Raw genomic sequence first — 60948 nt, forward strand, 5'->3', positions numbered from 1 at the left:
TCAACAACACTATAATCATCAAACTAATAACTCTATGCATCATGGGCTTCTGCCATAGACATCCCTTGAATTTAATTCATTGCTCTATAAGAGGCAACACTTGGCGGATCAACCTTCGCTTAACTCAAGGGCACCAAATGAAGTTCAAACCGATATCAACAAGGGAAAGTCATGGACTGAGGAAGAACACAGGTTTGGGTATGCATTGAAAATTTCTCAATTCTGTTTGATATTGGTTTCTTGTTGTTTTTAATCCTAAACGTCCTAATATATTTTCTTTTGTTGTCTAATTATGGGCTATTTCTAATTGGAATGCAGAGATATGGGAAGGGAAATTGGAAGAACATTGTGAAGTATAGGATGCCAGCTCAGGTTACTAGCCATGCTCAGAAGTTCTTTAATCATCAAATTAACAAAAGGAATAGAAAGAGAAGAAGAAAAAGCATCCATGATACCACCTATCCTAGTGTTTACCCTGAACGTCAGCGTCAAAACCAAATTGTTCATTCAAGCCTTCCAATGCATCAATCTTCTAACCCACAAAATCCCCATTACGTTGTTCAATCCGTTCTCTTTGTAAACCCTACTAGCACATCTCTTGTGTACAGATTTTTGTCTTCAACTAATTTTGTAGCATACAATGATTGTTTGTTTTCTTGCATTGTATGTTAGTAGAATGCTTTTTTATCATAATCATACCAACCTCTTTTCTCACGGGAAAAAAAAAAGAGTAAAATGTTTCATTTTTACACGTTAAATCTGAGAATAGCCAGTAACTTTCTTTAAATTTCTCAATTATTTGGATTCAGACACGCTTTTCTGCACATAGAACGGAGTTTGAATGAATAAATACATACACATGTGTTGTTTGCTTATGATTCTTTTTTCTTAGTTATGTAAACTAAGACATTTGAGCATGTCGTTGTATTAATGCTTTTGAAATTGGATCGCTATTTCTTGCCCACCCTAATCCGCATAGTATTTGCTCAAAACTGCTGTATGACCTCTCGACTTCCTCTGTCATCATAAAAGTCCCACTGCTATGCTCCCCTAAATGCCCACACCAACCACGTGGTGAAGAGGCCGATTAACGGATGTAGGCGAGTCGCTGAAAAGGGTGATTTTGACGGTCAAGTTGGGATTTGGAGTGTCATTCAGGGGGTGTTTGGATGAAACCAGACCATGATTTGAAAAATAGCTTCTGGAAAATATATTTTGAGGAGAACAGATTTTGTGGAAAAGTGATTTTAAAAAGTGAGAGTGTTTAGATAATTGTTATTAGAAACACTTTTTATATATATAAATTACTAAAAAAAATATAAGTTAATATGATAATTACATAAAAGATAGATTTTATGATATATTTTAATTTGAAGGAATAAAATTGTTAATAATATATTTTTTACCAACATGATAAATAATACATAAGATAATGTAATTAATAAATAATTAATGTGTATATATTTATAAGATATAGGATTAAATATGTTTATAAAAAAATAATTGAGAGATGTTAAAGTCATATTATTGTTGAGATCTACCCAAACAGACATAATCATACTCTCCAATTTGAACTAGAAGTAGAATAAATTCATTTCTCCTGAAACCATGGTTTTCGACTTCAAAACCATGGTTTTGGCCCAAATCATAATTTCAAATTATTGGCCCAAAATTGATGTTATTTGGGTAACATCCCACTCAAACCATGGTTTTGCCTCTCAAACCATGGTTTTGGGAGGCACCCAAACAGACCCTCAATCTTTTCCTACTTTGGAAGTGTTTTTCCCCTCCTTTTTTTTTTTAATGATTAGATTCTACGTTAGTGAAATTTTGAAGGCAAAAAAATGATGCACTTTTCATTTTTTATATTCTTTACATAAAACTAAACTATTTTTTTTTATGGAATATAAAAATTTCATTATTTTATGTAGAATTTAATGACAAAAAGAAACGAGAAAAAAAGATTTGAGGAGCAAGAGAAAATTGAGAGGCAAAAGAAGGAGTGGCTGATAAGGGACAACTAACACTCTAAATTTGGTGAGTATGGTGACGCCAACATATGAGACGAGAACACGGAATGAACCTGTCTTATTTACTTTTATTTTATGTAAAATTCGTATGGAGTTGAGTTGAACTAGGCATAAGCAACTTTTAGTCACATATCATAAGCAACTTTCTCGGTGAAGCATATGAGCCGCTCTGTGACCAGGTATAAATCACTTACAGGATGAAAATTTGTTTTTTTTTAAATATAAGTCATTTTTAAGGTACTTAATGACTTTTTTAAAATTTTATTCCTATTAAATATTAAAAAAAAAGTGCTCGAGAGTGTACAAATATATTTTTTTTTCAATACCTTTTTCTTTAATAAGGGCAAGCGTGGTAAATTTTATCAATTTAATGTATTACTTAACATATTAGAATATGATGCAAGTGACTTATATATGACGCTGGTAGGGCATAAATTTTTTTTTAAAAAAAAAAAGAAGGAAAATTAATTTTTCACTCGTTAAATTTTTTATTCATTTATTGCTCAGTCTATAAATTCTTGACTCGCCTAAAATTCAATTCTTAATTTTTTTCATCATTTATAACTTTCATTGCTTTTTGCTGTACTCTGTCTTCAAGGAATATCCTTTATAAAATGAAACTGTAGCGGCCGAGCTGGTTCCTATCATATCCTCTGTATAATCTATTCATTCATATCACCCACCCAACCATTAACATTAAATTGATGGACTTGTCTTCTTTCTAACATTTGTCTTTGTCCTATCCTTACTCAACTCTCTTCCCATTCACGCGCTTTGTACTTGTTTCTCTTCCCCCTCCGCCTTATATGGGGAACACCCAATCGGTCTTGGAGGTTCTCTTTTTCACTTTCCTCTTGTCTGACTTTCTCTCCATCAATGCGGATAGAAGAGAAGAGCAGAAACATGACATTGAGAGTCAAAGAATTTGAGGGAGCACAAAGGACCTGGAAGAGTTCAAAGGAGGTGGAGGAAGAGTGATTGGAAGCAATGCCGTGACCAAATAGAAGCTTGGTAGGATTATTTCCTCTTCTTCCCTTTGATTATTGTTCTCTCTTTTGTGCTTTACGTATTTCAATCTTCCACGGATTCAACTTTCTGCTCATGCAACATCCAGATTCTTCCTTTACTTCCTGTCGTTTATCTTACATTTGAAAATGGGACTACATATTTTTTATTTTTTTTTAAAGAAAAGCCTCTTCCTGAACTAGTGAACTTGGTATTTCCTTCAAGGTTGGGATGCTGCGACGCTCCAGTCTTGTAAGCCCTTATTTGGCATTTTTTGTGTTTTCTATCCAAGCTGGTCCCAAGTAACTCAACGGGCCCCTTTAAAATTTTCTGTCAGTATATTGCAATACTTTGCAGACTCAATTAAAATAACGTTTGAATGTCTGATAGTTCATGCTGTTCCTCACATATCACTCCTTCACTTGCTCGCTCATCACTCGGAAGCATGAATTAGTCATGCATATGTGTCACACAATATATTAGGAAAGATTGCATGAAATGTGTTTCTCACTAAAATCAGCGTTATGTTATGATATTTTATTTGGGATGCCGTTGTTCTAATATTTTTCTGCTTTTTATGAATTCTGTGTATGGTTTTGGAGATCATATATTTGACTTTTCATTATGTTTTCAATATGTAGCTGACAGAACACAGTGGCTCATGCAATATACGATTTTCTGCTTATATTCCTCTGTTTGTTTGAATTCCTTGGAGCCAACCATGGAAGTTGTTGGACTTGTCTCAAGGATCATAGGCGTGTGTTGCCCTGTGCATGAAGTAATTGAAAAAGATTATAAACAATTGAGAACATCAAAGAGGAGTATTCAGCGGCTGAATATTTTGATGCAATTTTGATGCAACAGTTGGGTGCTCGTAAAAAAGATGTTGAAAATAAAGGAAACCAGTTGTGGCATCTAAAAGGGGCAGAGCCAACAAATGGATCTAATTTATGGTTTGAGCAAGTTGAGCAGATAAAAACAGAAGCTAGCAGCCTTATGGATGAAAATGGCCCGCACATGCCCACTAAAGGATGCTGTTTCATTTGTTCAAGAGTCAAGTTGGCGAAACTTATTGAGGAGAAGATCAGAGATATTCCTAAACTTCTAGGGAATCTTCCACGTTTAGAGGATCCAATTGCTATTCCTGTAAACAAGAGGTGATGTTTTGTCTGCACCACCAATGATGGAACATGAAACTCATAAACAGATCTTTATAAAGACTTGGGGATTCCTACATGATAAAAATGCCAAAAAGATTGGTGTTTGGGGGATGGGAGGAGCAGGAAAAACAACTATCATGTCAGAGATTAACAATCGCCCAGTGAAAGGAAGTAGTCAATTCAATTGCATTATTTGGGTGGAAATGTCAAAGGATCTAAAGAAGGTGCAGCAAGATATAGCTGTGAAGTTGGGTTTGACTTTTCAAGAGGCTGATGATACAAGAGCAAGAGTTTCAAAATTGTTAGAAGCTTTTAATAGGAAGAAGACATTTGCACTGATTTTGGACGACGTTGGGAACCATTCTCTATTGAAGAAGTTGGAATTCATGTGCTAATAGTAGAGAATGATTGTAAATTAGTGATAATAACCCGAAGCCTTAAAGTGTGCAGAGTGATGGAAACAGACAAGGATGTTGAAGTGAAAGTTATTTTAGAGGATGAAGCATGGAATCTCTCCAGGGAAAAAGTTAGGGAACTTGTGCTATCAGATCCAAATGTACAATCAATTGCAATGGATGTGGCAAAAGAATGTGGTGGTTTACTTGTAGCTACTGTTGTAGTTGGACGTGCATTGAGAAACACAACTAATAGTCTAATATAAGAGAGTGGAAGAATGCATTAGAAGAGTTAAGAACTTCAAGTACTGGTATATACAATATTGATGAAGTAGTATGTTCTCGTTTTAAGTTAAGCTATTCAAAACTAAAGGATAATACAAGGAGATCTGGCTTTCTGTTTTGTGCTCTTTACCCAAAAGGTCATCTAATTGATGAGAATGAATTGATTAATTATTGGGTGTGGGGAGATTTATTGGGTGATGTAACTATACCTGCAAAGAGACGAAAGGGGGAACAATTAGAGATGAATTAATAGCTGCTTGCATGTTGGAATTAAAGATTGAGAATGGGGTGAGATGTGTCAAACTGTATGATTTGGTAAGAGATATGGCCATCACAATCATGAGTACAAAGCCTAGATGCAATGTGAATACTAGCACGGGACAAGTAAAACCACCACTACCTCACGAATGGAAAGAAGATATTCAATGCGTGTCATTGATGAGAAATGATGTGAAATCTATAAGTCCCGGATGTCCTGCACTTACTTCTTTGTTACTTTAGTACAATTCATTTGAAACAAATATATTGGATCACTTCTTTGACTATATGCAAGGGCTAAAAGTTCTTGATCTCTCCTATACTGGGATTATTGCTCTACCTATGTCTCTTTTGAATTTGAAAAATCTATGTGCCTTGATATGTAGCCACTGTTGGAATCTTGTTGAAGTTCCATCTTTAGCAAGGCTTACTGAATTGAAGTATTGAGATTTTTCATTTCCTAGACGTTTAACAGAACTCCCAGAAGGGATGGAACAATTGATCAATTTGGGACACCTAGATTTCTCCTTCACGTCGATCCAAAACTTAAGAGCTGCAGTCATAACTAACTTCACTCTCCTGGAGGACTGGTTGATTCTAGGTTCGCCTATGATTGGGGTATTATATAAGGATACGGAACTTTGCTTGTATCCAGTTAGAGTTGAAGAAATCGCATCCTATCATACGTTGTCTCTTTTACACATGGAACTACATGGACTTGGAGCTTGTAAAATAATTCTTAAATGTGTCAAGTATTCTCAATTGAGGGAGTTTAAGCTTGTTTTCAAGGTGACATTCCAGAATTATCTGAGAAAACTAGTTTAGCAATAGATATGAGATGTGCAGTAGAGAATCTTTCAGAAGCCGAGATTACTGAATTAATTGCAAGAAATGTTACGGAGTTTGTAATTCATAATTCATATGATATGATCAAACGCTTGTCTTTGCACTTGTCGGTTGCAATGTGCTTGAAAACTTGCAATTTAAGTACTTGTTTGGACATGGAATGCATTCTGGAATCTGAGGAGAACAACTTCTCCCTGCTAAAGACAATGAATCTCTTTATTTTGCAAAAATTGAGGATGATTTGCGGGGAAGTTGTGAAACCACGTACTCTAATGAACCTGAGGAGTATTCATGTGGAAGCATGTTCATCACTGAAATGTCTGTTCCAAAAGCAGCTCATGCTGGAACGTAAAAGTCTTGAAGAAATTACCATCGTTCATTGCCTGGGAATGGAAGAAATTATTGAAGGAGAGAGGAATACAAACGCTGAAGATAGCGGCCATGCAGCCAAACTGATGCTCCCAAAATTGCAGAGCTTGAAATTGCTTTATTTGCGAAACCTGAAAAGAATATACAATGGGCACATTCAATGTGATTCTCTACGCACCTTTGAGGTCTGTGACTGCATAGCTCTAACTAAATTGCCTCTTGGTCTGTTTGGAGTAGAGACAGGTCAGCAAATGTCACCATCATCTGCTCTTGAACAAATAAGGTGTGATGAACAATGGTGGGAATCACTTCAGTGGGACCAACCCCAAGCTAAGCATCTCCTTCAACCGTGCTTTGTCAATCCCCATAGCAGCAGGTATGCTTCAGATTGTTCTTCAAATGACATATTAACAATTAATGATTGTAAATATGGATATAATTTTTTTCTTTTAATTTTTAAACTGTTTTTATCCACCCCATTCAATTTGATTTCATTATTCAATTTCTCATACATACAGGGACAGGTTTGCTCCAAGCAACAGTAATACAGCGTGAAGGAGTTAATGTTGAAGTTTGTATAATATTTGATATGAAGAAAAGGAAATATCGTGTGCGCCCCTGTTATTGGAGTGTTGGGTTGTTTTTTCCAAATTTATGGTGAGACTAAAGTGAATTTAAAGCTATTTTCAAATTTCTTTGTGAGACTTGCTGTTAACCATATGCTTTAAGAATGATTTGGTTTCTTTGTCAAATAAGGTGTCTTTAATCATTTATCATTATAATTTTCCAAATTTTCTTCTTTGGTAGAATCGTACGCTCTACTCAGAAATAGTAGGCAATAGATTTGAGGAGAACTCACTCCCAAACAAATTTAGGACCGGTTTATTTAACATTAAAAAAAATTATATTTGACATTTTATTCCATGTAAAAAAACTTGGACTCATTTAGCCCTTCGCATCTCAATTTGAATGGTTCGTTATTTCTTCATGAAATTAACTTGCCTGAAGCCATCAAAATTGAGTGTTAGTATTTTTAACGCTGTTTTTCCCGCTTGAAATTAGAATAAGTCTAATGCATTATTAGCACTAAGCCCATGTCTATACATATAGAACTGCAATGCAATCCAAACATAATTTAAACAAGACACTGCAGAATTTCACGCAATTCTCTCCTTAAAAGGAAAATGATGCACAAACATAATTAAATTCTTTTTAATTATTGCCAATATTTGTTTGTATGTCTCTTTAGTCTCACCCTCAATGGATTCCTATCAAATATCACGTACGTATCAGTTAAAAAAAAAGTTTATAACTTTAAACAAATATTTTATAATTTAAAATAATAATAAAATATTAATCACAAGTCCATTTATAATTAGTATTGAATTTTAAATTGCTTCCTTCTTCCCGGTATAAGCCAATCAGAGATTAGGCTTCTTACCAACAAGAGTTTGTCCAGTTAGTAAGGAGTCGGCTCATAATCCATAAGATCATGAGTTCGAATCCCGCTACCGATATGAAGACCTGTCTTGATGCACACCCAGAACCCAACTCACCTAAGCTTTTTCCTATAAAAAAAAAAAAGGAAAAAAGAAACTGGGCTTCTTACCTCCTCATCGTCAAAGAGATTTCTGCAACCATTTTTTTTTTTTAATCATTGGATTTGGACGAGAGCCGCAGCAGCTTGCAATTATGGGAAAAAGGAGGACCAAAAATATGGTTGTTTGTGATTGTTCTTTCTTTTTTTCTCCTTTCTATCATATCTACCTCTCCTCTTTTTCCCTTTTCTGTCCTTTCTGCGAGTGTGGGACGGGTGCAGCACGTGGAAGGCATATTTCTTTTTATATCCGTCCGGATTTCTCCATACCACTCTGAGTTCTGGCGGCCCAAAAGCCGGTGGTTTAAGGTGGCTCAAAATGGTTTGGACCGTCCGTTTTTGTTTATTTGAGAAAAACTCCAACTTGAAAATATTACAGTGATGATGCGCATTCAAGTGGATGCCACTAAAGGCTGCCAAGGAATTTTTTAAATGTTTTTCAGGCAGTTTTTGAATCATAAGAGCTGACGTGGGTTGAAAACATGTCGAGTGACTCACCAGCTAACTGGGACTAAGGGGTGACGTGGATGCAGACTAGGCAGATGACATGACGACTGGCTGGGACTAAGAGGTGACATGGAAGCAGATGTGGCAAGTGACCACCTGACAAACAGGGACGAAGATGTGGAGTGGGTGCAAAGGTGTCAAGTGACTCACTGGCTGACTGGGACAGAGAGGTGATGTGGGTGAAGACGTGTCAGATGACTCACCAGCTGACTGGGCCTACGTGGTTACGTGGATGCAGACATGGCCAATGGCTCACCAGATGATAGGACTGAAGTGGTGATGTTGGCACAGACGTGGCCCCCAATGACTCAACAAATGACGAGAAAAAGCGATAACAAGGTGGCAGAGATGACATTGACTAGGCAACGACGTGGATTGCCATGTGGCTGACGGACTCGTGTGATGACGTGGGAGGACATGGTGTCGCTGAATTCAAAATAAAAATATATAATTATTGTTGACAACAATTCAACAAAGATCCCCCGAATTCAAGATACTCATTTAAAAAAAACCCACAAAAAAGCTTCGTTAGTCAATGGTTTCAAATAACACGACGTGATAACTTTCCGTCAAATATATTGAAATTTTTTTCTTATTTTTTAATTTTAAAAATTTTACGTCTAATTTATTATTTACTTACCGTATTCTTTTAGAATGCTCAATTCAAAATTTTAAATTTCAATTTTCCTTACACTTTGCTACTTGTCATAACATTAGCTTTGTCTTTTTTCTTTTTTTTTCAAATCAAGTCTCCATTTTGAATATTTGGAATTGATTCTTCTTTCAATTTTTTATTCTATAACAACAACATATTTCATAAATTTCTTTTAAACAAGACTTTCACATTACAGCAACGTAACAGATTTGATAATTTTTGTATATAATTTGTTGTTATTACTATTCTGTTATACGGTACATGCAGATTGAATCAAATATACTGAAAATAAGAAATATGCAAAGTGACTATATTATTGATAACTCGTAAATAAGTAAATAATAAGGTCACTGTCAAGGTTTAAACATACAGTGCGAACTAGAGAAATTTAATACTAACAGCTAAGGGTGTATTTGGATTAACAGTGACAAAAGAATTTTTTTTAATCTGATTAAAAGTTAAATTGGGTAAAAGTCAGATAATACAATGTGATTTATGTCTAAATTAACTTTTATAAAAAAAAGTTAGCTTAAAAAATTGAAACTGATTTGAATGATTAATAAAAAAGTCAGTTTAGTTATAAAATGACTAAAAAGAATGCTCCAGTTCTTAATATAAGAGCTAGTTTAACGTTTAATTTGATCCTAAATATAAGACAACACCTATTTATCACAAATAACTATTCTAACTAACTTTCTTAATATTTCCAAATTAGTCAACTAACTTTTATATTAAGAATCAGAAGTAGTACATATTTAATATTAAATGTATGTAAGGTGAAAATTGTAAAAGAAATATGCAAAATAAAATCATGAGTAAAATATATGACATTCCCTGTATTTTGTTCTAATTATACAGACCTCCCATCTATTTTGAAAACATACATTTAAATCCAAACCATTAACTACGTTAAGAATATTTTAAAAAGATACTTTTTTAATTAAAATTTATATTAAAATTCTTTTTACTTACTAATTTACACTTCATATATTAAATTCCTAAATTTTAATTAAATAGCTTTGAAGAACTAAAATTTTGAAAAAACTACAATAAGGTCCCACTTAAGTTATAAATGTTTCTAACAAAATTTTTATTTAAAAATTTTGAATTATGAATTTAAATAATTTCTATAATCTCTTGAACTTAGATAATTTATATTATAGGATGGAAAACACATGTATTTAATATATTTTGTAGCCATCTCAAAGAAACCTAAATAAATAACTTCAATGGCTGTGATGAAAAATTAAAATTATAAAATTTTATAATATAATCAAAATTAATAAATTTTATTATATGTTAAAAATTCATGTATTAAAATTATTTTTTGTTGTATCAATAATTTTTTTTTTACAAATATAAATGTTTAAAGGATTTTTATGTTAATGAGGGGTATTTTAGTCAAAAAAGTTTAAAAGTCAACTAATAGGTGGATAGATGGAAATAAAATATTAAATATGTAAGGAATGTTTGTGTAATATACATTTTACTTTCAAGAGAAATTTATATACATTTTCAAAATAGAGGGGAGTTTTTGTAATTTAAGCAAAATAGAGAGGTGTTAGTATATTTTTAAGGAACAAAGAAGAGATGATTGAGTGTTGTGAGAGTGGGGTTCCGTCTACAGCACTGTCAACAAAGGAGGCTGACACGTTGGAAAGAAGTAGGAAGAAAGTACGGACAAGAGAAGGTGGTGGAACTGTTGGCTGATCGGTAGTAGCACGGGAGGAGGACTGGATGGTTGATGACTCTTAAATAGCCAGGTCATACAAACAGGCATGTTCGAATCACGACAACGGTATGAGCGACGCTAAGGACGATGGTGAATGGTGGCTGGATAAGGGTTGGAAGACAAAGCCGTCGATCGAGAAAATGAACGAGTCACCAACGTCATTGTTCTTCCTACGTTTAGGGAGAAGCTGGCGTGAAAGTGGCACATAACTCTCATTGTCAGGTTATTGGGGCGCATGATACAGGAGGACCACCTGGGGTTGAAACTTCAACAGTTATGGGGAAAGCATGGGGAAGTTGAAACTATTGAGATTGGGTCTGGTTTTTTCTCAGTTAAAATGAGCAACCTGGAGGATTATGAGACAGCGCTAACAAGCGGGCCTTGGCTGCTACATGATCACTACCTGGCGGTGCAACCATGGAAAGCAGATTTTGAACCAAATGAGGAGGTCGTCAATAAGATCGCAGCCTGGGTTTGTATCCCAAAGTTCCCTCTTAACTACCATGACGAAGGTATCTTGCATGTTATGGGTGGCTAGATTGGCCATGTGTTGCGAGTTGATCCCAATACATTACTCCGAGCAAAGGGCAGATTTGCTAGACTCTGTATAGAACTGGATCTTAGTGGCCCCCTCCTACCATCTATCCAAATCAACAGGAAGGAAAAGAAGATTGTTTACGAGGGCCTACATCTGATTTGTTTTCTCTGTGGGAAATATGGACATGATTCAGATAACTGTCCGTGTCGAAACAAGACAGCTCCTAAAAACTCCAATGGCCAACTAGTGGGCTCATATCCTGCTGAAACTACAGTGATCCTGTCAGCGACGCCACCTGTCAGTAAGGATAAGGGGGAGAAATACGATGAGTGGATGGTTGCGCTGGTCAGAACGAGGCCTCACCGAAATGGTGGACTGGGGAACAAACTGATTATGCGAGAAGGTCGGCAAGATCGTCGAGATGCAGGTAGTCAACCCACCAGAGGATCCAGATTTTTGGCTTTAAACGTGGCGAGTGACCATATTCTAGTCGAATCTAACATTGAGAATAATAATATACTGCAAGATATCAGTTGTGAAAATCGTGCTTTAATGAGTGTGCCAAAACCACATGGTATAACCCAAGAGAAGAAGAAGCAAGTATCAAGTCAAAATGAGAGGCCAAAGGAGAGATTGGGCCATACGAATCCCAGCCCAATGGATGCCTATTTGAACGTTAAAAGTAAGTTGCATGCTACAAGCCCAATCTCCAACCTCCCAGATGTAGCTAGGCCCGCTACTATGAGCATGGAGGTGGACGTCACGATACCTCCCTCAGATGCTTTTTGCATGGTAATTGTTCCAGCATCTAACACTGGGATAGATAGATTAGCGAACCATACTAGGACCAGTGCGAGCAATCCTATTAATCCGGGTGCGAGGGAGAAAACTCATTTCTTTGTCTGTTCGAATCCTTTGATCGGTGATAGTATGGACAAACCACATACGGTGGTGCAAACGGCCGTGCAGCAGGCCGATCTATATGTTTAAACTGAATGTTGCTTGTGTTGCCTTGTCTTGCTTGATGTTTATGATGAAGCTTATGGTGTGGAACACTCGGGGATTTGGAGGCTCCTCTTTCAGTAGACTACTATGTGATATTCGTATGAGGCACTGCGTAAACTTTCTTGCCATTCTTGAACCACGACAACAGGGACATAAGATAAAAACTCTCTTTTGCAAGCTGAGGATGGAAAACACACATATAGTTGAGGCCTGTGGCTTTAGTGGCGGCATCTGGTTATTATGGGAGGAAGGAATGGATTTCATGGTTACTTTTTCAACAGACCAACTCATTCATGGACTCGTGAATACAGGTAAACAGGACGAGTGGTGTTTAACCATTGTATATGGTCATCTGAACACTATTCAGTGCCGAAATCTCTGGTAAGCACTAAGTGATCTTGATGGGAGAATCAATAGGAAATGGGTTGTTGCCAGTGATTTCAATGTTGTTTCTTGGGAGGAAGATAGAGCAAGATGGAGTAACACCAACACTAGAAGGGGGGAGATCTCCTTCCATAAATAGGTCTTGGAGAATAGTATGATTGACATTGGCTTTATTGGCCCTCGTTTTACATGGGGAAGAGGGTCAACCTAAAGCCGCCTTAACCGTGTATTCTTGAACGACAAATGGCATGAAGGCTTTCCGACCGTGTCTGTCACTCACCTATCCAAGTATAAGTCTTATCACTACCCTCTTTTGCTCCAGATGGACAACTCAACGCGTAAAAATTCTGGTGAGAGGCCTTTCTGTTTCTTTGCGCCATGGGTAGGTATTACACGAGAACTTGGCGGATTTCGTCTAACAAAACTGGCTCAATCAAACTGATTAGAACTCAGCTATTTCCCTATTTACAAATATGTTAACTACATGGAATAAGGAAGTATTTGGCCATATCCCCAAACGCAAGGAGCCGCTCTATCGAAGACATGATGGTATTAACCGTAAGTAGCATCTGGGGCCTACGATGAGAAGTTAGAGAAACTCTGTCTTGAGTTATGGAATCAGCTCGAACAAGTATTAAAGTAGGAGGAGGTTATATGGGCGCAATATTCTAGGAGTAAATGGTGTATTGAGGGGGATCACAATACACAGTATTTCCATTCTATGGCAAACTGTTGTAGGAGAGGAATAGAATAGAAGCCTTGAAACTAGAGTCAAGAGATTGGTCATACAATGCTGAAGAAATAATGAATACAAGAAGCAGTTTCTTTGAAACACTTTATACTGATGATGGTATGGGTTCCCCCACCCTTCACTTTGAGTCTAGCTACCCCCCATTGAAGATACAATTTTAGAGGGTCTTGGTATGCAAGTTGATGACGCTGAGATCTGTAAAGTACTCTTTGATATGGGCCCCCTTAAAGGACCCAATGGAACACTATTAAAGCTTCGATGATTGCAAAAGTCAAACAAGTGTTTGAAGACCCCGCCGCAGTGGGAGATATCAATGGTACCCTCATTGTCCTAATTCCAAAAGTGGAACACCCTGAGACCATTCGTGAATTTTAACCTATAAGCTTGTGTAATGTTATCTACAAAATTATCATGAAGGTCATAACGAATAGACTTAAAGGCATCATGCCCAAGATCATTGCACCAAATCAGTGCAACTTCGTTAGTGGCAGACAGAGCTCTAACAACATTATCTTGACTCAAGAAATTATTCACTCTATGCGCAATATGAAAAAGAAGCAAGGTTTTATGGCCATTAAAATCGATCTAGAGAAAGCTTATGATCGGGTTAAATGGAGTTTCCTTTTTGACTGCCAGAATGAACTCCAACTCCCACCCTACATGTGGAAGGTGATTGAGGCTCGTGTTTCGTCTCCAAAAATGCAACTACTCTGGAATAGGGCCAAAGCAAATGAATTCTCCCCATCTAGAGGTATACGCCAAGGCGACCCCTTGTCTCCTTACCTTTTTGTGGTGGCTATTGAGAGACTGGGTCACTTGATTCATGATGCTGTGGCCAACAGCAAATGGAAACCGTTTTAGCTTAACCAAAGAGGTACACCTATCTCCCACTTATTTTTTGTTGATAACCTCATCTTATTTATGGAAGCAGACTTGGAGCATGCCGAGGTTGTGAAAGCTATACTCGATGACTTTTGTGTTATCTCAAGGCAAAAGGTTAATGCTAATAAAACGAGAGTTTTCTTCTCCAATAATGTGAATCACAATAGAGTAAAGGAGTTAAGCTTGTTCCTGGGCTTCCTCCCCACCTCAGACTTAGGCCGATACCTGGGTATGCCCATCCACCATCAGTGGGTTTCAAAATCTACATATAACTTTGTGCTTGATAAAATGGACACTAAACTATCTAGTTGGAAGGCTAGTACATTATCTCTTACTGCCCGCCATACTCTTGTGTCATCCATCATCGCCACACTTCCGTCATATGCAGTGCAAACTGTACCTTTGCCTATCAGCATGTGCAACCTGATTGATTAAAAAGTGCAGGAATTTCCTTTAGGGGAGCACGTCTTCATCACGTAAAACACACCCAGTCTCTTGGGAGAGAGTCTACAGAAGTAAGGGGGAAGGAGGCTTAGGGCTTCGTTAGGCTAAAACACATAACAGAGCATTTATGATGAAGCTCGGTTGGAGTTTAATCTACCGAAAAGATGCCCTCTAGGTCAGGTTCATGAAAGATAAGTATAAACTCAGAGACGACTTAATACCCCATGTGAGATTATTCAAGTCAATGTCTCGCACTTAGGCAGGTATTTGCTCCTCCTGGGATATGGTTAAGTAGAGTCTAGGGTGGAATATTGGAGACGACAAGATAACCTCTTTTTAGAAAGATGTTTGGGTGCCTCATATGAGAAAACTTCAGAGCTTAGCTGTAATGGCTATTCCAATGAATATAAGGATTAGAAGGTATTCGAATGCATCACTGAGTCAAGAGCCTGGGCCTGGTAAAAAATTTCTATGTTTCCGCCTCACTATGTGGTTAGTGCCATTGCTTAAGTGCAGACGAGCCGCCAAACTAGGAGGAATATTCCTGTGTGGCGATGGTCGTCAGACGGTCTCTTTTCTGTTAAATCGGCATATAATTTCCTTGCCAACCAGCAGCTTACTGGAGCTCACAGTTTGTGGAAAAAAGTATGGAAGATACGGGTGCCCCAACATTACAGAATATTTCTCTGGCTCTGCATTCATGGTCGCCTCCTTACTAATATGGCCAGATTTCATAGAGGATTACACGAAACGGGGATCTGTCAAATTTGTAAGGAAAACCAAGAGACCCTCCTGCATGTGTTACGTGACTGCTAGCTTGCAACTCAGGTCTAGAAAGCGATGCTTCCTGCTCCATGATAGGTTGAGTTCTTCCGACTTCAAGAGCCCTTGTAGAGGTTAGAATGGAGCTTGAATAGTACAACTCATGTTGATGGGTTTAGATGGAATATGTGGTTTGCTCTGCTTGCTCGATCCTTATGGCTAGCACGAAGTGCCCGCATCTTTAACGGAGCATCAAGCAGCTGTACTGACATAATTGCATGCACACGGGCATGCATATCATAGGGCGCCTCTCCACTGTACTCGATGGGGACAAGCTCCTTACCTCTTATTCGCTGGCATCCTCCCCCTCTGAGTATCGTTAAATTTAATGTTGATGGCTCCTTTAATGGCAATCTTGGCATTTACGCTTATGGTGGGATCCTTAGAAACCACGCAGGAAAGTTTATTCGAGGCTTCATGTACAACATCAGAGGGGGGAGCGCGTTTACTACGGAAGCATGGGGCATATTATGGGCCTTAAAACTAGCTTGGGAATGGAACTTTAGAGACATAATTATTGAAAGTGATTGCTGCGAGGTCATTTCAGCTGTTCGAGCTGATATTCCCATTGAGCATCATGATTATGCTGTATTAGCAGGGATCTGTGGTCTGCTACTACGAAGCTAGAAAGTGGAGCTCATTCTGTGTGACAGGGAGGCCAACATAGTTGCTGATGCTATTGCTAGGGAGGCCAAAACCTTGTTGCATGATTTGAGGATCCTACAGAATCTGCCAGATGGTGCTCGACATTTGATTCAGGAGGATGATACGAACTTGGTTTCTTGTTTGAACTGTAGTGGGTAGTTGTTATAGCTTTTCCTTTCCTAATAAAAAGAGAGAGTATATTTTACTCTAAAATCATTAAAAATAAAGAAATTAATTTATTATTAGGAAGAAATTAAAAATACTACTTTCTCCCCACACCATTACTTCCCATTGTTAAAAGCTAGATGCATTAGTTTCTTTCATAAGCCCATCTAAGACCCAAAAGTTAGATTGTAAAAATGTTAAATCAAACACAACTTTTTTTTTTTTTTTGAAAACGTGGATACAAACACATTCTAAGAATGAGGGAATGTTTGGTAAGAAGGAAATGGAGGAAATGGGAGGGGAAGGAAATTTTTTATAAGCTCAATTCAAAAAATTAAAAAATAAAATCATAAAATTTTAATAAAAATGTAAAACCAAAAAGTAATAAAAGTTAATTAAAAACTTTTAACTTTATTTCACCAACTTTTTAAATCGATCTCATCAAAGTTTTTATCCCCTCTTCTCTCTTTCCTTCCATTTCCCTAATACCAAGCAAAGGTTGAAGTGCTTTTTTTTTTGACTTGGGACTAAAGTTAAAAAAGAGAGAAAAACATTACAAATATTCACAATTTTTTTAAAAAAAAGTTTGCCAACGGCAAAGTTTTTTTTAAAATTAAACTGCAAGAGAAATAACTTCTTTGAAAAATTATTATATGTAGTAATTAGATAAAAATCTATTAATTACTTTCTAAAATTCCTTATATATATTTATCAAAGATATACATATATATATATATATATTAAAAAAAAGCAATACATTCATAAAAGAATACAAAGAAACAGCTTGAGAAAGAGAGTAGGGCAAAAAATTATACATATATACATTCATAAAAGAATACACGGCCACCAACATTGCCATTAGCCATACAACCATTGCTACTAAAATCAAATACACAAGCCTACGGATATACAACATTAAGAGGATCCTTTTCTAAAATATGTTGAAAATGAGATAGTGCTGTAACAAGCATTCCATTGGAAATCACCCCATTCTTGGCACAAGCTACTGAGTAGTTTGCAACATTATTTCCACTCCTTGAATTCATAGTGAGCTGAACATGAGAGCTCGATTTTAAAAGTTCAAAAATGTTAGTAAAAATATCAATACATTACCATTCTATAGTACAAGATGAACCATTCATAGCAACCCTATATAATTCCAGACAATCAGTCTCCAAACTGATCTTCTCACAACTGAAACGATCGCTAAAAATTATTGCATCTTTACAAGCAAGACATTCAGACCTGAAGGGAGAGATTGCAGCAACTTTCTTACTCACAAAACTAAGAGGGTATCTGTTATGGTCTCTACAAATAATCCCAACACCAGCAGAGGTGGAGTTTGTGCTGAATGCAACATCAAAATTTATTTTTAATCAGTCTTTTTAGAAGACCATCCTTCATTTGCAAGCAGTGAAGGAGACAACTTTCACTGGATCTACTTGAATTCCTTTGAAAATAAAATCACACCTAGCCTTCTAAATGCCCCAACAATGTGCCACAATAAGGGATTTACCTTTATCGTCAACATCCTTACAATGAAGAAGCATTTTCTTCAGCTATCTCTTGATAAAACTATTTGGTTGTTATTAATAATTAAAGATAATGGACAACTAAACCAACACCTGTTAGCCTGAGGATATGAAAGAATCAGGTGCTCAATATTTTCAATCTCAGCTTGATAATGGGGCAACTCATATCATGATCAATAGCACATTTCCTTTTGCACAATGCCTCCTTAGTTGCAACTATCCCATTCAATAACCTCCAAATGAAATGTCTGATCTTTGGTGGAACATTCAAACTCCAAACACAATTCCAAAGCTTAACAGCTACAACATAGAGTAGCCGGGAAAACGGGTCGAGCCTGTCGGGCCAGCCCTTTTAAGCTCGTTTAAGTCGAGGGCCGGGCTTATAATTTGGGGTTTTCAAAAGAGACTTGGACTTAAAAGGGCCAGCCCTGGAGGGCTGAGAATTAAAAAGGCCGGCCCTGCATGGCCGCAGGCCGGCCCGTTTAAGCCTGTCATATTTTTTTTTAATTTTTATTCTTTTTTTTGGACACAGCTTAGCAACCGGCTCTAGACTTGTCCAAGCAAAACCTAAATCCCTAATCAGCAATCACGATTCACATCCTCAGTTCCTTACATTCAGACATTCAGTATTCACTCACACACTCGCAGTCACCACTCGGACAGCTCACTCCCTCAGTCCCTCCCTCCTTGTTAGTTGTTACACACCCACCCGGCCACACCCACACACAGCGCCAGTCGCCAGTCGCCAGAATGACAGAAGCTGAGAAGCAGAACGCATATGCTCACCAGTCGCCTCTCGGTCTCGGCTATCGGTCTCGGAATCTCAAGACTTAGGCTCCGTCTCACCTCGCCAGTCACCGTCTCTGTCTCACCTCTCACTCTCTCAGTCTCCGTCTCCGGTTCCAGTGTCTTGCCCAGCTCAGCTCTTCAGCTCCCCCGCTCGGCAACTCCCCTGCTCAGCACCTCTCGGTCTCAAAAGTCTCCACGCAGTCAGCCTCGATCTCAATTTCTTTCTCGCCTCTACTCGCCGAGTCACCGTCGCTCACAGCCTCGTTGTGTTTCAGCTCAATTTCTTTCTTGCCTCTGCTCACCGAGCTCAATTCCAGTATTCCACCGTGAGTCTTGTTTGGTCCTGTCACTCCTTTGCTGATTGTTATTATTTTAGGCTTCTGTGTTTATTTGCTTCTCTTTGTTTAACAATCAATTGCATGATTTTTCTGATGTAAATCAAATTTGGGACTGAGATGTTGATTAAGGTTGACCGTGGCTTTAGTTTTGATCTAAGTTATGTTTTTGTTGTAATTGGTGTCAGCATCATGTCATCCCTGCAACAAGAAGGACAACAAGAAAGAGAGCAGGTTCAAGGAAATGATGTATCATTGGCTGTAAATCAGAAAGGTCAGTCATCTTCTCTTCAAGAGACAGAAGAATCAAAGCCTAAGAAGCCTAGAACATTGGTGTTTGATGTTTGGAAATATTTTAATAGAGTTGAGGTTGATGGGGTAATGAAAGCAAAATGTAATGGTTGTAATAGTCTATTTGCATCGGGTGCAGCTAAAGGTACTTCACATCTAAATCGCCATGTTAAGTCTTGCAAAGGTCTAGACAAATTTCATGATATTGGGGTAATGATGATGGACAATAAAGGCAACATTAGGTCTAGAAAACTTGATCATAATCGTGTTAGAGAGGTTATGACTATGGCCATAATCGAACATGGCCTTCCTTATTCATTTGTTGAATATAGATGGATTAGAGAATTACTTAGGATGCTAAATCCTGATGTGAGGCTCATGACTAGAAAAACAATTGTGGCTGATGTTATGAAGTTCTTCCGTCATCAAAAGGACAATTTGAAACGAGTATTAAAGAAAAGCATAAGTAGAATATGTTTGACTTCTGATTGTTGGACTTCTGTTACTTATGAAGGATATATATGTTTGACAGCTCACTTTGTGGATGAAAAGTGGATTCTAAATAGTAAAATACTTTCATTTTGTAAGATGGAACCTCCACATTCTGGGGTACAATTGTCTAAAAAAGTATATGATTGCTTGAAAGAATGGGGGATTAAGAATAAAGTATTCTCAATTACTTTAGATAATGTATCTGCAAATGATAACATCCAAGATTTGCTAAAGGAGAAGCTACTTTTGCAAGAAAACTTTAACTCGATTTGTAATGGTGAATTTTTTCATATAAGATGCTGTGCCCACATCCTAAACTTGATAGTTCAGGAATGTTTGAAAGTAACAAGTACTGCATTGTGGAAGATTAGAGAGAGCATTAAATGGTTGAAAGCTTCTGAGGCAAGAATGATTCAATTCAAGCAATGTGTTGAGCAAGTTGGTGGCATTGACACTTCTACGAGCTTGCGGTTAGATGTGCCCACTAGATGGAACTCTACTTATGCAATGCTTGAGAGTGCACTTAAATACTGTCAAGCTTTTGCAAACTTTGCTTTATCTGATTCAAATTACCTAATGTGTTATAATCTGACAAATGATGAGTGGAATAGAGCAGAGGCAATGTGCAATTTCTTGAGGCCTTTTGAAAAGATAACAAGGTTGATTTCTGGGTCATCTTATCCGACTGCCAACTCTTATTTTATGCAAGTATCAAGAATTGAAATGTTGCTTGATACAAATGTGAAGAGCATTGATGATGTGATTAGAGAAATGTCAAGAAGAATGAAAGAAAAGTTTGATAAGTATTGGCAAAATTACAATGTCCTTCTTGCACTTGCTGTGATTTTTGATCCAAGATGGAAGTTGAATATCATCAAATATTGTTATGTGAAGATTGATCTGTCACTTCTTCTGAGAAGATTGCTATTGTCAAGAGCAAGTTAGATGCTATTTTTAAAGAATATTCAGCTATAGGGACATCAATCACATCATCAGCTAGACATAGAGTTGCAAGTGTTTCAACTTCGAAATCTTCAACATTTACGACTCATCATTCTTCTCACACTTCAAGTGCTTCAACAACTTCTTTTGATGATGCATTTGATGTATGTTTTATTTTGTCAATGTTCTATCTTGTCAATTAATTTGTTCTTTATTTAGCTTGTTATTTGTACTTGATTCAATTTTTAAATGATGCAGGATTATCAAGATATCTATGCAATGATGGATCATTCTTCCATGGACAAGTCTGAATTGGAAACTTACTTAGAAGAACCAATACTGAAGCCTGATAACTGGAAAGATTTGGATGTATTGAATTGGTGGAAAAACAATCAACTTCGGTTTCCAATTCTTTCGAAGATGGCAGCTGATATTTTGAGTATTCCGATCACAACAGTTGCTAGTGAATCAGCTTTTAGTATTGGTTCACGTGTTTTCACAAAGTATAGAAGTTCCATTCTTCCTACTAATCTTCAGGCTCTTATATGTACTCGCAACTGGTTGCATGGATTTACATATGATGGTAATATCAAAAATTTATGTGTATTTTGTTATAGTTCTTTTTATGCTTTTAATTGCTCAAATTGATACTGCTTATCTGTGATTTTGGTTTATTATTTGTTGCAGAGAATGCTTGTTATATTGATGATGAAGAAGAAATCATTGATATTTTTAGAAGTCAAGAAGAGCCTGTTACCAGTGAAGCACAATCAAATGTCGTTGCAATTGATGATAGCGAAGATGAAGTTTCAAAACATTAGTGAATGTGTTTGTCTATGTTTTTTTAGGATGAAAGTGTTTGTCTAACTTTGATGGAACTTTTGAGTGCTATTGACTTGTTATGGATGTTTTAGATATTTTGGTATGTTGATTGACACAAAAATATGATGTTGCTTTGTATTTGTGGCTTTGTTTAATTTATATTTAAAACATGTGAAAAATATTTTGAAAAAAGACCTTTTTTTCCTTAAACGGGCCGAAAGCCCACGGGCTAGCCCTGAGCCCGTCAACTTAAGGGCCAGGCTTGGCGAATCGGGATATTTTTGATATGCCGGCCCTCCCTTTTAGGCCCTGCAGCACTGGAGGGCCGGGCCGGGCCTGATTCCCAGCCACACCAAAGCTTCTTGTTCTTATTCTTGTTTGGCAAAATGGTAATTTGACTCTACAATATAGACACCATTCTTGCACAACATCCAGAGAGGCACATCGTTCTCATTAAGTGTAGGAATCCTCATCTTTTTTATCTTGTTCTTTTCTGCTTCAGTAAGCTTATACTCAATCAAGCGTAAATCCCAAGGACCCTTTGAGATTAAGTCACCCACCTTCAAAGACTTTTTGGTATCAGTAGTGGGACTTGCAGAAAGTTGATAGCTTACATCCCTTGCCAACCATTTTTTCCCAAAGACACTAACATCATCCTTCCAACCAACTTTCCAGAAGAGGTTCTTCCTCAAAAATTCTCTTCCCTCTAAAATACTCATCCAGCACCATGTTGCCCTTCCACCAATTTTTGCTTCTATAAAATTCAATCAAGGAAAATAGATGGATTTTAATATTTGACGCCACAGATCATTTGGATTATGACGAATCCGCCAAGCTGTTTTGGCCAATAGTGCCTTCTTGAAAGAATGAAGACTTCTATATGAATCCTAAACCTCTTGTGTTTTCTAGCACTTGTGATGAATTGCCAGCTGTTCCATTGAATGTTCTTTCCACTGCAAAAGTCAGGAGTCTTAGCTTTCAACCTTGAAACTTCCTTTTAATTTTATCTTTAACAAAATTAAGGCAGCACTTTTAGATCTAGGCCAAATAAGAGGGAGGCCAAGATATTTACCATGTTCAATAGACCTGTTAATTTCTAAAATATTTTGAATCTCACCTCTTAATTCACTAGAAGCATTAGAGGAAAAGAAGATGCATGATTTATCAAGGTTGATTTCTTGACCAGAGGCAGTACTAAAAGTTTTCAAAATTTGTTTTAAAACCAAACAGTTGTTTTTCTCAGCCTTTGTGAATATCAAAATATCAACAGCAAAGAAGCAACGTGAAAAGATAGGGCCACCTCTTGAAAGTCTTACTCCCTTTAAATCACCAGTATTAATGGGGTGCTGCAACATAAGAGATAAAGCATCAATAACTAGAACAAAACGATAAGGAGAAAGTGGAATCCCCTGTCTTTGAGGCTTAATTCTAGCCACTTTTTATTTTGAAACCAAGAGGTCAAAAGAAATAGAAGAAATACAAGCTAAAATCCAGTTAACCCACTTCATGTTAAAACCCATTTTTAACATAATTCTCATGAGAAAGGATCAATCAACTTTATCATAAGCCTTACTAAGATAAGGCAATGTCATTTCTATACCCTTTTTTTTCCTTTTCAAATATTGGAAAGCTTCATGAGCAATAATAATATTGTCTTGAATGAGTCTTCTGAAAATGAATGCTCTTTGCTGCCACGAAATATGCTTACTCATTAGAAATTTCATCATTTTAGTTAGAATTTTCGCAATAATCTTATAAGATATAATAGGACGAGACTGAGAAACAACTTCTGGGTTATCAATTTTGGGAATTAAAACAATGTGAGTTAAGTTAATAGCCCTCAAATCAGTATTACCAGTGAAAAATTCAAAGACCATAGCACAAACCTCCTTTTTTTTAACCTCAGGCCAAGCTGATTGGTAGAATAAAGCAACGTATCCGTCCGGTTCTGGAGCTTTGGTAGCTCCTAGATCAAAAGCAGCAGCTTCAATTTCTTGTTCTGTTACTTGCCTGCTTAGTGCTTCATTTTCTTCTGTTGAAATTACCTTCTGTACATATTGCAGCTCCTCTTCATCCTGCCTAGTATTCTTTGCCGAAAGCATCTCATTGTAGTAGTCACTAAAGAGCTCATTAATCAAGTCTGAATCCTCTGTCCATTGTCCATCTCCAGCTTTTAGACTAAGAACCTTATTCCTCAATCTTCTTTGAATAACAGCATTGTGAAAAAATCTAGTGTTCCTATCTCCAGCTTTAATCCAATTTAGCCTAGACTTTTGCCACCAAAACATTTCCTCTTTATCCCAAGCATCCTCCATAGCTTTAGGATTTTACGTGCATTATATTTGAATAAGAGGGGCTGGCAAAGAAAAATATATGAATAAGAGGGAGTAATATAATTTTAACCTATAAACTATGGAAAACAAACGTTTAATTATGCTAATTATCCGTCCCAAAAAAATTGTCCATTTCAAGGGGGGCATTTAGAACCATTCAATTTTAAACACAATGGGCCCACGCCTGTACTACAAATCGACCATAGAAATGAAGCCATCGTCATCCTCAATCAACTTTTCATTGAAATTTCGAAGTATATCAAAGAATCTTGTATAATCCAACAGAATCTTTGAAAATAAACATAAGAATTCGTCATATAAAACCTTGGAAAATACCATATTATTAAAAATAGGGAAAATCGCAATAAAAAAACCTTCAAAATTGAAAATTTGCATACAGAGACATGTTCACAAAAATTATAGTTATTTGCTTATCAGTTGTTGTCAAAACCAATACTAATATTATAACGGGTCTTTATTTACAGTTTTTCTATTTTTAAGGTCTTTTTTGTGATTTTCTTTTAAAAATAAAATCCCTTCGGATGAGTAAATTAGTAAACCAGTCTCCTAACTTATCAAGAGCTTTGAAATTGGCCGATCTGGTGGGATTTTTTTTTATCCTTTTTCCTTCTCTTTATTGAGCTTAAACAACATCATTTTAAGTTTAAAAATTACTAAAAAAAAATAACACTCCATAAAATTTATACTTTAGTAATTATACTTTATGTTAAATTATATGCAGTTTCGATATAAATATTCAGAATGATATTTTTTATTTAAATATTTTTTTATTATAATCAATATAACCCGAGTTAAACCCATTTTAAACCACTGACTTTTCAACTATCCACAGATCCGGAATAATTTTTTATTTAAATATTATACTAATCATGACGTCTCATGACTTTATGCCTTCCACACTCTCCCCTTCACACCATAAATTCACTCTGAAGCTTGCAAACCACGTAACCAATGCTGTGACAATCAAAAGAGAGACCCAATCAATAAATTAAAAAGCGTTTGACAAAAACGTCGCAAGATGCTAATTTACTTTTAAATATAAAATCTTAATTTAATTTATTTTTTATTTTTATTTATTTTTTAAAAAATAGCCTCTATAATAATTACACATGTTAAAGAGATTTTGTTATAATACACATAATTAACTAGACATTTTAAGAAGACAACATTCATTTATTATAAATAATAAATTTAACTAATTTTTAAATATTTTAAATTAATTCTATAATTTTTTCTTAAAAACAGGAAGTAACCTTTTTTTAAAAAAATTTTATACCGTTTAAACATATATGCACACAAAAGTTAGACAATGGACATCGTGCGGTCACTAAAGTAATTTGCCGTTGACATTTTGCTGGAGGACGTTGATTGACATAATTCACATTGTCACACTACTTATAAAGTAACTTCCCATTCCGTGTGAAAAAGCAGACTTCATTTAATTGGCCCCACCAATATTAATCTAAACGCTTGATTCATCCAAGAAATTAAAAAACGAATTAATTAAGAAAAAAAAATCATCTACGCTTGACCAAAGCATAAAATGAATCACACTGTGTTTATTTGCTTGTGAAGTTTTTGTTCTCCACATTTTTATATTTTATATTAATTTTTTTATTAATATTAACTATGATTCACCTTGATATAACAACACAAATAAATTTAAAGAGGAATATATGAAATACCTAAAAAAATTAAACTTATGTTTAAACCAACATACATCAATTTTAATAGAAGAGGCTAGCTTTTATTTAAATACTCCTCCGGTCCTTAATATAAGACCCAATTATTGAGTTAGTTTTGATCCTAAATATAAGACCCATTTCTTATATTTATCAATTTTCTCAAAATTACCCCTACGGATACTCACTCAACCATAGTCAAGTGGAAGAGGGAGAGGAAGCATTAAGAAAGATGATTATGGTGTTTTAGGAAAAACGTGTCACATTTCTTATAATTAACTGACTTACCTGACTTCTTTAATCTGATCAAATTAGTTAAATGGGTTTTATATTAAGGACCAGAGGAGTACAATGTCTTAGATTTAAATCCATATGAATGCGCCCTTATTTTAAAATTTGACCCGGATTAATTTAAATTAATCACATTCTAACGTATACTAAGTTATTTGTTACTCGTTAAAAAAAACTAGCACTTCAATAAATTTAATACTTGCTCTCTCTCTCCCCACCAGCAAGAAACATTGCTAAAGCGCATCAAGATATTAGGCAAAAATTGTCACTTCTTTCATATTTGAATCATAGTATCATTTGGAAATCTCAAAAATCCATAATTTATATATATTATTTCAGGGATAAAATGTAAAAATATCTATGCCTATTGGTATCCTTAAGTCAGAAAGTATTGCAGTTTTTCCCATTACCATGCAAAAATGGTGTGAAAATCCCCCATCCATAATGAATGGCAGATGTTTCTTAACTAAGGTTTGTATGTCTCACATAATGTGTCCCATATAAATGGATTAGGAGCAAAATATCCATAAAATATTGTTCATCACACACTATTGACCATATTTGATTACCTCTGACCACTACTTGCCATCTCTAATCACTTTCCTTCCTCTCCAATCTCCTTTCCCACCCTAAAAACCATTATATCTGCTAATTAATATGAAACTTATTTTGTAATTCAATTTATACTAGATCTTCTATTAAAGAATAGAGGAATAGTAATCAAACATTTATGTCATTTGAAGTGAGCTCAATTAATAAGAGTAAAGTGAGGTGTGAGTAGAGATCACCAAGTTTGAACCCTTTAGAATATCAAAAGTAATTATTTATTTGCAATTTATTCATATTTATTTGATGTATTATAATTTCAGTGAACAAGATCTTGAAAACATACGTTTAATTATCACTAATTCAACACAATTAGTCAATTTCAGTATGTCCTAAACCAATATTTTGACATCTTAAATTCAATGATGAATTTAAATACACTGGTCCCACAGAATTTTTGACCCGTTCAAGTTTAAATACACTGGTCCCACACCTGTCCTCTATCTTTCCTTCACCACAGAATTCTCTTTCATCAATTTGCTTCCACTCCAAATAAACGACAGAACAAAGGCCTGCATCATCCTCACACACCTTATCATTAGAAGTCTCAAAAAAAAATTTAGAATTAAACAGAATCGTTATGTAAACACCTCAGAAACTTCCGTGTGCACAATATAATACCCACATGCAAAGACTCAATCAATAATCAATATTTGTAAACACTTGTTCCTGAAGTTTCCGTTTAAGGCTGCGAGGAGTCATCCAGTTGAAGCCATATAAACCAAAAAAGGAAACAAGTTGTCCTATCTTCATTTCTAGAAAAACGGCTTTCCTGCTTGCCCTTCCTTATCCTTGTTCAATTTAGAAATCTTGGTCTCCAAAAATCTTTGAACTTCCGAAAAATTCCTGCAAATAATTGGTTAGCTAGCATCTTCGTCATAAACTGCATGAAAAGTCAACATGTTCTTCGTTTGACAAAGTCAAATTTCCAAGTTCAATGCCCGCTCTAGAATCGATGGATTTCTTGCTCTGCTCGCAATTATTTTGTGTATAATAATAGTTCAAAGCTTGTACACAAAACAACAATCTCAAACGTTTGTTTTCAGATCAGCAGCCAAAAGGAGATGAATTACCCTTTCATTATTCCTGAAGCACTTCCTAGATTTTGCCTATTCTTTCTTCTGCTCAGCTCTTCCTTTTTCTTTAATGTCTATGGAGATGAGTCTACAAAAGGAGACAGTAAAGTTATACGTGTTGGTGCAATTATTGATGTTAACTCTCGTATGGGTAAAGAACAGCAAATAGCCATGGAGATTGGAGCTCAAGCCTACAATAACACATCAAAGACTCACAAGCTGGCTCTTTATTTCCAAAATGCCTCTAAGGAAGCCTTCAGAGTCGCCTCTCTTGGTAAGCAATCTCTAGCATTTGCAAAGGAAATTATTCGAGAGAAAAACCCTGACAAATAAGTCAGCATTTAAAGTACCATTTCTAATAATTTGGTTTCTCACTCATTAAAATGCTTGTAGTTTCTGCCCAAATTTTAAAGCTGAATCTAATAGTTTTCTGACCTCGGTGTTATTTGGTTGCCTTTACTGTAAACTCACACCTTAAATTTGGAATCAAAGTCAACATAGTATCATAACAATGCCCATCAAACTTCAAACAATTATAAGATATCGGGGAAACATTGCTACAATGTAATGACTGAATGATTATTTTCATTAATGATTTCTGGGAAGACCAAACTGAAAGTCAACCCATGTGTCAGATACAAAATTAGGGCATTTCTGAACGGATTTGAACTTGTCTATAGCCTTCTGGTTTAGTTTGTACAGTTCCCTCTTAATTATGCTAAACCTGGTTGCAGCTGAAGAGTTAATTGAGATGCAGAAAGTAGAAGTAATTATAGGGATGCATTCATGGCAAGAAGCAGCTCTGGTGGCTGAAGTTGGAAGCCAAGCTCAAGTTCCAATCATATCCTTTGTATCACCTGCAATAATCCCACCTTTGACGCAAAAACGCTGGCCTTATCTGGTTAGACTAGCTAACAATGTCACTGCACATGTAAAATGCATTGCAGATATAGTGAATGCTTTTAGTTGGCAAAGAGTGGTAGTAGTTTATGAGGAAGATGGCTATGTTGGTGGAGACTATGGGATGCTCTCTCTCCTTTCTGAGGCTCTTCAAGACTTTGGTTCACTAATTGAATACCGTTTGGCGCTTCCACCAATTTCTTTTCTGCCAGACCCAGGAGAGCTAATCAATGAAGAGCTGATTAAGCTGGTAAATCAAACTCAATCTCGCGTTTTCATAGTTTTGCACTCATCCTTAGAAATGGTGACTCATTTGTTCAGAGAAAGTTCAAAGATGGGACTTGTGGATAAAGATTCAGCTTGGATAATCTCTGAGAGCATAACTAATTTGCTTGACTCTGTGGATAAATCTGTTATTTCCTCCTATATGGGAGGGTCTTTAGGAATCAAGATGCATTACTTAGAAAATAGCAGTGAGTATCAAGATTTTCAAGCTCAGTTCAGGAAAAAATTTCGTGCAAAGTATCCTGAGGAAGATAACAGCAACCCAGGATTTTATGCTTTGCAAGCATATGATGGCATCAAAGTTGTCATTCAAGCAGTAGAAAGAATGGCAAGGGACAAAAGTAGCAGCCCAAAAGCTTTGCTAAGAGAGATATTGTCTAGCAGTATCAATGGTTTAAGTGGGAAAATTCATTTTCAAGCAGGTCAGCTCTTGCAGAATCCTATCCTAAGGATAGTTAATGTAGTTGGCAAGAGTTATAAAGAAATAGACTTTTGGACTCAAGAAAATGGGTTCACCACAAGCCTTCCTACAGGAAAAAGTGAAGAAAATGCTACTGCTAACACACAAAGTTTGGCGGGTGTAGTACAATGGCCAGGGAATTTGGAGAGAACTCCTAAAGGTTGGAATATGCCTGTTAAGCGAAACCCAATGAAAATTGCGGTTCCAGGAAGAACTTCGTTTTCAAAGTTTGTCAAGGTTGACTACGGAGAAAGTCCAGACCAGAATCAATATAAAGGATTCTGTATTGAGGTTTTCGACAAGGTGCTCGAGCTTTTGGAATATGATCTACCCTATGAGTTTCATCCCCTCAATCTAACTTATACTGATCTGGTTCAACTTGTGTATAACAAGGTAGCAATTCTTTTTCATTTAACCTTTCCTCTTTCCCTTAGAAAAAGAAAAGTAAAAGTTGATAATACATCATTTATTAGAGTTCTGTTTAAAAAAAAAAAAAAATAAAGACCATTGTTCCTGAATTTTAAGCAGCGAAATGTATGATCTCTTTATTCTGGGAACCTAATGTTTTTATTAAAACCGGTTCTACTATACCTCATTCAATTATTGTTTCCATTTCTAAAAGATAGTAACAAACACCTTAATGTTGCTTTCTAAAGTATAATTCTCTCAATCTAGCCACCACCCACTAATCGTTTTTCCTACTAATTTCTGTCTTTGCATCTTAAGCATGCAAATGGGTGCCTGTACACGTGTATACTTCCTAAATATATTTGGCAAAGTAAACCTTCAATTTGTGATACAGAGCATCATGTATTGTTAACTTTTGAATTTTGTGTACCATTTTGGTTCTACCTCACTGGACTAAATCACTTCCTTTTTGTTCTTTTGGTGGTGGAAGACTTATGATGCTGTGGTTGGTGACGTGACCCTACTAGCAGAGAGACTGCAATATGTGGATTTTACTGTACCATATGCAGAATCGGGATTGTCCATGATAGTTCCAGTGAAGTCTCAAGATTCAACATGGATGTTTATAAAGCCATTCACCTGGCAAATGTGGGCGGTTACTGGTGCAATTTTGAATTACACTATGTTAGTAGTTTGGTACCTTGAACGAGTACCTAATCCAGAGTTTCAAGGCAATTGGAAGAGACAGTTCAGCACTGCTCTCTGGTTTACCTTCTCCTCCCTATTCTTTGCCCATAGTAAGCATTGCTGCTAAACTTCAATGAATAGCATTCTTTAATTCTCTGCTAAAAGACCCTAAGCAATACTACATTGGATTTATTCATTACCCATTTTGTCGCGTCACACAGTCAGTATTATGAGTCCATATCAATGCTTATTAGTCCAAAAGTGTCTTTTGAGCTTGACTTGTTTTGATTAATCTTACAGGGGAGCAAATGCATAGTAACTTATCTCGCGTGGTGATGGCAGCATGGCTTCTTCTAGTTATGGTTCTGACCTCAAGCTACACAGCTAGCCTTTCTTCAATGCTAACAGTTCAACAACTGCAGCCAAATGTCACAAGCATCGAGTGGTTGAAGAGGAACAATGTGAAAATTGGTTGCGATGGCGACTCATTTGTTAGGACATACCTAGAGAAAGTCGAAAAGTTCAACCCAGAAAACATCATCAACCTAAGTAGTGAATACAATTATGATGATGCATTCAAAAGCAATTCAATAACAGCAGCTTTTCTCGAACTCCCTTATGAAAAAGTATACATAAGTACTTATTGCAAGGAATATTCTGGCTCCGCACCAACCTCCAGATTTGGAGGCCTAGGCTTTGTAAGTAATAATCGGTTTCCATATCTAACTTTCCTTGTCCTTCTCAAAATTAGGAACAAAATTTGGATGCAATATGTTTTCTGTCATGTTATAATAAACATTATTCATCTCCCCTTACATGGTTATTTAAACATTTAACTTGGATTTTCCTTATCAATCACATTATGCAGATATTCCAAAAAGGCTCCCCACTGACCAAAGATGTTTCTAAAGCAATATTGCAGCTTTCAGAGAGGGGAGAACTAACCAACTTGGAAGCAAAATGGTTACATCGCTCAAACGAGTGCACCAACAACTCTAGTTCAAATGATACTCAAAGTCTGAAGCTTAAAAGTTTCTGGGTTCTCTTTGTCATTTCTGGGGTCATATCAACAATTTGTTTACTATTTTCTATCATTCAATCACAAGGATTTTGTCAGCTAACTCAAAAAATCGTTGAAGAAGGCAATGGACCCACAAGTGATGTGACAATGTGGATAAGAACACTTGAATTAGCCAAGCGGATTTATGGCAGAAAGCTTATTCAGGAAACTCACTTGTACCCGCCCGATATTGGGACACAAGATGTAACTGACTGTTCTTCCAGATGGGACAATGTCAGTACCACTGATTCACCTATGCATCAACAAGATACTGCATCCCCAGCATCAACAGCCATTTTGCTCACTTCACCACAACCAGAGACACCAATCGAAACCCCTGACAATAGATGACTTACAAGAAGGAAAGTGTATCTAACTATGAGAGTTCTAGTTCATGATCCTATTATAGGAATGTAATTTTTTTTAAGGTGTGAACAGGTATGTTGTTTATACTAGAGTCAGAAGTTTTTGATGTCTGTGATTGCCATATTTAGGTTCACTAGCGCGCTTATTTAGGTTCACTTCTTCAATTACTAGTTTCCTTTTGAAAATCCCGTGTATATAAGTCAGAAAGAACTTTGTGTTTTTACAGTCCTGAATTTACTGTCATCCGTGAGCAGCTACTAAATCTCCTTTTGCCCTTATTGTGGAAAACAACTGCTGGAATTTTTACTCGGATCACAGTTCTTTTTATTACGTCAAATTCAAATCTTCATTTTGTTTACTTGTATATTTTTAAATTACCGCCATTATCCTTTGTTAAATTTTCCTGGTTTGGTGAGTGACTTACCGTAAGTAGTCAATGAGAGCATCAGGTTTAGTTTGGGAAAAGCTTCCTTACAGATTACGTAACCTTAAGAATTCTAATTGTAAAGCCTAGAGGAAATTCACCCAGGCTTATATCTACTTTGCTAATATCTTTACTCTGGGAGAAAGTGTGACAGCGAACTTGGTCCACAATGAATATGAAATCTCATGATCATTTGTAATCTAATCAGAACTTCCTCTGACAGAAGTAACCAAAAAAGAAATTCTCTGGCAAAAGAATTCCAGTATAATAACATCTCCGACTTGTATGTTATACATTTCCGTGAAACAAAATCAGATGCTTTCTACAATCAAAAAGTGAATCAAGTTTACCCCAGCCCCTGCCTCTGGCCCTAGAACGACCACTTCTCCCACCACTAGGTAATCCTTGCAGTGCTCTATTAGGAAGTTTAGTCCATCTGAATTCGTAAGCAAAAATAGTTTAGGGTCACAGTAGTAGACTCTCATGAAAGATGATGAGAAAAGATACTCATAAAATGTTATATTTACAAAAACTAAAAATCGTCCCCGGCCGCCTTTGTTGAAGAAGATGCAGCTTTTGTTGATTCTTTCCAAGAAAGGTTGATGTTCTTATCTCAAATAAAAGAAGGCGCCTTGGAGTGTAATGGCTGACCATGCAAATTTGAAGGGGAGAGAGAAGGAAGAATAAAATATCAGCGACTAAAATACTCTATGCATAAGCAGGTACTACTTCTGGTCTTAAAGATAAGATCCACTTAGTAGTGCAATTGGCATTATAAAGTGAATCTTACGTTTAGGACTAGAGGTAGTATTTTAAAGTCATGCTAAAAGTTGCATGGTGCACAATTAGAGTTGTACTTTTAAAATAGTGAAAAACATAAGCATGGTGCATAATGAGAGTAAAGACAAAGAACTATCAAACAATAAGATTAAACTCTCAATTTTTCACTTCACTTCTTATGTTTTAGCAACTGCCATTGATTTGTTGTCCACAGCCGTAACCTGATTTAACTTCTTCATGGTAGGCCGGGTTAACTCCTTAGTGTTATTTAATCTAAGAAAAGAAATGACCAGAACTAAGACTATTACACAACAACCCCACAGGAAGAATGTACAGAAGGCATGGAATTTTTGCAAAACAATAAATCAACAATAGAATTGCTTAATTGCAACTATTCATTATTTTCACTTTTTCAAAGTCATAGCAAGTTTGTAACAAGATGAAGGACAAGATAACTATTCAAACATGAATCTCTTCTTTGGGTCTACTTCACCATCCCTTTATGTGAACAGGTTATAACCACTAAATTAGTCTAGTAAATTCTCGATTGGCTAAGGGGTGATTCTCCTCTTTCTCAAACAGTCAAATCCAATCACTGATACCTCTTTGTCAGTATTATGATCAGTCTCAAGACTTACTTTTTATCGTTGTTTTCCATGTTTCCATCTCAGTCATTCCCTCCATATTTTCTGGAGAAAAATAATAATAAAATAAAAATAATTACCTTCTAAGATTCCAACGTTCTACCTAAGTATAGTCTCTTCTTTGGTCTGACAAAGAGTCAAAGACCAAATGGCCACATTTCAAATTGACTTCTATTTATATCATGCATGCTTCCCACAAATGTAATAGTACAAAATAAGCCGTGGGACATGTACCTGAAAGCATTAACAATAACTCAATAATGTTAATCAAGGAATCTGCACTTGCACATGTAAATAAAAAGTGAATCATTTTCATAATGCAAAATTAAAAGATTCGTTATTTATTATGTGCATATTTTCAGAAGAAAGATAATACCTCTCAGTAAAATCCTGCTAATGCTCTGAAAAGTCCACCCCAAGCCTATCAGATGGGTGGCCAGTAACAATCTTGTAACCACATGAACTATTTTTGGCATCAGGAACCTACATAACAGTCAAAATAAATTCACAATAGCTCAGAAGTAAACTCAACAGTGTAATATTTCTGCAAGGCTGATACAATTACCCTGTGAGCTACATGATGATATGTGCATAACAAGCACTCAACATAAGTGAAATTCATCTCTTCTCCAGTCTTTCTCCATGATACGTATTTCTGACAGAAGGAAAGAAAACTGGTTTAGAGATGAAGAGGTCAAGAAAATAGGCATTGTTAAATCACCTTAAAGTTGTTGTGAGAGTATCATGAATTTAAAATTAGGCCTTTTTTTGAAAAACAGATGTAGACTAACAATGTAAGGTCCCTATTTTATAGCAGTGCAGTCTAATTTTTTGGGCTTAAAACAGTGTGGCGCACAAAGTTCCTTGCTGCAGACAAAACAGGGCCAGTCCCATTTTGGGCTTCATGTGCACAATTATAAGCTTCCAACGATGCCCTTTAATTGCACACACATGTAATGCCAAAAATGAGACTAACCCTAGTTACAGCAACAGGAACTTACTTGTGTCACACTGTTAGAAGCCCAAAAATGGGACTTGTTCAGAGGGAGAAATAATCTCAGGTCAACTCAAGTCCACCCGCATTTGCACAATATTAACATGAGCAAACCATCATGCTGATGATGGTATGAATCATTTAAAATAAGAAAGATGAGAATTCAGAACCAAACAATTAAAGTCAATTATTTCATATATTATGAGCAATTATCTTTTACCCAATTCAGATCTGAGTTCTTTGTTTCTGTCCTGACCGATGGTATCATACAATGAATCAAACCTCGTAGGTCTCTTACAAAAAAGGGATATAATCTCTTATACAAAGTATCTTAGCATAGCTTTAAACAGCCGAATCGAAATACCAAAACACATTTATGCTTATATATTATATAATATTGTATTCTAGTTGAGGAATCCGTTATCATGTTTGATGTTGTCATGTTTTTAATTGGCATATAATTTCTTCAAGTAAAGTTCAAAACAAAAAGAGAAATCCAACAATAGTTGTAATTACACATATTACATACACACACACATATATATATGGTCATATATAACTTTAGCAGATTCTTCTCTCCTAGCTTAACAATTTCCCTTTTAAAACCCAAGTGAATGTTCAAGGAAAGGAAGCATATTACTACCAAACTCATCAGCGTCCACATGTGTTTTGCCTTAGCTTCACCGAGTGAAAACCCACAAGTCCGAGTCATGCAAAAGCAAGCAGCCAAGGCTTGAGAAGGAAATGAATGAGTGAGACAAGAAATGCGTTCCCCACAAATTTAATGCCCTCACAACAAAAGAGACTTGACTAGAAATATGTGCTTCCAAAGAAATAACAAGTGGTTCACATTTGATGAGGCTAATAAAGGGACTCGTTTATTTATTTATAGCTAGTGGGGTGTTTTTATTTTGCTGCACATGCACTGCATTTAAGTGCTCATGCAAGAAGCCTTGCACTTTTCATTGCGTTGGGTCCACTCTTTCATCTCTCAGCTCAATGTTGCTCTGCAAAAAGTTCATTTAAAGCTCCCTTCAATCTGACTCTGGCTTCCTCTACTATTACCACCCGCTGCCCCTCCTCTACTTTTAAACGTCATTGTTTAGCGTGTAAAATATTTGATGTTGGTTTTCTTTTTTGTTAAGTAGTATTTTTCTAATAGTACTCTATATCTTATGGTAATATTTGGCATATCCAACATCTCAAGGCTGCTCAGAGTTCACTTTAACTCTGTTGTTACTTTGTCCGCATGTTTTCCATATAGTTGTTTTAAGTTGTGCATTGTTAGTTCTATCCGCGGGTTTACAGCGATGCAGACTGGTGAGGTGCGGGGTTAGGAGCCTTTATAGGAAAATTTGGTCTTTTTAATAAATTTTTTTTATAATTTCAACGACCGTTAAATATTTTTTTAATATATACCCATATTTAATAACAATATGTAGTAAGAGAATAAAAATTAATATGATGTTGAAATTTAATATAGCTAATGAAATAATATTGAAAATCACTTAAATTTTATGACATTTTTAATATTTTTAACTGTTTTTTATTTGTACATGTAAATTATTTAGTATGTTCTTATAATAAGGATATGAGTAAGTTTGTTGTTATTCATCAGGGCTTTAGTACAAGTTACTTTTAGTCGTCTCAGTATTCTATAGGATATATTCTTCTGATCTTATTTGTAGAGTAGAGAAAAAATTGATTTTTTAGTCATATTTATAAGGTAGAGAACAAATTTTCATACGAATGTATGATTTCATCTTTTATTTATTATTGTATTGACTTTCTTTTCATAGGATATAATGTACATTAAAATTTTGTTACTAAAAAACATAAGGATAAAGTTGAAAAGTTATTGAATTTTAACGGAGTGTTAATGTAATTTAAGATTTTCTTGATCTGTATAAAACATGTTGAAAATGACTTATAAATAGAATTAAAGAAGTATATTTGTTCTTGGAGGTGTTATATTATGAAGATAGGCGATGCTTCACTCCTACAGTTGCTAGGACAAGGGTAAATATGTAAAAAAATTATCTCAACTTACATAAAAATATTTTTGTAAGTGTTTTTAGTGTTTTTTAAACACTCTGTGTAGGTTTTGAAGATCTATTATGTTTGGGTTTTTTTGTATCACTTATGGTTCTTAATATAAAACCCAATTAATTAATTTAAAAAAATTAAAAAATTACAAAATTACTTATCTATAGCATATATTACATAATTTTCTACAATACTTACATATGTGATTAGACTAGATCAATTTATAAATTAGGCAAATTAGTTTAGATAAAAACGATAAATATAAATACTTAAAAGTAATTTAGTAACTTCTTTAACCTCTCCCAAATTAGTCAATTAGGTTTTATATTAAGAATAGGAGGTAGTATTGTTAAGATCCAAATTTGCGTTGTCATGTATTATGTCTTATTTTTAATATAAGAGATAGTAATGAAGAAATTCAATTTTCTAATATAAGATTTTAATTTACTTCATTTCTAATATTTATCTATTTTGCTCTCAAGTAATTGTCATGGTAATTATGCATGTTAAGAAGTTTTTACAAAAGAATAATTTTAATGCACATGATTAATAGAGAGATTTTTAATAAAAATAACATTTATTTATTAAAAAAATTAATTTAACTAATTTTTTTAATGCCTGTAAATTAGTTATATAACTCTTATATTAATATCAACTGAATGTAATATCCTTTTATCTCAATGAATTAAAATTTAAAAAAGTAAATTAATAACGATAAGTTACATTGATAGTGAGAGTTAGTCATAATAAAAATTTAAAAGAAAAACTTGATATTGATACATTGGGATTCGTGTTGACAACCTTGTTCTCCTCAAACTACAACGGCATTCACACACTTTTATGAAAATGAACGCCATTAATTATTATGATGTGTCTGTCTACAGAGAGACTCATTAATCAATTTCAATAGCCAACTATTAGAAGGAATCATATTTACTAGAACATTACGTAAACCCATGTGAATGATCCTCATAATCAAACACATTTTCATTTTCAATTCTATCATCAATGTAGTGTAGCGCCGATTGCATTATTGGACCCTACCTACCTTTTACCTCCTTTGTTTTTCACAAATAAGTAGTGCCACTAATGACTAATTTAATTGTTTAATCTAACGATGCTTAATTTAACTTGAGAAGCAAAAATCTCTTTGCGTACTTTGGGACTACTTGGAACAACTCTGAGATGCACAGTACTCTTTTCGGTTCTTATTATAAGCTTTAAATAACTTATTTATAGATAACAAATAATTAGTTAAAAGTAATTAAAAATAATTAATAGGTTAGAAATAAATTTTTATTTTCAAATATACCCTTATAATAAATAAAAAAATGATGCAAGAAAATATGTGGAAAAATCTGATGAGAGAAAAATAATTAAGGACAATATTAGAAAAAATACATTAAATATTAAGATAAATGCAAATTGAAGCTTATAGGTTAGAAATAGATCGGAGGAGTAAGATCTCACAATAATATTATAAAAATAATTCAAATCGCTATGAAAGTATTGAACTCAAATTATCGAAGAATAAATAATGCCAGTCACAGCTTTCATGTATTTGAACTAGTAACCCCAGGTCAAAAAAAAAAAAAAAAAAAAGCAGGAGTGACCCGTTATTACTTGTATATATTTTCCCTCATATCACTTGGCATCCAGATTATTTTATTACTCCATCTTGTCTCATACAGGAAAAAAAATACTACTTCACAATCCTCAAAAAATTTGTTCAAATCTGTTGTCCTTTTTAATAGCGTTATAAATTTAGTTCTTTTAATTTTTTTTAACTATATCCCTAGCCTAATTTTTATACTTGCCCTTCCTGCTTGGTTGCTCCATGAACGTAACACAACATGTTTTGATTTTTAAATGATGGACACCATTGAAAAAACTATAATAAATACACCAGACAAGCCAGCACACACACTCAGTGGTTTTTATGATTTGAGCAAAGGTATTTTTTAAAAAAAAATCATTCGTTAATTCATTCATACGCTCATAGTTCATACATACATACAAATTTTTGGCCATCTATCGGAAAAAAAAAGTAATAAAATAGCGTAAAAGATATTATTGGAGGAACTGAGGAGGAGAATAAATCAGGCTGACCAAAAGAAAGTAAAAGAAGACCAAAGAAAGTGCCCAATAACTTTATGGGTTAATATAATTTTTAATCAATTAAATTTGTATTTATTTTAGTTTTGATTCTTTATAAATTTTGGTTTTTTAAATTTTTTTTCTGTCTAAAACATTAGTTCTTATAATTTAAACTATTTTATTCTTTAAGGGACTAAAAATTATGATTTCAAATTCAAAAAACTAAAATTAAAATTCATGCAAATTTGAAAAGTAAAGATTATACTTTTTTTGTCCTTACTATAAAATTTATTTAACTAATTTAATTAGATTAAGGAAGTTAGGTAAGTTAGTTAATTATAAAAAATATGACATATTTTTTCTAAAACACCATAATCATCTTACTTAATATCCTCTCTCCTTCTTCTACTTGATTATGGGTGAAGGAGATCCATAGGAGTAATTTAGAAAAAATTAAAAAATATAAAAAATGGATCTTATAATATGATCAAAATCAACTCAATAATTAGGTCTTATATTAAGAATCGGAAGAGTATTACTCTAGCTTTTTTTGAATGAAACCTTTCACCAACAATTTGCTTATAAAAATTTAGTTGTTGATGAAATAAAATTCTCCCCAAAAGTAATTTATATTTAGTACAGAAGTGGTACTCACACATGTACAAGTCCAAAGATGGAGACAAAGGTCAACAGCAACTAATCGCTCTCATTTATGAAACGAAAATATATGTCAGAGAGCTGCTGCCTCAGTCCTCAGGTGGATACATTGCTCAGTTGTGTCCAATTTCAATGTCCTCGAACTTCAAAGCCACTTTCTTCCACCCAAAAAAATAAAATAAAGCCACTCTTCTTTTTGCCCTTTTACTGAATTCTTTAACTTTCTCCTTTTTCGCCCTTTATTCTTCGTATTTCTGGTCCCTGACACTCACGGGTCTCGTTTCCCTCTTATGTTCTCTTGCATATATTTGTAAATTGTAATAAGTAATAGCCCCACCACTTCACAAACCAACATTCACAACTTAGTCTCAATCTCTTCTTCTGCTTCAACATTCTCACCAACCATACACATCACACTCCAAACCCATGTTTCTCTCTCTTCCTTCTTCTTCTTCTTCTTCGTTTCTTCTGTTCATTTGTCTGTTTCTTCTCTCCATTTTCACAGAACCTCCCTGCAGCGCCGCCCAATTACTCCCCAACTCCTCCTCCTCCGGCCATTCCCGCCATAGTCATCATACCCCCCGCCAGCTCTCAGTTGATTACTACTCCAAGTCCTGCGCTGATATTGAACGCCTCGTTGGCGCCGTCACCTCTCAGCAGTTCAAGCTCACTCCAGTCTCTGCTCCGGCCAGCATCAACCTCTTCTTCCATGACTGCTTCGTTGAGGTAAACTAACATTGTTGATGTCATTTGATGTTATTGGGTTCTGTAGATTGATGAAGAAGGTCAAGGATTGTTAAATGGGGGTTGTGTGTAGGGTTGTGATGGGTCGATATTGGTGGCGTCGACGGGCGGATCGAAGGCCGAGAAGGAGGCGGAGCAGAACAGAGAGCTGAGGGAAGAAGGTTTTGAGATAGTGAAGAAGGCGAAGGAATTAGTGGAGAGCAAGTGCCCAGGCGTTGTGTCTTGTGCTGATATTCTCGCTGTTGCTGCCAGAGATTTTGTTCATTTGGTTAGTACTCTCCTTAATTTCTTTTTTTTCTTTTTTTTTTAATTTGTATTATACAGGGTTTGTTTTTTGAAATCACGTCCATAAGCACTAATAAACACGTTTTGTACAAGTAGAAATGAAATTCCTATCACATATTTATTTTGTATTTCATAACCTATAATCGAAAAATTGTTTATAAATCATTCCAAATGAGTCTATAAAAGTTTTATCTCTTTTTTTTTTTTTAGCATCCTTTGCTCGTTTGAAGAAAAAAGAAACTCACTTACCCATTAAATTCATGAAAGGTGAAATATGCTACTTCAAGATCTAAGAGAGTGCTAAATGTTAGTTGAGTCAAATGGCTCTAATGTTACTATTTTATCATTTGATAGATAGTTTTAGCTGTCAATGTGAAAATAAAATCAAAGGGACAACAAAACAATTTTTTAGTTAAACGAAGACAAATAACTAAAAAACGGTTAGGTTTAGGAGAGAGAATTATTTATTCGATCCTTTCATGTGCTAGTTGGTTGTCTGGGGAAAACAACACGGAAAAGACAGTGTTCTACACATTGATCAAGGTTGGTCGTGATTCTAGATTCTTGTTAAAAAATGAAAGGCACTTTAGGTCATTAATTAGTTAACTAATTATAATCTGATTTAACTTCATATTAAAAGGCAACTTGGCCTTAATTTATTTGTTAACAATTAATATAATATTAAACTACAGTTTGTAGCAGTTATGAGGAGTGGATTACTGTGTCTGAAAATAAATAATACTCTTCCAGTCTTTAATATAAGACCTATTTAAATAATTTGATTAGATTAAGGAAGTTAGGTAAGTTAATTAATCATAAGAAATATAACATGTTTTTTCTGAAACACTATAATTATCTTTCTTAATGTCTTCCTTTCATTTTCTACTTGATTATGATTGAGGAAGTATCCATAGAGCTAATTTAGAAAAAATTGATAAATATAAGAAATTGGTCTTATATTTAGGACTAAAATCAATTCAACAATTAGGTCCTACATTAAGAACCGAAGGAGTACTACTAGTATTAATAATACTGTTCATAATCACGTCTTGTGATAAACAATGATTAATTGATGTCTTAGATGAAGCTTGCTCCAATTTAGCCTAACTCTTGTTTCACTTTTGGATTATTTTAGCACCACAATCATCAAATATTTATCTTTCTTTTGCTCTACATTTTTTCAAACGTTTTATGCACAATCCTATTATTCCTTGTTTGTAAATAGTGTAAGAATATTGAATTAAATATTGATAATTTATATCACTTGGTTTTATTATCAGTCTAGCCAACTATTATGTTTCATCTTAGATCTGAGCTTGGGATAATTAAGTCAACACGTCTTGAGATCTATTTTTTTATCTGTCAATGCTTATCTACATTGACTTAAATATACTTTTATTATTATAAAACATAAAATTTATTTCAACTCATATTATTCATATATCATATTTTTAAGACCTTATATAATATAGAATATACAAAAGCATGCATAATAATATGCACGCATCTACATACTGTTATGCAAAATTTATTAAGAGTCACCATATTTAAAAGTAATAAAAATAGGATTTACTACCCAAATTTCATAAAATTTCATATAATATAATGCATATGAATTCTGATTTCTTAAAGAAAAAAATTAATAATATCACATACATTAACTATAGTATTAAAACCCACCTCGATTCACCCTGTTAGACTTGTGAACTAGTATCTCGTCCAGTCCGGTCAATAGTTTCAGACAGGTCATTGATGAGCTAAATTTTTTAGGGCGAATTACAATCAGGTTAAAAAAAAAATTTAATTACCTTAAAATTTATTGACAAGTGAAGAGTAAGCAATGATAAATTTCAAAATAAGGAATGCCAATAGGTTTAGGTTGGTCACTTGTTATTAGGACTTTATAATTTGGTAGGTAAATTTTTTTTCTTGGAACCTCTTGATAATTCTCCTAATTCTTTTATTTTTCTTTTCTTGCTGAACTTGAAATGATGTTGTTTTGAGCTAAAAAATAGCAATATGTCATCTTCATGCTTTAATAACTCTATTTTATTGAATTATGTGTCATTTATATATGGACATTTCATTTACTTGTGGATATAATCTTTTTTATTTAAATATTACCCTTGCCATGATAATATATATGTGAACATTTTCTATACATTAAATTATATTTTTCTTAATCATGATTGGATTGATCTTGATTCAACGACGGTTGGATCACCGATTTTTGAATCCCTATCCCAACTAGTTTAATAGTCGATCTGGGTTTTTGGTGCTAGTAAGCATTATCTAGTTCCAACACTTTTCTTTCCCCTCTTCTTCTGCTTTGTGATACTAATGATGTCGTGTAAATTTTGGACTACATTTAACCATAAAATTAAATTTTTAATTAGTAATTATGCTTTAGCGCAAACGAAAAATTACCCACAAATTAATTCCAATTTTTGTAAATAATGTGATCACAGGCAGGAGGGCCATATTACCAAGTAAAAAAGGGTCGATGGGATGGAAAAATATCCATGGCTTCTAGAGTTGGAAACAACCTTCCTTTTGCAAATTCCACCATTGATCAACTCATCAAGCTCTTCGCCTCCAAAGGCCTTACCCTAGAAGACATGGTTGCTCTCTCAGGTGCCCACACCATTGGGTATGCCCATTGCAACCACTTTGTGACCCGCCTCTACAAACCCGACCCAAGCATGGACCCAAAACTCATGCACGCATTGAGGATGTATTGCCCCAGCTATGGAGGTTCAAATGCTGTGGTTCCTTTTGATGCCGCTACTCCATTCTTGTTCGACAATGCTTACTATGGGAACCTGCAGAAGAAGATGGGTTTGCTGGCTTCGGATCAGGCTTTGTTTTTGGATCCGAGAACTAAGCCGTTGGTCGAAGCAATGGCCAAAGATAAGCAGAAGTTTTTCCAAGCTTTTGCAAGCGCAATGGAGAGAATGAGTTTAGTGAGAGTGAAGAGAGGGAAAAAGCATGGAGAGAAGAGGAAAGATTGTAGTATGCATGCGTGACTATAATTCAACGTAGTAGTATGTCCACATAAAGAATGAAATTCTCTTATTTGTGTTCATATATTAAGATTTTCTGTGAATTAAGAGTCCCTTTTGTCGTATCTTGGAGTTTTATGTTTAGCATATGTCATCTTTTTATTGGAGACCTGTGTGAGTTATTATTAAGTACTAAATATGAGTATTTTAAGGTTTAAAAAAAGTATTATAATATAATTTTTAAAGCATGGATATTAATCGGATTTCAAGTTCGAAATTTTTTGTCACTTAATGAAAATGATACTACCTCTGATCCTAAAATTGTACTACGAACTAAGACTTACATGTAAAACATGATGTAATATTATGGTGTGAAAACCCAACCATCATTCCTTGTTGTACTACGTTTAGTATAAAATCAAAATGTTAACGTGAGAGCTTTTCTTGAAACATAACTTTCTTGGCCCAATGGGGTGTTTGGATTAGATTTTTTGAAGTGATTCTATGAATTTTGAGATAAGTATATGAGAAAAGTTTTATATCAACTTGTATAAAAAATAGGGAAAAAGAGAAAAATGCTACTTAAACTTCATAATCCCCAAATGGTATGTTAAATTTGAGAAATCACAATTTGGTTTCAAGAGACCAAGTTAGGATTATCATGTTAAAGAAAAAGACCAAATTGCCCATCATTTTAAATATTGTTTTTAAAATATCATAGCCCCCACTGACCGCCCGGTCACCAGAGCTCCGGCGGCGGCTGTCACCGGAGCTCCGATGACCGGCAGACAATTGGTCACTGGAGTTTTGTCAGTTGGAAAAAAATTTTTTTGAAAATTTTTACAATTTTAATATAATAGTTAACAACTTTTGTAATGCTATTAACCATTTCAGTATAACAATTAACAACAGGTTTTCTGGGAAATTCAACAAATTCCGCGCGACCGGAAACAATTTTTTTGAAAATTTTTACAACTTCAATATAGCCGTTAACAACTTTTGTAACGTTATTAACAATTTAAGTATAGCAATTAACAATAGGTTTTCTAGAAAATTCAATAAGCTCCGGTGACCGGAAACAATTTGTTTGAAAATTTTTACAACTTCAGTATAACGGTTAACAACTTTTGTAACTCTATTAACAACTTCAGTATAGCAGTTAACAACATATTTTTAAGTTTGTTAATGGCATTACTGAAGTTATAAAAATGCAACTTTTTGAATTTTCCAAAAAAGCTATTGTTAACTACTATATAGAAGTTGTTAACCGTTATATTGAAGTTGTAAAAATTTTCAAAGAAAAACGTAATTGTTAACGTTATACTGAAGTTGAAAATTTTTACAACCTCAGTATAACGGTTAACAACTTTTATAATGTTATTAACAACTTCAGTATAGTAATTAATAACAGGTTTTCTGAAAAATTCAACAAGCTCCGGTGACCGGAAACAATTTTTTTTGAAAATTTTTATAATTTTAGTATAATGGTTAACAACTTCGATATAGTAGTTAACAACAGTTTTTTCGAAAAATTCAAAAAATGCCATTTTTATAACTTCAGTAATGTCATTAACAAACTTAAAAACCTGTTGTTAACCGATATACTGAAGTTGTTAATAGAGTTACAAAAGTTGTTAACCGTTATACTGAAGTTGTAAAAATTTTCAAACAAATTGTTTCCGGTCACCGGAGCTTGTTAAATTTTCCAAAAAACCTGTTGTTAATTGCTATACTGAAGTTATTAATAGCATTACAAAAGTTGTTAACGGTTATATTGAAGTTGTAAAAAATTTTTAAAAAATTGTTTCCAGTCGCCAGAATTTGTTGAATTTTTCAAAAAACCTATTGTTAATTGCTATACTGAAGTTATTAATAGCATTACAAAAGTTGTTAACCGTTATACTGAAGTTATAAAAATTTTCAAAAACAAATTTTTCCGACCGACGGAACTCCAGTGACCAATTGTCGGCCGATCACCGGAGCTCTGGTGACCGGCCGGCCAGTGGAAGCTGTGATATTTTAAAAACAATATTTAAAATAAAGGGCAATTTGTTCTTTTTTTTTAACATGATAATTCCAATTTCTTGAGACCAAATTGGGATTTCTCAAATTTAATATACCATTTGGGGATTATGAAATTTAAGTAGCATTTTTTTGTCTTTTTTCCTAAAAAATATAAGTGTTTTTTTAGGTTTCCAAACAATTCATGTTTGGCAGATCGATATTGGAAATGAAAGTCTCTGCAAGCAATTCTATCTCGTGGTCATTTATTCAAAATGTGCGCATGTTGTTGTCAATTTCAATTGCAGAATTCTAACTTGTTAACTTTTTATGGTCACTTCATAAATTCACAATGCATATGTTGGTATCCATTCCTGGTATCCATTCCAAAAGCGTTAGTTTGACAATTTTTTTGGGTAATTTGGAATTATATTTTTAAAATGTGATCTGATCCGATAAGAAATTGACTTGTCAAATCAACATACGTTGTTGAAAATTGTATAATTTTTATTTGTTAATTTTTTGTGGTTAACGTGAAATTTTAAGAAAAAGAAAACCTGAAAAAATGTAGGAAAAATTCCCCCAAAAAAATACAGTTGGATTTCTAAAATCCCAGAAGGTGACTTGGATTCGTAAAATTATAAATTAGTTATAATGACTAAATTAAATTTTTGAAATATTCACAAATTTATAATATTGCATTTTTTTTGGGGGTAAAACCTCAAGCCAACATGAGGTTGGGCACTTGTTAATTTTTTTTTAAGTTTAAAAACATAATATAAAATGGTTATTGACATTAATGGACTTGTCAATTTCGTTATAAAAATTCTTAATTACGTTATATGTGTTAAAAAAATTTGGTTTAAAAACATAAAAAGCACATGGTAAATAGTATTGGGAAAACTATATTAGAGGTACCTATATTTTTTTTCAATTTTCAATTTGGTACCTATGTGTTTTTTATACTTAACTAAATCTTTATTTTTCCTCTATTAACATCATTAATCCTTATGTAGAGACTAAAAATATCAATAGAACAAAGTTATAAGAGCTAATGTTGTTAAAAAGATAAAATTAAATGTTTAATTAAAGGGAAAAAAATACATAGGTACCAAATTAAAAATTGAGAGAAAGTATAGGTACCTTCAATATGGTTTTTCCAATAGTATTAATGAAGTTGTGAATATTTTATAAGAATTGTTAATCCTATTATAAAATACAACAACAAGCCTTATCCCACTAGGTGGGGTCGGCTACATGAATCACACGACGCCATCGTGCTCTGTCAACAACCCAATCCTTAGATATGTTATTGACTAGGAGGTCTCTTTCAATGACCTCATTCAACGTTCTTCTCGGTCCTCCCCTGCCTCTTTTTATAGGACTCCATCTTGTTTGATCCACCCTCCTCACCGGGGCCTCCAAAGACCTTCTCTGCACATGTCCAAACCATCTTAAGCGATTTTCAACCATTTTCTCTTGGATAGGTGCCACACCAACTCTTGTCCTGATCTTTTCATTTCGAATCCTATCTTTTCTTATATGACCACACATCCATCTCAACATCCTCATTTCTGCTACTCCGACTTTGTGCTCTTGTTTTCCCTTTATTGCCCAACATTCACTACCATACATCATAGCTGGTCTTATAGCAGTCCGATAAAATTTTCCTTTAAGTTTCTCAGGTACCTTCTTATCACAAATAACTCCGGTAGCTTTCCTCCACTTTAACCAGCCAGCTTGTATTCTATGAGAAATGTCTCCATCAATTTCTCCATCCTCTTGTATAGTGGATCCTAAGTATTTAAACTTAGATACTTGAGGAATAATTTGTTCTCCCATCCTCACCTCCAAATCCCCATTACCTTGCCTCCCTCCAAAATCACAATGCATATATTCTGTTTTGTTCCTGCTCAAACGGAAACCTTTCGACTCCAAAGTCCTTCTCCATAACTCCAAACTAGTGTTAATCTCTTCTTTTGATTCCGCCATAAGGACAATATCATCCGCGAAGAGCATGGACTTAGGGATTCTTTCTTGAATAGGTTCAGTTAGAACATCCAGAATAATGTTGAACAAGTACGGACTCAGAGAGGATCCCTGATGTAGGCCAATCTTAATAGGGAAGTCCTTTGTCTCCCCTCCAGGCGTCCTTACACTGGTAGTTACCGCCTCATACATATCTTGTATGGCTTTGATATAAGCAACCCGTACACCTTTCTTTTCCAAAGCCTTCCACAATACTTCTCTTGGCACACGATCATAAGCCTTTTCCAAATCAATAAAAACCATATGTAAATCTCTTCTTTTACTTCTATATCTTTCCATTAACCCCCTTAGTAAATAGATTGCTTCCGAAGTAGATCTCCCTGGCATAAATCCAAATTGGTTTTCCGAAATAGAAGTTTCCAACCTCAACCTATATTCCATCACTTTTTCCCACAACTTCATTGTATGACTCATAAGTTTTATCCCTCTGTAGCTTGCACAGTTTTGAATGTCTCCTTTATTCTTGTAAATAGGCACTAAAATGCTTCTCCTCCAATCATCCGGCATATTTTTAGAGCGTAGAATTTCATTAAAAAGCTTGGTTAGCCACACCTCCCCCTCCTCGCCCAAACATTTCCAAACTTCAATAGGGATACCATCAGGCCCAACGACTTTTCCCTTGTCCATTTTCTTGAGAGCCGCCTTAACCTCTCCGATACGTATCCTGCGGTAGAAAGCCAAATTCCAATCATCTTCATTAATTAACAAGTCCTACAAGTCCTGAGTCGCTTAATTGCTTCCCTCATTAAACAACTTGTAAAAGTAAGCCTCCTATCTGTCCTTAATATCACCATTAGTAACCAACACTTTACCATCTTCATCCTTTATACACTTTACTTGGTCCAGATCTCTCTTTTTCCTCTCCTTTTGCTTCGCGATCTTGTAAATATTTCTTTCTCCTGTCTTTGTTCCTAACTCCTGATAAAACCCTTCATAAGCTTTAGTACGTGCTTCGCTCACTGCTCTCTTTGTCTCTTTTTTAGCCAATTGATACTTTTCCCGGTTTTCTACACTATTGCACAAGTGTATGGCTTTAAAACAATCTCTTTTCTGTTTGACTTTCTCCTGCACACTCTTATTCCACCACCAAGTCTTCTTATCTCTTTGACCAGGACCTTTGGATTCTCTCAAAATTGCTTTAGCTACCAAACGAACCCTCGTAGCTATCTCTTCCCACATCATGTTTGCGTTTCCCTGCAACTCCCAAATCCCTTCCTTCAAAAGAGTCCTTTTGAATAACTCCTACTTTTCTCCTTTTAACTGCCACCACTTAATTCTGGGTTTTGCCACTTGATGGTACTTTTCCCTGGTACTCTTAAAACGCACATCAAGGATAAGTACTCTATGTTGGGTAGTCACCCCTTCTCTTGGAATCACTTTGCAATTAGTACACAATCTTCTGTCCAGATTCTTAACCAAAAAGAAATCAATCTGTGATTTCGAGACACCACTTTTGTACGTGATTAAATGCTCCTCTCGCTTCTTAAAACAAGTGTTGACAATCTTAAGATCGTATGCAAGAGAAAAATCGAGAATAGATTGTCCTCCACTATTAAGCTCCCCGAAACCAAAACCACCATGGGCCCCGCTGAATTGTCCTGCTTCCTTACCAACATGTCCATTAAGGTCCCCACCGATAAAAAATTTTTCTTCAAGTGGTATGCTTTGAACCAAACCCTCAATATCTTCCCAAAACTTATCTTTAAGATGTGTCTCTGCCCCAACCTGAGGTGCATAGGCACTAATGATATTGATAGTATCCTTCCCAACAATTACTCTTAACGATATTATTCTGTCCTCAAACCTTTTAACCTCTACCACATTCTTTTTTCATGTCCCATCAACGATGATACCAACCCCATTCCTTGCGCTCACCTTTCCTGTGTACCAAAGTTTATACTCTCCAAGTTCTTTGGCAGCTTCTCCAGTCCATTTGGTTTCTTGGAGGCATAAGATATTAATTCTTCTGTCCCTCATAACTCCTGCTACTTCCATAGATTTCTCATTCAACGTCCCAATATTCCAAGTGCCAAATCTAATCTCAGTCTCATGAACTAACTTCTTTAGCCGCCTCCGTCCAAGAGAGTGCGGTAGCCCTTGCTCATTTAACACTACATCCGGGCGACGATGCAGCGGCTCTAGCTCATTTCTCACTGTACTCGAGCCATACAGCGCGTCACTTCTGGCCAACGACACCTCGCATTAGTATAATTACTTTGTTGATCCATGTTCATGAGATTCGACGGGTTTTTACGTTGGCTGTCGAGGGCCTAACACAACCCTCCTCCTTTATCCGGGCTTGGGACCGGCTAAACAATATAGGCGGAGTTGCAGTCATCGACTCAGCAAAGCTCTAACATTGGTTGCTAGCGGTCAGCCGACTGATGAGAGTAGCTTGAGGTTTTTTTTTTCCTTAAAAAAAAAAAAGCAAACATGCATTTCAAAAGGAAGAATCACAAAGAAATATTTTTGAATTTTAAAATTTTAAATCAGTTTTGTTCAAGACACTTTAATAGCAAGTGATAACATTTAAAAAGAAAATAAAAACACATGTTTGTAGTAATTCTTGATTTGGGATTTTGAGATTTTATAAATATTTTTTAAAAATATTCTCATTTTAAAATTCCAATTCAATTATTATGACTAATTTGAAATTTTGCTAGGTAATCTTTTGGGATTTTGCAAAATTTAAATTTTATTTTTAAAAAATTTTCCTTATCATATTTCAAGTTTCTTTTTATGTTATTCCCCCGAAAGTTAAAATATAAATCAGTAAACTATCTTATTGATATATAGTCCTTCTAATCCTTATTATAAGGAATTTTTAACTAATTTTTACATACTAAAAAATAATAGTTAAAGTATTAAATTTGTACTAAATTAATTTTTTTTTCAAATTTATCCCAACTTAAGAGAAACACAGTTTAAAAACTAAAAAGGATAGGACGGAGTGTAAATTAGGAGGCGTTTGGATTAATTTTACTGTGTTCCAAACGTAAATAAATAATTTTGTCGCGCTTAAACGACAAGAGCGGATGCGTTAGAGCCCAGGGGGCCCCAAAAAAAGTTTAATTCCCGATTGGCAGCCCGCATTCCGTAACAACGGCAATATTTTTTTAATTGAAAACAACAGGATTTGAGAAAAAGTCCAATAACAATAAGAATAATAAAAATGTACTCGCTCCATATGCCTTCTTCTTCAGCAGCCATCATCCCTACGGATTCGCGCACCAGGCACAGAACTACAAGCTTTTCTGCTACAGTCACCAAGGGGAAACCGAAGCCAATCACAGCAATGAGAGCCGTCGTTCAGCGCGTGGCCTCTGCAAGCGTCGAGGTTAGTTCCTTTCAACCCAAAATGTCAAGCTTCTTCACCTTATCTCTCTTATTCTCTTATCCTTTATCACCGGCGAATCGTAGCACTCTTTCAGGTCGAAGGCCGCGTTGTGTCTGAGATTGGACCGGGCCTTCTCGTCCTTGTCGGCCTCCACGATTCTGATTCCGACGCCGACGCCGACTACATGTACTGCTCTACCTTTATTTGATTTTCAAGCTGAGTGTATAATTTCTGGTTTCGGTTGTCACTTTTTTATTTTCCTGTTACTATTTTCAGATGTCGTAAAGTCTTGAACATGAGATTGTTCCCCAATGAAAGTACAGGCAAAGGATGGGACCAAAGTGTAATTCAATTCCTTGTCAAATTTAGGTATCAATTGAGGATATTGTTTTCAATCTTTTGGCTGTTCGGCTAATTTGGCTTCTCTTAACTTGCAGGTAATGCAGAGGAGTTATCAGGTTTTATTAGGTATCGGAATTATGTTTGTTCTGTTTTCTTAATTATGAATGAGGAAGGAAGTGGAAAGGACTTAAGTTGTTGTTTTACTTAACGAATAATTTTGGTTTTGTAACAGTGAGTCAATTTACCTTGTATGGATTCCTGAAAGGCAACAAGCCAGATTTTCACGTTGCAATGCCGCCTCAAAAAGCGAAGCCCTTTTACGCTTCTTTGGTTGATAGATTCAGGAATGCCTATAACAATGATGCGGTAAAAGGTAAACTTCAATCGTATTTAATTTATCAGCCGAAGGTATCTATTTGTGAGAAATGATAAAGTTAAGAGAGAGGCATTAATTTTGTTTGTTTGTTTGTTTTTGTTTTTTTATTTTTGGGGTAAAGAAATAGCCATTCAGCATTTACCTTTGTTGAGTTCAGCAAGCACAAACTTCGTTAGTGAATGTTGCATATTGAGTGTGATGATTCATGGATTTGATACTGAGCATCTTCTCTAAGGTCGAACACATTTATAGCTTATGACCAAATGAGCTATAGTTAACTTAAAAGTGGTTCCTTTTCCATTGTCTTTAGATCTAGTATTAACCACAGACGGAAACACATAATTCATCTTGTCACTTGTCTAATTACGTTGAAACGGTGAGTCTGCTGATTTTCATGATGACTAGACAACGTTGTTTTTGTGTCCTGTAATTCAATTTACATTAGGTCATTGGAAAACTTGCGTCTCTCTGTGTATATTTAATTCTCTTTAAGGAGTCTTGGTGATCTATGTATGCCACTTTCCTTGAATGCATCTTGTAAATCTGTTGAAACTTAATTTTATGTCACATTCTGACTTGAAGATGCTTCATATTCTTGCAGATGGAATTTTTGGAGCAATGATGAAGGTGAGCTTATGTTATTCAATTTCTTTGTGATGATGCATGTGCTGGATTTTAATGTTTGATTGCTACAAGTTAACTATCCTTGCACTTTTGATGGTGAGAAGGTCAGTTTGGTTAATGATGGACCAGTTACAATGCAGCTTGATTCACAAGCTCCAAAGTGAGTTTAATCTTGGTTAAAAACGTTTGCATTGGGGATTGTAAAAATAGCGATTCCATTAACATAACTTTACATTCAGGAATTCAAATGATGCAGCAGAATCTTGATGCACTGGTTCTCCTGCTTTGATGAAAAAGGCATGAATTTGACCCTTGGACTATGAAGGTAGAAATTGGATCCTTCTTGAAAAGCTAATATTTCTTCCTGATTGCAAAGAAGAGCATTACTTTCTTACTTTTCCCTGGTAGCTCTCCTGATTTTGGCTATACCATCTTCTGGCATTAGTATGGAGTCGTCTTCCAATGATGCTGTATTGTGCACACATAGAAATCCGAAGACTCTGCTAAGAAATCTGCTTGTAGCTGTATCCTTTAGTTATTCCTGAACAACAGAACAATACGTTGGTTGAAGTTCTGATTAGAACTTCAACTATAGATAAATCATCATTGACAAACTTTTTATTTGTTATCCCGTTTTACATGGAAATATATAATTATAAGTCCAGGGTTTAGCCTGATCACTGCCTTTTGACTTATTATGTTCCTATTTTAGATGATGTTCCTTCATCCAAGCTGCCCAAAATACTGAGTAACCTCTGTTTCTCTGGTACGTCAGTAATATTTCAAACCTCGGCAAACATCAGGACTGAGTCCAAAAATGAGAGAAAGCACTCCTTTTCATACGGCCTCACAAAAGCTAGCTGCAGGATAAATGTGAAATTTTTAAGGTGGTCTGGGTTATAGAGAATGTAATAGAATGGAAAGAAAATTAGAATTGGAAAAGGTAATTTTGTAGGTGAAAAGTATTGTGTATCTCTCAAGGAAAAAAATTTAAAAAAAGCAATTACTTATGGAATAGGAATACAAATCATATAATCTTATTTCTTATGCCAAAGAAAAGAGTTGCTTCTATACTCCTACCCCAAACATCCTCTTAGAAAAGCTTGAACGTTGACATGGACAGCGGGTGCAATGTTTATACAGATGCAAACAACTGCACCTATGGCTATGCGGGAATTTCCATTCCCCCCCCCCCTTTTTTTTGGTGGCAAAGAGGGCCTAAGTCTTGAAAGAAAAATATAAAATAAGTACTTTGCGTGGTCTCTCTATGCCCGCATTATCCTCCTATAGTAGCTGATGAAGGTCCTTAGGAGGTGTAGTTCATGTATAGTGCCCAATATCTTGCTTGATTCCCCATTTGGCTCACCAGTTAGTACACTCATTAGCCTCTTTATGGATATGCCTAAAGGTAAGCCGCAAGTCTCAGTCTCTGCCAGCTTCGTAGAGACTCAATTTCTCTACTATTTGTAGTACCTTACTACTTGGATCCCCATTGCCGTAGCTAAATTCAAATCTTCTTGCACCTGTTTAATCCAACACAGCCCATTAGTTCTGCAGAGTGACTGTTACAAATGCCCAGGTCCTGTGGAAAACCAATAAGCCATTCACCTTGGCCCCACTAATCAGTGTTGCAATAGGCATGGCCACCCTTCAATTGTGTGGCTCCATTTGCAGTCACCTTAACCCAAATGATCCTTTGGTTTAATCTAGCTAATCAAAATCAGCTTTCTTCTGTCCAGCCATTCATCTATAGTCTCTTTCTATCCTCAAGCTCCCAATATACTCAAGTATTGCATCCTCTGGTCGTGACAACGAATGAAAGACAATTAGTTTTCCACCCTCTCTGTTTCTGCCTTGACGACCTGGTGTTGCAGAGCATTGCACCCAAGTTCAAGTACTTTCCCAATTCATCTAGCTGTCTGAACCCACTTTGCTCGCATATTATCCGCCTTTCAACCTTCGTATCTACATTTTGAGAGAAATAAATCAAGAGTCTTTTTTTTTCCCCCCCAAATCACTGAGTTTATGTCCAAACGCATCACCAGAGTACAACACCACCTCTACCTCCTCAGCGTTTGCTTCCACTTACAGAATCAGATTATCATTGAACATGGGACGTGTGCGAGCCCTTTTCTTTCCTGTCTTAAAGCTACTGAGGTTAATTATGTGCGTGCGTGATTGTGTTATGTTTAGATTATACTTCCCCTGTCTCTAATTGTAAGATCCAGTTTTGAAGGCTAGAGTGCCCCTAATTATAAGACCGTTTATGAATTTTTAGGAAGAATTAATAAATGTTTATTGTTTCCTTAATATGCCCCTAACAAATGATTAAACCATCATGAAAGGAAGAGATTTTTTCATGGGAATCATTAAATTCAATTAAAGGCAGAATTGGAAGGAAGAAAAACATTTTAGGTTTGAACTAGCAGTCTAGCATTAGCTACTTTCCTTGGTATCTATTGAATGTCAAATTTTCATCTTATTAGAGACAGCGTCGTATTTTAATAAAAAATAATTCTCTTAAACCATAAAACTATTACTGAGTTTAATTGTAGGGAGAATTACAATGAGATTCCAAGAAAGAAAAACAATTACAAATTACAAAATAAGTCCTAAAAATTATCATTTCTTATTTTAAAATTTGTTATTACTGACTGTTTAAGTTATTATTGGAACTATTTAATAACTATTTTCTTTTCCTGAAATCTCATTGTAATTCTCCTAGGAGAATTAGAGGATGTTTGGATGGAAATCAAATCATGGTTTGGGAAGTAATTTTACAGTATATAGAGTAAATATATGAAAGAGTTTATCTTGATTTGCGAAAAAGTATTTTTTAAAAAGCACTTCTTACAATTGCCAAACGCCCCCTAATGTTAATAATCCAAGTAATTTTATATAGCGGAAGTGCCTCTTCTCTTCCCTTTTTTCTCTTTTTTTTTCCTTCACAATACTCCAATTCCTCATCAATCATGTACGGTTTTTGCACTAAAATTCCTATGTATGGCGAAACAGATCCTTGACAACGGTGTAAACTTACTCAACTCAACTGGGGAAATGCAAATTCTTTTATTCTGTCAATAGAAAGTACATATTTTCCTTATAATCTTTATATATTACAGTCAAACCACTTCCATGAGGATATGACCCAATAATTACAGGCCATATAATATTAAGCAACAAGAACAGAAGGGGAAAGAAATGGAAGTTAATGTCGTTGTTGGAGGCGTTGGAGGATGAAATCAACGGTGGATTGGGCAGCCAAGAAGATGTAGTGATAGGCCTTATCTGTGGGGTGTATAGAATCCCAGAACACGTACTTTGAAGCATCAGAACACACCGGCAATTTGTCGTTACACAAAAATGATGTCTCAACGTAACCACTCCCACAACACCCATTATTTACCTCATCAAAACCTGTTCATGTTCCCCAGCAAAAACACAAAATCAATGACATGTTTATAAAACCATATTTGTGTTGGCTAGTGGTGTTGTAAACAGAATTTGAGAAATGAATTAAATTATTCATAATTTAAATATTTGTAAATAAATTAATATACTTGTCAGTCATAAATGTAGGAGTTAATTAAGATGTTTGTTTTGGTCCTAAATGTGAATGTTTATTTGGATTGTCTTTTGTAATTCCAAAGGCCAATTTGATTCTAAAAATGATGTTTGGATTGGCATTGGAGCCAAATAATTTCTTTTCTAAAATCCACATTACATCTAAAAGGCAATTTGTTGGACCTTTTGGGGTTGCAACACTATTCTAATTGACTTTTATCCTAAATTTGGTTTGTAAAATGTAATTAAAATAAAAGTTACTTTTACAAATGTTAATCCAAATAAGTTTTGAGTTTCAGTCTCCTTTATGTTTCACATTTTATTTTTCGCTAAATTAACTCTACTGATTGCAGATATCATACTCAATAAAGGTAGTTTTCAGAAAGGGTTAATTTAGAAAAATCCATATATATATTTATAAATAATCAACTTAACTAATTGTTTTAATTTATATGGATCATTTAGCCTATACATTTTATGACAATAGTTTAGGAATTGATGGAGTAATATGCACCGCACACAATAATGTGAAAAAGCAAAGAGCCAATGGAGTACTAACCATATTTATGAGGAGCTTGGATCATATCAGCCAAAGGGCCATAAATGTCAACGTAGTAGAAATGAGCACCAGAATTGGAAAAACGTTGTTGCATTAGTTGCAATTCACGTTGGAGCATTTGGTTGTAATTTCTTGCAATTAAGGAATACTTATCGATGCAGCTTCTTTCGCCACCAAAGCTGTTCAGAGTCATCATAATTGGTAAGCATCCCATTGGAGGAAGCCCTACCACTGCAATTTCTCTAGCTCCCTCTCCCAACAAATCCTGCATTATATCATCATTATCACTAAATGCAAAATATAGAAAACAGATCCTCATGTTTATTAATTATAATGCTACTACTACTTCCGGTTCTTAATATAAGAGCTAGATAACTAATTTGAGGATATTAAGAAAATTAATTTAGTTAGTTAATTGTAACAAATGTGTGCTAACTTTCCTAAACTATTATTTTTAATCATGTACATAGGCATTATCCTTTAGTAGAAACCCTTTATAATCAGTAAAAATATTTTAGAAAAACATTATAAATTTGAGAGACAATGGATTAATATCTTATATTTAGGATTAAATCTAATTTTCAACTATTTCTTATATTAAGGCTGTAAGTAGTACTATTTATCTTGAAATTTCATGCAATACATACAATTATTTAACTTAACTAATTTTTTTAATTTATATAAGTTAGATATCTAATTCTATGTTAAGAATTTAAGCGGGTTAACTAATCGAAGGGAGTTCACTAAGTAGTTTTGTATGTTTGTAGAGGGATTAAAATTTAAAAAAAAAAAGAAAAAATTGCTGAAACATTACTTATTGGAAAATAATTTGTCCAAAGGTATTTTAGAAACCGTGTCCGTGGTTGCAAATCATCTTCAATCGGTGCAAGCTCGATATTTCTTGGCAAAGTTACAACATATTTTCAGCTCTGTGCATATATGTGTGTGTATATATAGTAAAAAATAGTTGGACACAGTTGAAGAAAAGTTCCACCAACTAAAGATAAATTGCACAAGAGTCCTTAAACAACTATTAGCCAACCTTAGGCAGTACTTTTTCACAATTTTCCCTGTAAATTAAGTTACAATACTTATGATGTGGGAGCCATGAGGCAGAAATATCCTGATTTTTTTTTGGCACTGAAAAAATATCCTGACATTTGTGTATGTGTGAACTAAGGAAAGCAAACTGCCAACATTAATGGGTGGGTGTGGTAGGGTCTTCCAGTGGCCTTACTTTACAGTCCATACCGAAAATAACAATACATATACATATACATATACATATATATGTATGTATTATGTAGTCCCCTTCCTATATTGTGGCCTACTTGGTGTCTCAAATAATCTTGTTAGCATTCATTATGGTTATATATGAGAAGCATTATATAATATGTTTTCCTTCGAAAGAATTACAATACCTTGATTTGGTTTTTATTATTATGATTCGGTTTATTTTGTTATCTTTTTCTCTGTAATTTAAAATTTTATAATTAAATCCTTGATATTTATGGTCTTTTCTATTTCGTCATTATTAATTTGGTTTTGAATATTTATTACACATGTTTATATAACTTATCATGTATGATTTTTAAGTACTTTTAATTAATGTGGTTCATGATAGTAAAATTGACATCACGAAATAAAATTAACTTACACACATGATAAATGTGAAAAAAAATATAACAAATTATAATGACTAAAATAATAATTATTTAGACCACAAAGAATTAATTATAAATTTTTTTAATTATTAACACTGAATTCAAAATTAATTAGAAGGATTAAATGTACAGTGAAGTCAAAAGGAAACATCCAAGTTACATATCACAAGAGTTCGATTCTTTTTAGGTAAACTCGTACCACAGAGGCTTCACATGACCCCTCTCTCTCACACATGAATCTTATTACATCTTTTTCTCTTTTTCCCGCTCCTTGCCAGTTTCCTCTGCCACTTTGAAAGAAACTTCTTCAATCATATGATACTACCTCTTCTGATTTTTAATATAAAATTTTATTTTATTTTTGTTTTGATTCAAAATATAAAACCCTAATTTATTTTGTCTTTTATCTTTATTCATTTCTTTTTCAAGATAGTCTTTCTAATAATATTAGTTCTAGCTAATACACTTGATTAATGAAGATATTTAAAAAAAACATACATATTTATTATAAATAACTAACTTAACTTATTTTTTAATCTACTTAAATTAGTCAACAAACTCTTATATTTAGAACCAGAGATAATATAACTTAGTGATCATAAATTCAAAAGTATGATGTGCAGTTAGTATTTTGCGATCGGACTCTTTTTTAAACTTGTGTTTATAGACTAAGTGCTATAGTGTGGGCTATCAGAAACGTTGGCCCTCAAAAGGGGGTCCATTTTTATGAGCTTCATATTAAGAGAAGCGCCACAAGTGCAGTGTGATATTTATAAGTTAAGAAACTTTTTCACCTAATATGTTAGTCTTTCGCTACTCTCTTTGAACTTGTCTTCATAACATGTTTACGTGTATGCGTATGTATATGAATATGACACGCACACGCATGGGGGTGTGTTGAACAAACCTGTAGGAGGCTTTTGATTTGTTGAACCAAGAATTGCTGGTAGGTGAAGACACTGAAGTTTTGGCTTCGAAATGGGACCAAAAAATAATTAACGACGAAGTCATTTGTTGCTGCACTGACCAGAAATGCTGACTTCTGAATGTGAGTTTCTGTTCTTTCTCTCCCAACCGCACTCTCTAATCTCTTTTTGTACTCTCTGAAATATTGCAGCTGCTTTGGTATTGGGATTACATTCTGAAATAATTAACCAGAAAACAAAGTTACTTGCACATGTCATCCCTTTCATGCGGGTTCAAGTGAGTCCAGTGCTTATTAGGGATATAGAACGCTTCATAGCTCAAAGAACTTTTACAAATTTACTTATAAATCATCCATTAATAATGCCTAATTAACTAGCCTAATATTCACTGGTATTGCCAAGTACTATGAAAGATAATTAGTATCTCTCTCTCTCTCATCTTAAAGACAAAAATTAGTATAAGAGGTTGTTTTGATTGCAAATATAATGCCTCAACCCACTGTGTCCTTTAAATTTATGATTTTGTTCTAAATTGGTCATATTAAGGGGGATTTTCCAATTTCCAATATAAATGATTAAAATAAGTACTTAAGGAAACTACATTTATTTTTTGTCATAAATAACCAATCTAATTAATTTTTTAATATCTACAAATTAATGATGTAACTCTTATATTTAGGATATTTAGGATAGAAGGTTTAGTGGCTTATTTGAAACTTGTTTCTGTACATACAATGAGGGAGTTCATTGTACAGTGGCGAATTTACTTCAAATGGAGCACAAACTCATTTCGTTGGACTACGTACGATAAATGTTTCAAAGATGTCAGGAGGAGAGAGAAAGAGAGAGAGAGAGAGAGAGAGGGAAATATACAGAGAGAGCTGGTGTGAGAGGGTCGAAGCCAGAACCAGCAGAAGCAAAACTAACTCCACTCATAAGCTCCTCCATGTCAAGCCTAGACTCCAAGTAAGGTGGCATAAACTCTTTTCTTCATACCTGCATAAGAAGCTGCACAAACAACACACATCCCAATTACATCAACCTAAATCCCAAACCAGACAACTCACATAGACAACATAATTTAGCTCACACTCTCAGACACAATCACTCTCTCTCTCTCTCTCTCTCTCTCTCTATATATATATATATATATAATGAGACAGTACCAACCACCATAGGTTCAGTAACTAAAAAGAACTTGCTAAAGAATCAAATAAGATCTTCAGTTTGAATCTTGCAGAGAAAAGGTAATATCACATAGAGAGAGATTCACTCTCATTTCAGACATTCCTTGAATTCAATTAGTCAGTAGTGCCATGTATCTCTCTCTCTCTCATACACACACACACACACACAGAAAGTGAGAGAACGAGAAAGAGAGAAAAAATGGTAATGTAATGAAAACTTGCATACCAATATAATCAGTGGCGAGCTTGCCGTTGGTGAATCTTCCAGAGGGAACATGGTTGGGTAGATCTCTTCCGTAAGGAGCGAAATTGCTCTTTAAAGGAGTGTTGATTTTGTTGTTGTTTCCTGGGTCTACTGTGGAATCCCCAAATACGTAAAGAGCTAAGCCTGACACATTTTTGCTTGAAGAAGAAGACCCAACTGATTTTGTCACCAAACATAGTTGCAGACAAGCAATGAAACATTTCATAGGAAGAGAAACCGAAACATGCGTATCTTCATAGGTTCTCATGTTTTTTTCTCTCATTATGTTTTCCTCAGGAACTGCTAAACAGCTATGTTGCTACCCAATTTTTCTGGGCTTAGCATCTTTATATGTGTCTCTGTGTGTGTGTGTGTGGCTTGTTATTGCCATATGAGTCTTATGAATGCACTGTGGACTTTATTCATCTCAAGTGAAGTGTTGCACATTAATATCACAATAAAATATCGACTTTAGTGTGGCTTCTGCCATCGTCTCTGCATCTCTTTGTTGTTTGGGCTTGGTATTTCCACTGCTTTCCCACCTTAATC

General features: G+C 34.9%; 5 protein-coding genes and 1 pseudogene across 8 annotated transcripts; 5 read left to right on the forward strand and 1 right to left on the reverse strand.

The window, feature by feature from the left end:
* Window positions 1-2946: 2946 nt before the first annotated feature.
* On the forward strand, window positions 2947-7004 carry LOC114724323 (disease resistance protein RPS2-like). The gene is made up of 3 exons (XM_028910660.1): window positions 2947-3041; window positions 3677-6724; window positions 6867-7004. The coding sequence occupies exons 2-3, from the start codon at window positions 5967-5969 to the stop codon at window positions 6901-6903; spliced, it is 795 nt and encodes a 264-aa protein (XP_028766493.1). The 5' UTR covers window positions 2947-3041; window positions 3677-5966; the 3' UTR covers window positions 6904-7004.
* LOC114724354 (probable disease resistance protein At4g27220) lies at window positions 4219-4590 on the forward strand. Its single transcript, XM_028910694.1, has one exon. The coding sequence runs from the start codon at window positions 4219-4221 to the stop codon at window positions 4588-4590; it is 372 nt and encodes a 123-aa protein (XP_028766527.1).
* Window positions 7005-27476: 20472 nt separating the features above from the next.
* LOC114724383 (glutamate receptor 2.7) lies at window positions 27477-32196 on the forward strand. Its single transcript, XM_028910719.1, has 5 exons — window positions 27477-27961; window positions 28422-29725; window positions 30231-30537; window positions 30728-31125; window positions 31296-32196. The coding sequence occupies exons 1-5, from the start codon at window positions 27676-27678 to the stop codon at window positions 31836-31838; spliced, it is 2838 nt and encodes a 945-aa protein (XP_028766552.1). The 5' UTR covers window positions 27477-27675; the 3' UTR covers window positions 31839-32196.
* Window positions 32197-39921: 7725 nt separating this feature from the next.
* LOC114724356 (peroxidase 19-like) lies at window positions 39922-43630 on the forward strand. The gene is made up of 3 exons (XM_028910695.1): window positions 39922-40221; window positions 40313-40507; window positions 42993-43630. Exons 1-3 carry the CDS (start codon window positions 39922-39924, stop codon window positions 43548-43550), a joined length of 1053 nt encoding a protein of 350 aa, XP_028766528.1. The 3' UTR covers window positions 43551-43630.
* Window positions 43631-50771: 7141 nt separating this feature from the next.
* On the forward strand, window positions 50772-55485 carry LOC114724313 (D-aminoacyl-tRNA deacylase). Of its 4 annotated transcripts, none has more exons than XR_003738303.1 (9): window positions 50772-50913; window positions 51008-51099; window positions 51190-51256; window positions 51351-51381; window positions 51488-51628; window positions 52233-52258; window positions 52360-52415; window positions 52495-52580; window positions 55417-55485. XR_003738303.1 is itself a non-coding variant. In XM_028910643.1 (8 exons), exons 1-8 carry the CDS (start codon window positions 50872-50874, stop codon window positions 52520-52522), a joined length of 483 nt encoding a protein of 160 aa, XP_028766476.1. In that variant the 5' UTR covers window positions 50772-50871; the 3' UTR covers window positions 52523-52929. The 4 variants fall into 4 exon arrangements, 1 of the variants encoding a protein (XP_028766476.1); XR_003738302.1 differs by lacking the exon at window positions 55417-55485 and adding an exon at window positions 52968-53243; XR_003738301.1 differs by lacking the exon at window positions 55417-55485 and adding an exon at window positions 52701-52929.
* Window positions 55420-60667, reverse strand: LOC114724312 (GDSL esterase/lipase At5g45960-like; annotated as a pseudogene).
* Window positions 60668-60948: the final 281 nt, after the last annotated feature.

Source organism: Neltuma alba, unplaced genomic scaffold (genome assembly GCF_004799145.2).
Source record: "Neltuma alba isolate B1F8T4 unplaced genomic scaffold, ASM479914v2 tig00012185_pilon, whole genome shotgun sequence".
NCBI classification, from domain to species: Eukaryota; Viridiplantae; Streptophyta; class Magnoliopsida; order Fabales; family Fabaceae; genus Neltuma; species Neltuma alba.

Bases quoted from the DNA above. Each gene is read 5' to 3' on its own strand.
- LOC114724313 (XM_028910643.1), top strand. From the start codon at position 50,872: ATGAGAGCCGTCGTTCAGCGCGTGGCCTCTGCAAGCGTCGAG. The intron at 50,914-51,007 runs GTTAGTTCCTTT...GCACTCTTTCAG, and splicing joins TGGCCTCTGCAAGCGTCGAG to GTCGAAGGCCGCGTTGTGTC. The intron at 51,100-51,189 runs GTACTGCTCTAC...TACTATTTTCAG, and splicing joins GACGCCGACGCCGACTACAT to ATGTCGTAAAGTCTTGAACA.
- LOC114724356 (XM_028910695.1), top strand. From the start codon at position 39,922: ATGTTTCTCTCTCTTCCTTCTTCTTCTTCTTCTTCGTTTCTTCTGTTC. The intron at 40,222-40,312 runs GTAAACTAACAT...GGTTGTGTGTAG, and splicing joins TCCATGACTGCTTCGTTGAG to GGTTGTGATGGGTCGATATT. The intron at 40,508-42,992 runs GTTAGTACTCTC...ATGTGATCACAG, and splicing joins CCAGAGATTTTGTTCATTTG to GCAGGAGGGCCATATTACCA.
- LOC114724383 (XM_028910719.1), top strand. From the start codon at position 27,676: ATGAATTACCCTTTCATTATTCCTGAAGCACTTCCTAGATTTTGCCTA. The intron at 27,962-28,421 runs GTAAGCAATCTC...ACCTGGTTGCAG, and splicing joins CTTCAGAGTCGCCTCTCTTG to CTGAAGAGTTAATTGAGATG. The intron at 30,538-30,727 runs GTAAGCATTGCT...TTAATCTTACAG, and splicing joins CTCCCTATTCTTTGCCCATA to GGGAGCAAATGCATAGTAAC.
- LOC114724323 (XM_028910660.1), top strand. From the start codon at position 5,967: ATGAGATGTGCAGTAGAGAATCTTTCAGAAGCCGAGATTACTGAATTA. The intron at 6,725-6,866 runs GTATGCTTCAGA...TCATACATACAG, and splicing joins GTCAATCCCCATAGCAGCAG to GGACAGGTTTGCTCCAAGCA.
- LOC114724354 (XM_028910694.1), top strand. From the start codon at position 4,219: ATGGAACATGAAACTCATAAACAGATCTTTATAAAGACTTGGGGATTC.